At 33.3% G+C, this 72,089-nt stretch overlaps 4 protein-coding genes across 5 annotated transcripts; all 4 read left to right on the top strand.

Moving 5' to 3' along the window:
- The first annotated feature begins 5,874 nt into the window (after positions 1 to 5,874).
- Positions 5,875 to 6,847, top strand: LOC131626926 (uncharacterized). The gene is made up of 2 exons (XM_058897762.1): positions 5,875 to 6,349; positions 6,453 to 6,847. The coding sequence occupies exons 1-2, from the start codon at positions 5,875 to 5,877 to the stop codon at positions 6,845 to 6,847; spliced, it is 870 nt and encodes a 289-aa protein (XP_058753745.1).
- Positions 6,848 to 22,746: 15,899 nt separating this feature from the next.
- LOC131626921 (coniferyl alcohol acyltransferase-like) lies at positions 22,747 to 27,307 on the top strand. The gene is made up of 2 exons (XM_058897757.1): positions 22,747 to 23,213; positions 26,226 to 27,307. The coding sequence occupies exons 1-2, from the start codon at positions 22,779 to 22,781 to the stop codon at positions 27,219 to 27,221; spliced, it is 1,431 nt and encodes a 476-aa protein (XP_058753740.1). The 5' UTR covers positions 22,747 to 22,778; the 3' UTR covers positions 27,222 to 27,307.
- A 3,631-nt stretch (positions 27,308 to 30,938) lies between these two features.
- LOC131626922 (uncharacterized) lies at positions 30,939 to 32,130 on the top strand. 2 transcript variants are annotated; one of them, XM_058897759.1, is made up of 3 exons: positions 30,939 to 31,152; positions 31,259 to 31,524; positions 31,716 to 32,130. In XM_058897759.1, exons 1-3 carry the CDS (start codon positions 31,081 to 31,083, stop codon positions 31,744 to 31,746), a joined length of 369 nt encoding a protein of 122 aa, XP_058753742.1. In that variant the 5' UTR covers positions 30,939 to 31,080; the 3' UTR covers positions 31,747 to 32,130. The 2 variants fall into 2 exon arrangements, with proteins under 2 accessions (XP_058753742.1, XP_058753741.1); XM_058897758.1 differs by having other exon boundaries at positions 31,259 to 31,609; positions 31,716 to 32,124.
- Positions 32,131 to 58,278: 26,148 nt separating this feature from the next.
- Positions 58,279 to 59,323, top strand: LOC131626927 (uncharacterized). Its single transcript, XM_058897765.1, has 2 exons — positions 58,279 to 58,624; positions 58,695 to 59,323. The coding sequence occupies exons 1-2, from the start codon at positions 58,279 to 58,281 to the stop codon at positions 59,321 to 59,323; spliced, it is 975 nt and encodes a 324-aa protein (XP_058753748.1).
- Positions 59,324 to 72,089: the final 12,766 nt, after the last annotated feature.

The following is a 72,089-nucleotide window of genomic DNA, read 5'->3' on the forward strand; positions in this document are numbered from 1 at the left end:
ATGTTATGCATATTGAGAAGAACTTTTCTGATGTTATGCCATTACCCATTCCTTTAGAGGATGATACCAGTGCTCCTGGAGATACCAGTGCTCCTGGAGATACCAGCGCTCCTGGAGATACTAGTGTTGAGGAGCAAACGAGGAGGAAGCGTATTTTGAAAAGAAATATGACTCAAAAAATTAAGTATCATGAGGGCAGACTAATCATTTATCCGATTCAGGATCGTAAGTTTTTGTGTTTTTATATTATATTTTAAATATGAGTTTTATTTAATTAATACTAACTCAAGATTTTGTTGTTTAGAACTGTTCCCTCACATCAGGCAGTATTGATGATAACAAAGATTATTAAAGAGAAGTACACATAATTTCTGGCCGTCTTATGGAGCTGTACATGAAGATGATAAGGAAAAATGGTTTCAGACATTTCAGGTATAATTTACTTATTCATTTTGACATTTCCTTTTTAATTTTTGTGATATTCATGATTCTACTTTATTTAATATTTTTAAATTCATACAACAATGTAGGAGCAATGTTGTTGGGATGTTAGAGATGAGGCCGCGATTAAAGAAAACTTTCACTCAAAATGTGCTGCTCGGTTTTCTGATACCATGAGGAATGTTAGACTTAAATGGGAAGCAAAAGGGACACGTCCACGTTGGATAGGAGAAGAACTATTCCCAAAGCTTATTGATCATTGGAATTCTGATAAGTTTAAGGAAATATCTGAGCAGGCAAAGCAAAATATAGCATCTGAAGTTGGTGGCTGCAACTACACAGCAGGAAGTATTAGTGTGGCTGAAGTTGCGCGAAGGATGGTACATAAATTTATTAATTTTTTATTAAATCTATTATTTAAATGTTGCATTATGTATAACTAATTCTTTTTATTTATTTAGCGTGAAGAATTAGGCAGAACTCCACTTCTTAATGAGCTCCACATGGAGACTCATCTCAAGAGAAATGGAGAGTTTATTGACGAGCGCGCAAAAATCACTCAAGTAATTTATTTTTATATTAAAGATATTTTATTTATTTCTTTTATATGTACATAGTTTATTTGAATCATGATAACATTTAATTTGCCTCTAGTGAGGGGTTTAGCCCCTGACAAATTGGATTTATTCTTGTAGTGTTTCTTATTTTTTAGATTTTTTTTCTTTAGTTTAAAGAATAAGCATAACTAAGTGATTGTACTTTTTGTTTGGAATTTGATTTGAAGTACTCTTATATGATAGTGGTAGATATATATGGCAGTGGTAGATATATATGGTATCACATTTGTTCTTGAATAAGTGGTTCTATTTCATTTTCAAATATTTTAGTTGGTTAATATTTTTTTTAATGAATTCTTATGTCATAAAATGCAAATGCCGTATATATATATATATATATATATATATATATATATATATATATATATATATATATATATATATATATATATATATATATATATACACACCAAAAGAATGATGTTGTGTAAAAAAAATAAAAGTGCACTAGCTATTAATGAAACATACTATAATAGCATTTTTATGGAAAAACGCTATTAAACATGTCTCTTATAATAGCACTTTGTTTGATAAATGCTATCAAAATCAAAGCAAAATGCATATTATAAAACACAAAATGTCTACTTCTGCAGCGCTTTTGAAAAAATGTTATTAAATACCGATACTATGATAGCACTTTTGGAAAAATGCTATTAATTACCAGTGCTATAATAACGCTTTTAAAATGCTATCAAACAAAAAATATTTACAATAGCAGCGTAGTTAATAGCGCTTTTAACCACTATCAAAATCAAAAAAATGCTATTAAATAGATTTTTTTTTAAACATATATACGTTGAAGAAACAAAAGCTCTCCCGGCTCATAGTGTACCACTGAGGTGACATCCAAACATTTCTAGCAAGCCAAAATTGACAATACATGGAGTAATTGGAATCAACAAGAAAAAAATATTCCTGCAGATTTACTTGTAGAATTAAACTAAAAATTCGCAGGATATTATTGCGGTTTGTAGTTCTCAGCTAAATTGTTCGTGGGTAATTATAAATCTGTATGAATCAATTTCTAAAGGTAAACTCACAGGAAATAAAATTTGCAGGTATTTTCGCAGTAATATTTTTTAAAATTTAAAAGAATTAAATTATTCAATAATTTGAGACTATAATTTTCTTATGGAATAATTTAACGTGGATACTCTTGAATTTATAAGAATCCTTTCCACTAGATATATACTAGATATATGCATTGCTTCTACTAAATAAAATATATAAATATAATAGTGGCATTTCTCAACTTACCATGCGCCAAAAAATAATATAACAATGAATATATGTTGTGGATGGGTACAAATAGGCCATTAGAAGATATGTTGTGAAACAAAGTCTGCTACTCGCTTCACCAGAACAGTCTATTTTCTCTTTTGGAAATAAATTAACTTAATCAATTTTAGTGAAATACGAAAAAAATTTCACATATATAATTATGTTTAAAGCAACTCACTAGAGTAAAGTTATCCAACTTTTTGTTGAAGCTATGAAGGTTGTTTGCATGGAATAGTTTGCAGGTGGAATTTGGGGAGCAGCTTGTTGGTCTATATGAAAACATAGAAATAATATTATTTTCAACAATGCTGTTGAGGATTTTGACGAAATTTTTCATGATACAAAGATATTCAGTTGGCAATGGCAGGCGTTAGGATCAAAGGAAGACAGTGTGCATTCTATGATTGGCATCATCATCCTAGAGATGTGTTAGCTATGTAAAATTAGAGGGTCTGTTGTAAGTATAGGTTCTGTTGGTGCCCTGAGTTATGTTTTTGTAATTCAGCTTTGGTTTCTCTGCAATTTGATACTATGAAGCTTTATTTGAGCTTCTAATGGAAATATAATATATTGCTTATAAAAAAAACAAATGAGATTGACTTTTGATATTATCATTGGCTGCCGATTGTTAACGTAGTCATGTAATATTTTATCAGTTCTACACTGCCAATTGTAACAGTCATATCATGCATGTAACAAACCTAAGTAATGCCTTCAGGGCAATGATTAAAACTTTAAAATAGTAAATTTATTTCGATAATTTACGTATTTAATATCTTTATCTTAAAAATTAAAATATTAAATTTTCTATAAAATATTTTCTTTTTTAAGAAGGTTTAACCATTATCCTGAAAACACTGATTAACAAGACCCTGATGTAACATAACATAACCACTTAATCAAACAAGCCAACTCTTAATGAAACAGAGTTAAATTGAAAAATGTAAATTAAATCTTGCCAAATCATTAACATCAAATTAAATGTCTCAACTTCCCAAATCATAAATGGAAAAGAAAATTAAATGCCCCGGCTATCCACGTTATTCAGTTTGAAGTTTCAGAAAAGAAATTTCTTCTACATATCAAAATATATACTACAAGTTAATTAGGGGTGACAAAACGGACTGTCTGTTCCGTCTCGCCTTAAGCCCATTAAAAAAGAGAAGGTGATAAGCCCGCTAAGTGAAATTGGACTTAAAAATCTAACTCACCCCGCCAATGTGATGAGTTGGCGGATGGCGCCGACTTGCCCACCTATTTTTATTTTTATTTTTTTTTAGTAAATTAATAGATTCTTTTTTACGAGTTTCACTTAATTTTCAAAGAATTATTCTTTGTTCAATTTTCAGTTTGTAGATTATTTTTGTTTTGCACTAAATTATAGTAGGAAAAGTTTCTGCACATACAAGCTTGAACGTGCTCAGCTAGCATTTTCTCTTCCAACCTCGGTTGAGTAGGCATTAGCGGGTAGTTACTATAGGTACTAGATCATTCTTGATGTAATTTTTTAAGCTAGTGAGATTCCAATCCATTAAATCAGAACAATGTCAATTTGTTCCAAACTTAATATCACTCTTTGTTGTTATTTTAAAATTATGGTATGACATTTTATTTAGAATGATTCCTTTGTTCTCTTTACATATACTGTACCATTATGTATGACTTGTAGGCTTTTTGTGTGCACTGGAGTCATTTTCTCTGAGCGTGCCATTTGCTTCATTGGAAAAATCTAAATTTTGGTTAGTTAGAACAATTAGAACAAGATTCCATTATATTCTTCAACACATCATCGTCTCTAAGCAATTATATTATATGGAGTAATATCACATGTTAACAAATCAATTAATTAAATGATATGGACATAATTGTTTAGTGATGCTATATGTTATATTTTTGTTTATTCTATGGTTTTACTTTTAAGTTGTTTTTTCTTAATACAGTTAATTTATGCTAAGAATTGGCTGCATAAAGTGGTGGCATACTTTCTAATGGTGACACTAGCTCTGCATCCTAAGAATTGCAGTGGCTTGTGGTCCGACGGGTGTGCGGGTTCACGGCACGGAATGAGGCGAATAGGTGATTTCAAAATCCTAATTCAACTCGTCATTTTTTAGCGAGTAAACGTGCCAAGCAGACTGACTATAGTCTCTTTTGCCACCCTAGATATTATATATTTGCTCCATTTTTTATAATATTTTTTGAAAAAAAATTAGTTGTGCTAAATTATAATACATTTTATAATATTAATAAATTATTAATATTGTTTTTTATTATACCTTTAAGTTTTTATTTTTTTTATTATTTAAATTTTTCTCAAATAATTAATATATTTTTTTTCTAAATTTCTTTATAATTTTTTCTTACACAATTATTGTTTTGCTACTTATAATTTTTTTTTTTGTTTTTTTACTTATTAGAGATGACAATTTAACTCATACCCTATGGATACCCGCAAAAAATACTACTAACGAATAGGACAAAAATCCGTAAAATAGATACGAACACGGGCACGAATAATTACTCAATAAAATAAGCGAGTATGAATGTGGGCACGGGTATCTTACTACCCACCCCGTCCTAAATCCGCACTACATATTCATATAACATTATTTATATTATTATATAAAATGCATCTTTATCAACTTTCAAAAAATATATCACAATTAAACTATTACACATTTTAATAAAAATGTTTATTTCTTAACTCAACAATAACTTTCATAATTTTATTAATATTGTTAACAATCTTAAAATTATATGATATTTTATAATTAATTGATTTAATTTTACTACAAACGCATGTAAATAGGTACGAGTATGGGTATTGAGGTACTTATAGAATATGAGTATGAACATTGGTGTCCACGTGGGTATGAACTATTTGCCATTTTTCAAATCGCGGACATAGAAACGAGTATTATAGTATCATGTCCAAATCTTATCTATTAATATTCTTATTACCTGCTCTTCCTAACAATCAAGAAAGACTTCCTAACAATCAAGAAAGACAGAACCCCGATAACTAACATGTGAAAATATAAAAATAATTTATAAAATAAACACTGAGACATTATCTAGAGGAATTCTTGCATAGAAACAACCATAAGTTATATTCTTAGATACAATCAATAAGAAGTAAGATAAATTTTAATTTATTTTAATTTTAATTTTATTTTGATTCATAGGGTATGTTAAGATAGAGGAGCCACATGATAGTTACCATGCTACTCCATGCATACAATCAACCTAACTGTTTTTCAGTTTTTCAGTTAGTTAGGTTGTTACATTCAGTTATAGCATAGTGTTGTATATATAGAATGCAAACTCAGCTTGTAAAGTTTATGATGATGAGTAATAAACACTCTATCTTCTTTCTCTCTTCTTCTTCTTTATACTTCTCATTATAGAGAAAGCTTGAAGCTTAACATGGTATCATCGACCTTTTCTTGATTCCGCTGCTTTTGTTTACTCATCTCATCATTGCGTGCTTCTTCTTCTCCATTCTTTTTCTCTCCTTGTTCTTCATTTCTGCGACATGTCTGAAGCAATCTCTGCAGATTCTACTCCCAGCATCCATGGCGTCCACATTCATGGAACTGCTTCATTCAAAGCTAGGAATAAGGGTTATCAAACCGATACCCTTAACCCCTATTTCATGCATCCGAACGAAAATCCTGCATTAATCCTCGTTACTCCATTGTTATCACCCAACAATTATCATTCTTGGTCAAGATCTATGACCATGGCTTTGCGTTCCAAGAAAAAGCTTCATTTTATCAATGGTGTCTTGCCTCGGCCAATGGATGAAGATGTTAACTATCTTGCATGGGATAGATGCAACACAATGATCATGTCTTGGCTTCACAATTCTGTTGAATCTGAAATTGCACAAAGTATCTTATGGATGGAAACTGCAGAAGAGATATGGAATGAACTCAAAGCACGATTTTATCAAGGAGATGTATTTCGCATTTCTGACATTCAAGAAGAGATCTACAATTTGAAGCAAGGTGATGCTTCTATTTCCTTACTTTACGAAACTCAAGAAGCTATGGCAAGAATTGGACAATTTTCGTCCAACTCCTGAGTGTTTATGTGATTCCACTTGCCTAGCCATTACCAAGATTCGAGCTTACCATGATGGTGATCAAGTCATACGGTTTCTTAAAGGATTGAATGAACAATATTCAGCTGTTAGATATCAGATTATGCTCATGGAGCCTCTTCCAAATTTGTGTAGAGTCTACTCATTACTTGTTCAGCAAGAAAGACAGGATGCCATCTCCATTGATGAGTCTAAACTCCTAGCTTGCCCTAATGCCAGTTCCACTGCCAACAACACACACCAAAATTCATCTGCCAGCACCAGTTCTAGAGGCAGAGGTAGAGGTGATAGGTCTTATGGTGGTAGAGGAAGAGGATCCAGAATTTGCACTCACTGTGGCATGACTAACCACACAGTTGATACATGCTTCAAAAAGCATGGCTACCCACCTCATTGGAAATAAGAAAGCTCCATCAATATGGCACATTCTGAATCTCATGATGCAAGTCAGCTTGAGCCACATGGAGACAAGGATTCTACATAGGCTAGTTTAACCTTCACTCCTGCTCAACACAAAGCTTTATTGGCTTTGTTACAAGGATCATCTATGTCTCAAGTTAATCACTTGACAACTGAGTCATCCATCAGTGCAGGTATCACTTGCAACATTCATAGCCCTGATTTATTCATTCTTGATACAGGTGCCACAGATCATGTTTGCCATAATAGAGAGTTTTTTCAATGCCTCAAAAGAATAGAGCCAATTACAGTCAAACTGCCTAATGGAGCCTTAGTCACAACATCATACTCTGGCACTATTGTATTTGATCAATTTCTTCAACTCATTGATGTCCTTTATATGCCTGATTTTTCATTCAACTTGATATCAGTCCCAAAACTTACAAAATTCTCTCATTGTCAATTGATGTTTAATGATAATGACTGCTTGATACAGGATATGCATTCCAAGAGGAGGATTGGCACAGCTAGCATGAGTGGTGGATTATACATCTTGGATTCCCCCACAGTCTCTTTACATAAATCACCATCCATCCCCTCTATCAATTCAATACAGCATAAAAATCAAGACAAAGCTTCTCAACTTTGGCATTTGAGACTTGGTCATCCCTCCAACATTACACTGATCCATCTAAACAAGTCATTCCCTTTTATACAGCCTATTCACAAATCGGTCCCTTGTGATGTATGTTTCCTTGCCAAACAAAGAAGACTGCCATTTACTCCTAGTTCTCACACTTCAAATTCCATTTTTGATTTAGTCCATATGGATATTTGGGGACCCTTGTCCACACCATCAATGATGGGTTATAGATATTTTCTTACTATAGTTGATGATAAAAGTAGATTTACTTGGCTGTTTCTTATGAAGCTTAAATCTGAAGCTTCCTCTCTTGTAAAATCATTTGTATCAATGATCAAAACACAGTTTAATTCATCCATAAAATGCATTAGGTCTGATAATGGCTGTGAATTTGTCTTGCATGATTTTTACAAACAAACTGGCATTTTGCATCAGACATCATGTGTTGGTACCCCTCAACAAAATGGCATTGTTGAGAGGAAACACCAACACATCCTTGGGATAACTCGAGCTCTCCTATTTCAGTCTCAGCTAGATCACATATTTTGGGCACATGCTGTTGGTCATGCAGTTCATATCATAAATAGGCTACCTTCTGCTTACTTACATCACAAGTCACCCTACCAAATACTGTATGACACCTTACCTGATTTTACCACACTCAAGGTGTTTGGTTCTTTATGCTTTGCTTCTACTCTATCTGCAAATAGAAAGAAGCTGGATCCTAGGTCTAGAAAGTGCCTCTATTTACAAATCTGGCATTAAGGGTCACACTCTCTTTGATCTACAAAACAAAGAAATTTTGTGTTCCGGGATGTTATTTTCTTTGAACACATATTCCCTTATCAATCTGCATCACATTCCACATGCCTTGATGAATTCAACAAATTGTTTGATCAACCTTCTTCTTCAAGTCAAGGTCTACCATCCTCAAATATCCCTGATCCAATCACCTCCCATAATACTGATTCTCTATCTCTACCCAACTCCACAGCCCATGATCATCCCACTTCAGATTCCTTACTACCCAAGCAATCCAAAAGACAACCAAAGCCTCCTTCTTATCTCCAAGATTATCATTGTCATCTCCTAAGTACAATCCCCACCTCTGAAGGTACTGTTGCCAATTCTCCTAAGAAATGTAAGTATCCTCTTTCTTCAGTCTTATCCTATGATGATCTATCATTGACACATAAGAATTATGCTGTTCTTTTATCTGCCATCACTGAACCTAATTCTTATGAATCTTCCATTACTGATCCTAATTGGAAAGATGCTATTGAAACTGAACTGCATGCATTATCCTCTACCAATACTTGGACTCTTGTGCCTTTACCACCTCACAAGAAATTTATTGGTTGTAAGTGGGTTTTCAAACTCAAACTGCATGCCAATGGCACAGTTGAGAGGTACAAAGCCTGTTTGGTGGCAAAGGGCTTCACACAAACTGAAGGCTTGGATTACATGGATACTTTTCAGTCCTGTGGTAAAAATGACCACCATTAGAATGCTCATGGCTATTGCTGCTATTAATAATTGGCCCTTGTTTCAACTAGATGTCAACACAGCATTCCTCCATGGTGATCTCAATGAAGAGGTTTATATGAAGCCTCCCCCAGGTCTTTCCATCCCTACTCCTGATTTGATGTGCAAGCTTCAAAGATCCTTATATGGTTTAAAGCAAGCCAGTCGCCAATGGAATAATAAACTCACTGATACTCTCCTTGGAAGCAAATTTATCCAGTCCAAAGATGATTATTCACTCTTCACCAAGACTTCACTATCTGGTTTCACCGTGGTCTTAGTGTATGTAGATGATTTAGTTCTTGGTGGCACTGATCCTGCAGAGATCACACAACTCAAATGCTTGCTCCATAAGAAGTTTAGCATCAAAGATCTAGGAGTCCTCAAATATTTTTTAGGCTTTGAGGTTGCCAGAACTGTCCAAGGCATCTCTCTATGTCAGAGGAAATACACCCTAGATTTGATTAATGATGCGGGATTACTTGGTGCCAAACCTTGCAATACCCCTATGCAGCCTCACTTGCAACTTCACTCAACACTAGGAGTACCTATATCAGACCCTACTGCATACAGAAGACTCATAGGTCGACTCCTATACCTCACTCATTCTAGGCCCGATATTGCTTATGCGGTAAGCAAACTCAGCCAATTCCTGAATGCTCCAACTGATCAACATATGCTGGCAGGCTTACACATTCTACGTTTCCTCAAAAATAACCCTGGCCAAGGTTTATTCTTCAGTGCCTCTAGCACTCTTTGTCTCACAGGTTTTTCTGACTCTGACTGGGGAGCTTGCCCGGATTCAAGAAGATCGACTACAGGATTCTGCTTCTTCCTGGGAAAATCTCTCATTAGTTGGAAAAGTAAGAAACAATTGGTGGTGTCTCGATCATCCTCAGAGGCTGAGTATCGTGCCTTAGCACAAGCCACTTGCGAAGGCATTTGGCTCGTTTCTCTCCTTGCTGACTTCAATATTCCATATCAACTTCCTTTCACCCTTTATTGTGACAACAAATAAGCCATGCATATAGCTGCTAATCCAGTGTTTCATGAAAGAACTAAGCATATTGAGATTGATTGCCATGTTGTGCGTGACAAAGTCCTCGCAGGAACAGTTCACCTCATGCCAATATCTTCAAAAGAACAAGTTGCTGACATTCTTACTAAGTCTTTGCATCCGGGTCCTTTCATCAATCTTCAGTCCAAGCTTGGAATGATTGATATTCACTGCAGCTTAAGGGGGGCTGTTAAGATAGAGGAGCCACGTGATAGTTACCATGCTACTCCATGCATACAATCAACCTAACTGTTTTTCAGTTTTTCAGTTAGTTAGGTTGTTAGATTCAGTTATAGCATAGTATTGTATATATAGAATGCAAACTCAGCTTGTAGAGTTTATGATGATGAGTAATAAACATTCTATCTTCTCTCCCTCTTCTTCTTCTTTATACTTCTCATTATAGAGAAAACTTGAAGCTTAACAGGGTAGTTGTGATTATGAAGGAGAGAAAAAAAATTATATTTATTTTTAATTAATTAAAAGTTTTTGATTTCGTTATGTTTAAAAGAATTTTTTATGTATGTATCTAATTAAAAAATTTCCCACTATTTAATATACTTGAGGGGTGCATATGCCGGAAAAAGAAAGTCACAATATTCTTGTTTCTCTATGGACCTAAAAATATTTTTGACAGAGAAAATTTTAAGATCTCTGTGAAACACTTTTATCAAATAATATTTTCTTAATTATTTGTGATTTTTTTACAATCTGACATATTTCACCCACTCCAGATTCTGTTTAATTATTCAAATTAGAACCAATGAAACTTGATCCAATCTGTCGAATAGATTCCTAATTTTTTGTTGTTAATGATAGAATGGTTTTTCAATTAAGGGTTAATACCTATTTTGCCCCCTGCCATATAGGCGTCATTTGAAAAACCCCCCTGCAAAAAAAAAAAGTTGCAAGAATTCCCCTAACATTTAAAGATTCTCTCATTTTAAACCTTCGTCAGATCCAGTCATCCAAAATGCTTACGTGGCATGTATTTTTTTTATTTTTTAGTTGTTTCTAATGACGTGGATGCCCAGGTGGCTTTTTATTTTAATTTATCATTATTTATAATGCCACGTATGCAATTTATATTATATTAATTTTTGTTTGATATATTAAAACCTTTTAAAGTAAGCAAAATATGTTGGAAGTGGGAGTTGAACCCACTCCCTTCCATAGGAATTCCTTGCGCCTAACCACTAGGCTAGACATATTATTTTGTTAATCAATTACTTTGGATGATATATATTATTAACGTTATTAAATTAATTTGAATGATATATAAGTAATACTATATAAATACTATATAAGTATATATTGAACATAAACTATATAAGTATAAATGTTAACGTTAAATTAATTTACTATATATATACTATTGAACATAAACGTTAACGTTAAATTAATACTATATATATACTATATAAGTATTTTGTTATTCAAATACTTTGAATGATATATACTATATATATACTATTCAAATTAATTTATTTTACTGTTAATGTTATTAATTAATATTTGTTTATATTAATTTAATTTAGTTTATATTTTCTAATTAATATTAGTTTAATTTAATTTAACGTTTATGATTATTTAATTTAATTTATTTAATATTATTTTACTATTAACATTATATTTAAGTTAATTAATTTAATTTATATTAACGTTATATTTAAACAATTTATATTAATATTTATATTTAATTTAATTTACTATTAACGTTATTAATTAATATTAAAAAAATAGCAACAGTAAAATATAAACTAAAATAGTAATAATTATAACAAAAATATAACGTTATTGTTTAAATTAATATAAAATGTTAAAATTAAATTAATTAACTTAAATATAGCGTTAATAGTAAAATAATGTTAAATTAAATTAAACTAATATTAATTAGAAAATATAAACTAAATTAAATTAATATAACTAGTATATAATTAGTTGTATATAATTATTAAATGCAAATAATAAGTTGAATACTATAAGAATAATTAAATGTAAACATATATCAGCTTTGAACTTGCAGCCTAGTGGTTAGGTACTGCATCTTGTAGTGGTTAGGTACTGCATCTTGTAGTGGTTAGGTACTGCAGCTTATTCAGAATTTATAGAGACTTATTAAAATAAGTATTTATAAATAAAATTAAATAACTTGTTTTTTTAACAAAATAAATCATATTTAAATTGTTTTTATAAATATTATAAATTATTGAGTTGGTCCCAAACAACAATGCTTAAAGAAAGCACCCGATCACAATTAAATTGGCCTCAAACTTCTAGCCAATTCATCTATGCCTCATGAATATTTGGGAGAAGTAGCCAATTCATCTATGCCTCATGAATATTTGGGAGAAGCCTTCAAGAATGCATTCTTCAAACTTAACTATTTATAATTAAAAATAAAATAATAAGTTAACTATTTTTTTTCTTTAACTTTCTTTTTTTACAATTTTATTTTTTCTCCCTCTCAAACTTTACCATCAGTATTTTAAAAATTAAATCGGTCATTAAAATGACGAAAATACTGTATCACTGATTTATTAGTTGAACTATCTGATCACTGGTCGAACTGTATTATTAAACTTGACTAAATTAAATAATTCAGTCAAATAAAATAATATCTACAGCAAAATTATATAGTTAATAAACCCGTCAAACCATATGACTTAGCTCTAAAAAAATCACGAGAAAATTTAAAATATTAAAATATTAAAATTTATTCTTTAAATTTAAATTTTAAATATAGTTATCACACACAACAAAATAGTACAAAATACAAAATAATGTAATACAATATTGCAATGTCTAATAAATTTAATTCCAATGAAAAAAATTGTTCTAAATAAGTTTTGCACAACGTCTATTTATATTTTTATTTTAATTTTTTTAAAAGATTATCAAAACGATGTCATTTTGTCTGAGAAAAAAAGTAAGCATTTAAACGTTCAGTTTTTGAAAACGGCAGATTTTCCATTTTTTACCAGTTTTGACCGCCAATTTTTGAAAACTATCGATTTTTTGGTTTTTACCGGACATGACCGCTAGTTTAAATTGTCTACTTTTTCTTATAATTTAAGTCATACTTTCATGTTTAGCCACACCGATATATAATGTCTGGATCCGCCCCTACACACGACCACAATTAAATTGGCCTCAAACTTCTAGCCAATTCAGCTATGCCTCATGAATATTTGGGAAAAGCCTTCAAGAATGCAGTCTTCATCATAAACAAGTTACTTACTTTTATTTTTAATCATTCATCTCCTATGCTAACTCTATTTCATAAAGACCCTGATTGTGTTGCCTTTAAAATTTTTGGTTGTGTGTGCTATCCATACATTTTAGACCATACATTAAGTATAAATTTGACTTTAAATTTGAACAATGTGTCTTCTTAGGGTAAAATCCTAATCATAAAGGATACATTTGTTTATTTAAACGTGACAAAATATATAATTTTAGACATGTCAAATTTGATGAAAATGTTTTTCTCTTTTAAGACTTTTAGATACTCGATCGAAATCTAGTATTATCGAAGGTAGTTTTTTGGTTCGACTATTCGACAGGAATTTAGCATGTCGTGGAAATGTGTTCACATGTTCTAGTCGAGGTATGCTAGGATTGTTAGCATGTCGAATTGTGTCTGTTTGTTATGTCCAATTGTTTAAGTTAACTTGTTTTCTAAGTTAGTTTGTTTTCTAAGTTAATTTGTTTTCTAAGTTAGCTTGTGTAATGGATCTTTGTGTAAAAGCCCATTAGTTTAATGTGTTAGTTTCATTATAAATAGCATACTAGTCTCTCATCATTGCATGCTTCAAATCCTAATTAGGGTGAGATAGATTATTTGTTATACTGTAACACTTGTAGTCTTGTTTCAAAGAGAAAGTAAAGAATATAACCAATTTTATTGTGTTCTTCTTGTTTCCCTCTTTCCTATCCTTGTGGGTTTTCTTTACAAAAACGAAACCTATTATACTTTGTTCTTGACATTGATTTCACAACAAATTGGTGCGGTGGGCATGGAGAAGAATGTCGTCAACAAAGTATGAGATTGAAAACTTATTGGAGTGAACGATTTCAGTTTGTGGCACTTGAAGATGAAAGTCCTACTGGTTCAGCAGGGTTGTTTAGAAGGTGCATGAAGAAAGGTGGTTTTTTCCCTTGATGTTATAGAGTTTGTTCTAAGGTGGAGATTTATGATATATTGGATCAAACTCTAGTATTATCGAAGGGTAGCTTCTTGGTTCGATAATTCGACAGGAAATTAGCAGGCTATCGAAGTCTGTTAACACGTTGTAGTCCAAGTATGCTAGGATTGTAAGCATGTCGAATTAGGCTTGTTTGTCATGCCAAATTGTTTAAGTTAGCTTGTATAATGGGTCTGTGTGTAAAAGCACATTACTTTAGTGTGTTAGTTTTATTATAAATATCATACCAGTCTCTCAACATTGCATACTACAAATCCTAATTAGGGTGAGAGAGGTTACTTGTTATTATGTAACACTTGTAATCTTGTTTCAAAGAGAAAGTAAAGATTAACAGTTTATAACCAATTTTATTGTGTTCTTCTTGCTTCCTTCTTTCCTACCCATGTGGGTTTTCTTTACAAGAAAAGAAACCTATAATACTTTGTTCTTGGCATTGATTTCACAACAAAGACAATCCTAACTTGCACTATTAGAAACCTCATATGTCGGGTCAGATTGATGTGCATAAGGTATATCCTTATGCACGGTGCATAAGTCTCGTACGAGTAATATTTAAATAGTTCCGAATAACATTTTAGTTAGAAACGAGTAATAATATCACAATCCATGAATAATATATGAATTATTTGTACACATCTATTAATTATGAGTAATTATTAATTATGAGTAATGAGTACACTATTCTGAGTAATATTTACACCATTATGAGTAATATCGAATTTTAACTATTTTGAGTAATATATTCATTGTTCTGAGTAATATTTATACTATTTTGAATAATCTGTATATTATTTTGAGTAATAAATATAATATTTTGAGTAATATAAACACTATTTGAGTATTTATGCATCGTGCATAAGGATATACCTTATGCACATCAGCACATCCCTCATATGTCTATCAATATTCACTTAATGCTGACTACATTCATACTACTCCTAACATATTATGCCAAAATAAAATAAATCTTATTGTCACTAATAATAATGTTTCCACTTTGCATGACACAACACACAATGAGAACATATCTAAAGCATCAAGTACTGATCATAACCAAACCGATGTTGTTGATTAATCAAATTCACTAAGAATTTAAAGCCCTATAAAAGAATACGCTAATTTATTATCACTATAGATCACTCTCAACCACCTCACACTAAAGCTACCACTTAACTTGTCAATTCCAATAATTTTGGCCAATCTAATATCAATGTTGTTAGGCATTGCATTATTAATGATCACAATACAAGCACAAGAGGAAGACATGAAATCTTTAAACCTAAAATATATATTACTTTTCTACAAACAATCTATCTCTTGAGCCAAAACTGTGAAAGTCAGTTATCAGCACAATAATATGGAAGAAATTAAGTCAGGGAAGAATAATATGTATCTCTCATCCACAATAAAACTTAACACTTTTTCCCTCCTCCACCAAATTGCAACATTATTGGCTACAAATGGGTCTTTATGATAATATATAATCATGATGGATCAATCTCAAAATAAAAAGTCATATTTGTTGCAAAGGGCTTCCATAAACAAGAAGGGCTAGATTTTTCAAAAAATGTCAGTCATGTCATCCAACCAACAACAATAAATTTAATTCTCACTATATTTATTTCAAAAAACTTCCCAATAAAAAAAATAGACATACAAAATGCCTTTCTAAATGGTGACCTCGATGAATCCATATTTATGGCTCAAGCTTCTAGCTTTATTAATGGCTCAACAGACACTTTGGTTTATAAATTTCAAAAATGAATCTTGGGTTTGAAATAAGTCCCCCGTGATTTGTTTCATAAACTCCACTCTTTTATCACAAAAAAAGGATTTGAGTTTACCAAAAGTCATATTTCCTTGTTCCCTAAGGTAACTCATGATGGTTTGATATGGTGTCTGAACAATCTAGAAGGAGTTTGAATAAAATACTCTCTTTTAGAAGATTTTGAAATCATAGTTTAATTTGGAAGTAAAATCGTTAAAAAAATTGTGAGGAGTAGTATCTTCGTGTAACATTATGTAAAAGCGTAGTTGATTAGTTTAATGAGGAAGTAAAATCGCTAAAAGAATGAACTTGATGATTGAATTTATGAAGAATACTTGATGTAATCTTGATCAAGCCCTCATTCTAAGGAAACAAATTTTGAATTATTCTTCCAATCAAATCCAAATTCTCACATGAAATGGAAGCTTGATCCAATATCCTCTTCTTCCCTATATCACTCGCCAGACTCCCATTCTCTAGCTTCCCCCACTCTAAACTTTTGAACTTAAGCGAGAGAATGAAAGTGGAAATATAAGAAGAAGGAGTAGCTTTATTTTGATTCATATAGTATCTTGGGGGAGTTACCACTTTTTTACACTTCTCTAATAAAAAATTCTAACCATTTCCCCTTATTTTAAATTAAGGGATTATAGCTAGATTAGAATAATTAATCTCCATTAGTTAGACATCATCATACTAATTCATACCAAGTTTAAATAGGGTTATTATATTACCCCTCGGTTTTTGTTCCATTAAGAAGAAAGTTGTAATGGTCAATCGTCCAATCCTCAACAAAAGTATTTTTTATTTCAAAACTATAAAGTGTCCGCCATATACCTCTCAGTTTTTGTAAATATTTGAGGGAAAAAGAAATTATTTACGTCGGTTTGATATAATAACCGAGGGGTATAACCTATTTATTCATTTATAATTTGTTTTAAATTTCAATTTGACTGACCTGTATTTTTATTTACACTTAAACTAAATTTGTTTTGATAGAATCATAAAATTTTATTTTATACAAATCATAATTAAATATACACTGAATATTAAATTACATTATTTACAAAACTAAATGTACACATATCCAAAATGGTACACCAAGAGAACCTATACATATTTGAAAACATATCCAAAATGGTACACCAAAAGAACCTATACATATTTGAAAACAGAACCATATAATGCTTACAAAACCTATATGATATTTGGGATACATAAAACTTCTACCATTAGAACCTATACATATTTGAACCTATAATGACGAAACCTCTATACAATGCTTACAACAACTAAGAAAAAATAGTGTTGTTGAGATTCATACAAAGATAGGAAGACACCGATCCAACGTGATCGGATGTCATTTATATTTTTGGTGGAAATGGTGTTCGGTCGCTAAACGCATATGATTTGAACAAAATTTAAATCATGATAAGCTAACAATAACAATATTAACTGAAAAAATATAAATAAATTACATGTATATGAATACAGCTAATACCTTATCATATCAATAAGGTTGTGAAATTTCGATTACTTTGTCTGTTTTTACATATAATGGATTTGCCTAAAATGTTGCACTATTTTCTTTTACTCTTTCTAGGACCGAGTCTGATATTAGAAAGTTTAGGAGTAAGATTACTTACCAACCCAATTTTTTTTTTGCTTTTTCATTGGAACTGTTCTTGTTTGTATATATTTATTATATATTTTAGCAAATTTGCACTTTGTAGTTGCATCACAACTACTTATTTACGTGGGAGCTATTAGCATTTTAATCATATTTGTTGTAATTTTAATCCATGAATAAATAATGCCACCAGCGACAATATTTAATATATGTTTTATAACATGGTATCCACACAAATGGCTTCCAGGTTATTTTCGCGTCTACAGATGATTTTCATATAATTTATTCGTAGTTAAATAATTTTTGCAATTACGATTACGTCCAACCAATCATCTCCCTTCAACATCTCCAAAATAAAACTCTCATGGAGTATATATTCTTGTTCTAATTCATATTTTAATATAATCTAAAAGCAGTGGCGGATCCAGAACAATATTTAAGTGGGGAAAAAAAACTATCAATGATAAAACAATTTTGATTTAATAAAATAAATACACTTCTACAAATTAAAATTACTTTTTATGTATTTTTATTTTGTGAATGAATTATTTAATATAACTAATATAGAATAATATCACTTTGACAAAAAAATTAATATCTCTTTTTATATGTAAATAAAATACAAATTTTTTTATATATATAATTCAACTAATCTACAACTTTTGTACCATAATCAAAATTAAAATTCAAAAAGAATTCTATTTTTTATTGAAAAAATTTCACTCTCCCCTATTGACTATAGACTTTTGTAATAAAATCTTTGAATATTATTTTTAATTTTAGAATGATAGCATGATATTTTATTCTTGTTTATGAAGTAAATAAAAAAATTCACAAAATCACAAAATCACAATTCAACAATTTATTTTTTAATAATCTAAACTATTGTGCTAATAATATTTTTTATTTAAAACAAGCTCATAACAAAATATTACTAAAATCATAGCATATTAAAATTTTTTAACACCTCTCTGAAATTTCTCAACTATATTTTTAAAAATAATATAGAATAAATAATCAAATTCATTTGTAGAAATAACATACTTATAATAATAAAGAATTTTTTGTTTTAATGAAAATAATAATACTATAGAGAAATATGGTTCAAAAAATATATGTAATAGATTGTGAGGTTTGTAACTGAAATGAGTGGAAACAACTTCTTTTATTTTAAAATTGAAATAAAGTTTAAATGATATATTTTTATATAAGTTAGTAACAATGATTATTATTCTTGTGGGGGCAAGAGCCCTCAAACTCCATAACATAGATCCGCCCCTGTCTCAAAGATACCCTGCATCTCCTCAATCGCAATTAATAGTTTTTGCATGTTATCTAGTTGATGTAATGTGGTGTCAATATTATGTTGTGGAGCATAACAACTACCTTTCATGCTTTCACCATTCATAACAAATTTTTCAGCTACTTTCTAACTTATTTGAATTAGGGTGGATGAGTACACCAAATGATTTCAATTGCTGCATAATAAAAACTACTGCAACACAGTATATAAATTTAAATACACAACAATAACAACAACATACAATACAAAAATTTTAAACTAGACTTATACTTACCTCAATAACATCGCGGGTATACTTCTCCCGCATATGATTGGTCAACCTCTTCTGAAACAACCTCTCCCATTTCTCCAGATGTACCCAATCATGTTCCTCTTGAGTCACTCTCTCCCGCGCCTCTTTAGTCCACTTATCTCGCTCAAATTCTAATACTTCTTGTAATTTCTCCCCACCATTTGATCAACTATCTCTTCAATTTCTTTCTTACATATTACTTTGTTACTTTTTTGCAATGGTCCGAAAGATAACTTCAAACTGATGCCTCTTTCAAGACCACAGACACACCCACCATCAGGGTCGGTCCTGGCATTTTTGAAGCCCAGGACAAATAATAATTTTTTTTTTAAAAAAATGATCTATTTAAATTGTAAATCATATCAACAAAATTAAATTTAGTTATTTATCTGTATAATTAACATAAAAAAATGTCATATTATAATTAATATTTGGTTTGGTAGCAGGGTCGTCTTAAAAAATTTAAAAGCTATGTTCTAATTTTAAAAGTTGGTGTTTGATAATATATATTTATTAAGTTTATTAATTTAATTCTTATTCAAAAATCTTTTAAATCTATTAATTTACTTATATATATATATATATATATATATATATATATATATATATATATATAATCATAATAATGTAGTTAAAAATTATATTAATATTAAAAATAATACTAATATTAATAAAGTTTTAATAAAATTATAAGTAACATGGTTGTTTAACACACGACCCATGATTTAATTTTAATATTAAAAATATTATAAAATATGACAGTTTTTTAAAACAATTGTAAAAAACGTAAATTTGCTTGTCCCAGGGTTAGAACACACGACCTACTAGCATATCCAGGCGTAGACAACCGCTGCACATAAATTATATATAAATAATTTATTTATATTTTTTAAGCCCAAATTCAAAAAATATGAGGCCCCCATTTTTTATGAGGTCCTAGGTGGTGGGCCTGCTTGCCCTGGCCCAGGACTGGCCCTTCCCACCATGCTCCTCTGTTCTAGTTGCTTCTACCAAGATGTCATAACATTCTCGTGGAACAAAGATACTATCTTTGGATTTTTCAACCAGTAAATCCTATAACACATATAAATTTTCATCTTTACCAAATTGAAATAACTTAAATAATTAATGTTGAAAAAAGTATATACTTACAATCATTTTCGCAATTTCGCGTGTATCCTCTAATGTGAACTCGCCTCCTGGTATTTGATGCGCCCTCTTCCATTTCTCATGGCGTAATGATGGAGATTGGCTGCGATTAGGGCTTCTAAAAGGATCTCCCCTCTCTTGTTCTCTTTGTTATCTTTTTTCCTGAATCATTATCTTTTCCATTTTATCATATCCTCCATGAGATAATCTATGTGGATAGATATTTAATGCTCTATTCTCCTTTTCTTTTTGGCTCTTAGCCAAGAATTCAGGAGTGGTGCGAGACTTGACAAACTCCTTCCAAACGCCCTTACAAATAAATGAATACATCACATATGAAGGATCTAATTTGTTCTTTGGGTTTGTAATATAATCACTTGTGAGTTGTGTCTTAAAGCCCATACGACGTTCACCAGCATGTCCAATCCATTTCTTTCTCAAACATATAAACATCTAGAACGATAAACATTTCCTACATTTACATAATACATATGATATTAGTATTAAACCAAAAAAAATGGTTATCTATACTTGTAAAAAAAAGTTATAAAATTTATAATAAATTTCGCACATCGATCCATAATTTATCTTTCAAATCATCTTCAACATTGTGTCAATTATATATTAAACCGTTGACTTTGCTACCTTGTAATAATACGTAACCCATAAAGTTATCAGCATGTTCACCATAAGCCTTACTAGATCTTTAACAAAAATCAACCGGGAAGCGAACACCGGTTTCGCGAGCTTTTGACACCTTAGTCATTATCGTGACACCTCTAGTTTTTATTTGACTTTTGTACTAGCAAAGATGTTGGTTGAATCACTCATCTTTGTGTAAACTTCCTAAGAACATACATCCAACATATCCTTAAACTAATGCATATCCTTAAACTAATACTACTAATGAAAACCAACATTTTAAGATATTTGCTAAGGCACCTAATACATATGAATTATACTATACTCATAGTACATTTTCTAAGAACATACATTTAACATTTTCAGTGGTCAGTACGTAACACCATCTTCTCGAACCAACACTATTTAAGAAAAACAACATTTTTATCAAACTAACAATAGATAAAGTGAGTTACGTACCGAAAACGTGATAACAAAGGTTCTTTAGGTTGGAAGAAATGATGTTCGAGTTATTGTTGGAAGATGAAATTTGAGTTTTGATGAAAATGAAATCGCTTATGATATTTTAAGAGAATAAAATGTGGAGTGTTGATAGGTAAATAAAAAGTTATAGTCCAGTTCTGTGAAGTGTTCATGCAAAAGAACTTACACGTCGGGTATAGTGGATAACTGTGGGAATAGATTAATTTAAAAATAAAATAAAATATAAAAGCATCATGTTCTGGGAGTTGCATGCAAATGATATTAACTCTTGGTTGGGCAAAGTAACCGAGGGACAATACAAATTAAAAATAAAATAAAATAGGGACATTTGAAAATATTAATTACGTAATTTAAAATAAATAAAACAGGAGAAAAGAGAAATACGTCAACTGAGAAAATGTAATGCTTAGTTCCTAAGACAATTGAAAAATAAATAAAAAAACAAAAAATACAGTAATAAGGATTCGAATTGATGTCCCCGATAGATCTATTCCCTCAATTTTTCTCTTAAGTGACGAAATAAGTTGTATATATATATTTTTAAAATTAATCATGTCACTTTCAGAACATACATATTGATTATTTGTTAGACGAGGTGAAAGCTTTGTCGTGTAATATATTATTTATTTATTATAGTGTCAACTGTTTTGTTTTAGAGGTGTTGTGGTTCAGTCACTGTTTTGTACAATTTTGAAGAGTGTCGAGAAATACTTTAAAAAGAGCAATTAGTCCACGAATCGACTCGATAATTTTTTCTCGGATAATTTTTTTTAAAATCATAAAAAACACTATTCAAACTAAACAATTTTAAACCGAAGGAATTTCAATTAAACTTCATTGTAATTTGCACTTATGTGGAGCATGTTGTACCACTTTGTATTTTTGGTTACATTCACCTCTTGATTTTCTAATTTTTGACTAAGCATTGTTGTATCGGGTTGAGTATCCCTTGTACTCTATTTAATAAACTTTGCTTATTCAAAAAAAAAACTCTTGCAAATGTTATTGAAAATAATAATCATTTATTTTTTAATAGAAAATAACCTTGAATGATTTGCTGTCCAATGATATCTACCATCATCACTTGATGAACCAACGTTGACCATAAAACAAACCACTTCATCACTCTTTTTTCTGTGCACTTTACGACTATATATATACACAACACAACCACTTCTCCAAACTACAATCAATTTAAATACACCCTTCATTCCTTAACCATATCAACAACAAAAAATGGGTATTGAAAATGGAAATTTCACTGTGAGTATAACAAATGAAGAAGTGGTAGCAGCAGCGTTACCATTTCATGAACATTCCCTCCCACTCTCTAATCTTGACTTACTTCTACCTAAAGTAGATGTTGGAGTTTTCTTTTGTTACAAGAATCCCATGTTGTCGTCGACATCGATAACATTAATAACTTTTGAATCTATGGTTGTGTCTCTCAAAAAGGCATTGGCTAAGGTTTTGGTATCTTACTATGTTTTTGCAGGTGAAGTTGTGTCCAACTCTTTGGGGGAACCTGAGCTTCTTTGTAATAATCGTGGGGTTGATTTTGTTGAAGCTGTGGCTGATATTGAGCTGAAATGTCTCAACTTTTATAATCCTGATGAATCTGTTGAGGGAAAGCTGGTTCCAAAGAAGAAGCATGGCGTGTTCGTTATACAGGTATATTAGTTTTTAATTCATATTCAGCTCATTTAGTTCATAAATCTAATTTAACGATTTAATTTTTGAATCGAATTTTAAATTATTTTTTGAGTTAGTTTGTTCATTATCAATCCTACCGTTAACATATCAAAGGATTTTTTTATTAATGTTAAATTTTATAAATACTATAAAATAATAATTTTTAATTCAACAATAAATTTTATTATATAAATATGTTATAAAATTTATTTTATATTACGAGACATAGATGTGTGATTTGTTTTTTATATATATTCTTTTTATTTTGGCCATAGAATTTTGGGATGAATGGATTCATTTTGTCACTATAGTACTGACACAAAACATCAACAAGTACAAACTTTAATAAATAGCTATTCCACGTGAATCGTATTACAATAACATTTCCCGTATTAAAAGATAATAATTTAACTTTTGTTGAGAATCAAGTACGAGGAAGAAGTCTCACATTGATTAAAAAAAAAAATTATATATTTTATAAGTGACAGAACCGATATAACTATCACTTAAAAATTGTAGTTGGATAAATAATGTGTCTCTCAATAAAATATGTCATAAACTTTAAAAAAAAATTCCCTAATGCCCTCGGAATAAATACATCACCATCGTGACATTATTTTTTATCGCTTGTCATGTTAGATAAGTAGTTGACAAGTTATTGAAAATAATAAATTTAAAGATTTTTCATCTTTTAATTTCTAAACCACATCTTTAATGATGTGGAAAACAAAATAACACGACAGATATTTATTTGTTCTCTTCTTTTTTATAAGCAAATGTTTGCCATCAAACCCTGAACCAAGTTGGTAATATTTATTCACAAATGTTAATCTATATGAATTCAACTGAAAGTTGAGTTAAATAAAAATTTCTTATATATTATTTTATAATATATTAATATAAATAAATTATTTATATTCATAAATCAATATCTTTAAAAAATTTATTTTATATTGAAAAGATAATAAATAATTATATTAGATGCTCTATATACAAAAAATCGTTGGATATTAAAAAACTAATTTATTTTAAAAATATTTAACAAAAAAATTAATTACTAACTAATTTTTATATTCTTTTATATTTCATGTAGATAAATATTATATTTATTATTTTATATTCTATTATATTTTATGTATATAGATATTATATTTATTATTTAAAAATTGTTTTCTTAAACGGGAGGCCAATTATCCATTCAACCTCAACTATTAGCCCAACATTTTGCTGTTATTGTTGTAAGTATTAGGGCAACCTCTTGCTTAATTGACTCTAGTGTTAAAAGATTCTTTAGAAGTGATGATGAATATTATAATTGAAATATATAGTGATAATTTATAGATTAAATTAATAATTTTTTTTATAAATTAATAATTTTTATTCATTAAAAAAATTGTTACAGAGCTAATCACATGGTTCATCCACAATCATATACCTAAACAAACACACGTTTATGCTGCCATCATTGTCTTGTTTAGTACATCATAATATTTTGTTCTGGCTTAACACTTTTTGTAGCAGTTTTGTCTTGGTTTTTGGATGTATTGCTTTAGTATTTTAGTTTTGGTTGCATCGTTATTTTGGATTCATGTGTACTGTCTTAGCACATCTTGTACTCTTAATTTAATTTCTACTTTTTGGCTTTTAAAAAAGAAACAAAAAGTACATCATAACTTTTTCCAAAGAATATTTTATTTAAGGATAGATTTAGTTCAAATATTACTTTTTATGTTTAATTAGATATGGCCCTCTAATTTACATAATTTATAGAATTACTCGCCATGATATAAATTCAAATAATTTTAATCTTCTTCTATCATTTTTAGACTTAAAATTAATAATATGTTCATTTATATATAAAATGTTATTTGTGAAACTTAAACGAATTATTATCATATATATATATATATATATATATATATATATATATATATATATATATATATATATATATATATATATATATATATATATATATATATATATATATATATATATATATATATATATATATATATATATATATATAAACACTTGAGACATATAAAATAAAATTTTTAAATTACACTTTAAAAAAAATGTGAGTGAGGGTAAATTTATTTGAAGAACTTTAAATAGAAAAAATATAAAGTAAACATCATTAAGAAATGGACACGCTAATAATTTTTAATGTTAAAATATTAAAATATAAATAAATATAATTTAATTTAAGGATTAATTCTGTGAATAAGATAAAATATGTCAAAACTGTAATCAAGTATAATTATTATCATGGGTGAATTCAAAAAATATTATTATAGTAATAATTTTTATACTTAGTTATTATTTGAAAAAGTTAAATTTATGCTATTACTAATTTATTTTACGTTCATATTATTTTGATTCTTTGTAGTTTTTTATTTTTATGATGGTCCTTTTTGAAAAAAAGTATTTTTAAATAATTTTTATATTAATTTTTTTTAATTTATTTTTTATTAGTTAAAAAATAGTTTTGATATCCCATAATATAAATGCACATTATCAAAATCATATTTTTTGTAATAAAGTATTTATCTTTAAAATAATTTAAAATTTAAGTGATTGTTTAAATTTTTGATATTCAAAAGAAATTATAGCAAAGTGACGAAATTCATAAAATAATTTTTTATAATAATTATTTGAACAAAATTTTTACTGGAAGCTTTGTTTAAAAATATTTTAAAAAATTCAACAAAATATTTAATACAGAAAATTTTTATTATAAAAAAATGAACTTTAATCACCAAATATTTGTAGTCAATTTTTGACATATTAAAAGAAAAAAATGTATACAAAAAAATGTTGCTAAATGAAATAAAAAAAAACAATTTGATGTCTTAAAAACTAAATTAAAACATTATTGAGACAAAATATAAATGACTAAAAATGCATGTCATGGGTCGATATGCACTCTTTTGAAGTTAGTAAATGAAATTCACTGTATTAACCAAATCTTTCATTTATTTTATGCAGGCAACCTCATTGAAGTGTGGTGGGATAGTAGTGGCATGCACATTTGATCATCGCATAGCAGATGCTTATTCAACAAACATGTTTTTAGTTTCATGGGCCGAGATGGCCCATCCCACAAAGCCCATGAAGCCCACAACCATAACAACAACTAACAAACCATGTTTTCGCCGCTCCCTCCTCAGCCCTCGTGGTTATCCAACTTCCATCCACCATTCCATCAACGACATGTACATTCCCATTTCCAAACTCCCTCCTCCTTCATCCACCACTACCAAACCATTACTCAGTCGTATATACTATGTCACTGGAGAGAATCTCTACCGCTTGCAAAAACTCGCTGGTGCGACTTGCAATGGTAGTAATTATAATACCAAGCCTACAAAGCTTGAGTCTTTCTCTGCCTACTTGTGGAAGTTGATTGCTCATGCAGCTATAAAGGAGGATAGTAAAATGGCCATTGCCAAAATGGGTATAGTGGTTGATGGAAGAAAGAGACTTGAAAATTATAGTATTGGTGAAGAAATGACCAACTATTTTGGAAATGTTCTTTCTATACCTTTTGGTGCAAAACCGATAGAGGAGTTGGTTGATAAACCATTAGGATGGGTGGTTGATGACGTTCGTGAGTTCGTATCTATAGCAACAACAGAGGAGCATTTCTTAGGACTCATTGATTGGGTTGAAATGAATCGACCAATCCCTGGATTGGCTAAGATTTACTGTGGTGGCTCTAAGGAAGGGCCAGCTTTTGTGGTGTCTTCCGGACAAAGATTTCCTGAAGAAAAAATGAACTTCGGGTGGGGGGAAGTTGTGTTTGGATCTTACCATTTTCCTTGGTGTGGTGAAGCTGGTTATGTGATGCCAATGCCAAGCCCTTTAAGGAATGGTGATTGGATTGTGTACATGCACCTTTTGAAACAGCATTTGGAGATCATAGAGTCGAAGGCAGGCCACGTCTTTGTCCCATTAACATGGGATTATCTTAAACAGGGATGAATATCTTATTAGTAATCATGCATGTTGACTTATTGTTTTCATAGTTAAAAGTGTTTACTTAGTACTTTAAATTTGTGTTTAGTCTTGAAATACAATGTCATATCACATATAGTTGTCAAGCTTGTAATATATCATATGCAACAATGTTGATTTCAATGGATATATTTTACTATCTATAATTGATAGTGTTTTGATGATTTGGATGTTCTAAATTTTACTCCCTCCGGTCCTTTTTATAAGGAACACTTTCAAAAAATCACACAGACTAAGGACACTAATTTTTCTTATTAATAATTAGTGGGATACCCATGTTTCCGCACGGGTACCGGCGTGGGATGGACCGTTTACACTATTAACGGATTTGTTATCATAAAATGTAGTCGAAAAAATTATGAGGATGTAATTAATTTGGAAATATATTAAGGTGATAAAAAAATTCTATGGTGTAAGTTAATAAAAAAAATTAATGGAAAAGAGGTAAAATAGAGGTAAAAGATAGTCGAAAAAATTCTAAGATTATAAGAATAATAAAAAAAAAAACATTACATTTGTAAAGTAATTTTGTAAGGTGATCAAAACAAAAACTAAAGACCCACACCCAAAGTTAATAAAAAAAAGAAGTTAAATATTTACACAAATGTTATTAAAATATTCATATGGTGTAAATAAATATTAATTGATAAGAGGTAACATCGGTATATTGGGAATCCAAAACGATGGTAAGTAGAAAAGACCACTATTTGAAAAATAAGAAAAGTGTAGAAGTTCCAACATAAGCTATCACTTTGTAACCCAAAACGTCAAACTTCCTTCAACGAAAACGTTCTCCCTCACCCACACTCCTTCGCCGCTGTGTAATGGAAACTCACCAGAATCGGCAACAACACGAACCTTCCCCCATCGATCATCCTCACTCCCAGTAAGTTTCCAAATGGTTTATCTGTCCAACATTGTTTGAGTCAGTTAGGGCATAATCGGTTTCATCTAAATTTTTTTATGGATTTCTCAACATTTGTTCAAGGATCATCGTCGCAAATCCATACGTTTCTAAGGTGTCATGGATGCTAATTAACATGTGTTTGGAAAATATAGTTAAGGTTAAAGTTATTTTACCCTTTGCATGCATGTGAAATTGTAGTTTCTGTTGTTTATACAAAATTGATTTATGTCACCTAAAGTATTCTCAATGCTCAGAGGAGAAGATGGTTGTCATGAAAACAGAAACTACAGCAAACAAACAAGGAGTGTGACCCTGAGAATGATGCTCGATGAGTTAGCTGCTATCAAGAAAGAGAGAAAGGAGGCAACAAATGAAATAGAGGATACATTGGGGAGAAAGGATCCTGTTCCGGGAAATGTAGTTGGTCCAGATAAGAGTGTTGCTGAGGGAAAAAAAGTACCATGCATCTGTGTATAGAGCAAGTTTACAATCAGTTGCATCCAACAGGTAATAGAGAAGTGTGTTTTATGACAATTTATGTATTTTATAGGGAGTAATCTATAGATTGGCTAAGCCTCTTTGTATTTTCTTATAAATCTGATGTGTGATGTAGAAGTAGAACTTGTAATATGTATATCTGTTGTTTAGAATCATTTGACTAAACTTGTTTTCATACAAAAAGTGTTTCAAATAATATGTTTTATATGATATATCAATATTTTATTTTTTGAGTTGAACACTCATTGGGTAAATCTTTGTTTTAAAGGACAATCCACAGCGATGTCGGAGCTGGTTCATCCAAAAGGCGCAAACAGAAAGAGGTAATACAATCTCCTCAGAAAGGCAAGAAGAAAGCGCAGGACACCGGTGATGTGTTGACCGTGAAGAAAGAACCTGGGGTTACTGCAGAGGAACAACATTGGAGACTCGAGGGTAAGACTGTCATCCCTTCAGATGTGCATGTCGTTCAAGGAGATCATCGTGAAAACATTACGGAAAAAGTAGTTGCCCGAGATAAGAGTGGTGTTGATGGAAAAAAAAGGGTACCATGCATCCGTCTATAGAGAAAGTTTCCAATCAGTTTCACCAAACAGGTAACACATAGAAGTGTTGATGCTATGAGAAATGACTATATTTTATAGGGATTGATCTATATGTTAGCTTGATGGATTTGTTTTCTGTTACCTATCTGAGGTGTGATGTAGAAGTAGAACCTGTACCATGGATATATGTGGTTTAGAATCATTTGACCATTGTTTTTGTATGCAATATGTGTTTGAAATAAAATGATATTTCCATATTTTTATGAGTAAAACATTCATAGCGTAAATATGTTTTGTTAAGGATAATTCGTGGCGATGTCGGAGAAGGTTCATCCAAAAAGCGAAAACAAAAAGAGGTTAACCAAACTCATCAGAAAGGCAAGAAGAAGGCGCATGAGACTGTCGATGTGCTAAAAGTGAAGAAAGAACCTAGGGTAACTGCAGAAGATCAGCATGGGAGACTCAAGGCTAAGACTGTCAGCTCTTCTGGTGCGCATGTAGTTCAAGGAGCTGATCGTGAGTACATTACACTATCCTCCGATAGTGAAAGGTAAGTGTTTTGTTAATAAAAATTATAAGTAAGAACTGATATTGTCTTCATCAGTTGGTTATATTGACATCGTGTTAATATGGTGTTGTTGAAATTATTAGAGTGTATTCGCCCATCATTGTGGATCAGGATGAGGAGTGGTGGAGCCGGGAGGTGACAGATGTAAAGAAGTTTATGAGAAACGTGTTGGTAAGAAACTATAATTGTTGATATGATGCATTAGGAGTAGTCTGTAGCAGTCATATGTTGCTGAAACCGTTATATTAATTATTGCAGGTGTTTTCAGCTAAAGTCGTCAAAAGCTGTCTTCGCGGAAGGAATGAAAGAATTGAGCTATACGACTGTGACAATGAAGAACAGTATTTCTGTGAGATAAGGAAGAGACGGGGGGCGCCGGAGAAAATGCTGTGTGGAGCATAGTTTGATTACGCAAGGAATGCCAAATTTAAGGAAGGTGACATAGTATACTTTATCATCCATTATCCACTGGTCAAAGAAATACTGGTTTACGTTGATCGTAAAGAAGTTCAGGGAGGAGGTTGTAGAAAGAAGTCAAAGTGTGCTATTGATGAAAGCATTATCTCGACGGTGTTTTGGACAAAGATTTACTGATGTTTTTGATTAAGTTAAAGTAGGCTGTGTTATTTTGGAATACTTTTGTTAAGTGTTGAACAATGATGCTGTTATGTATCGTAATATTATAGACTGGATCCTAAGATAAGGGGTATTGTGTTTCGGTTATGATCCAAAATTTTATGTATTGACATTGTTTCTCTGTATGCAACAATATCAGTCACGTATGTCTAAATTATGGTAGATATTTAAGTATGTTTTGCAGTTTTTATGTCCAAAATTGTGTTATTAGAAAAAATATTTTGAAGTGAGTCCTATTTCTATTCCTACGTGTGTTACTACCCCATCTGCCCAATCATTATAAGAAAGTATAATATTGATGTTGTTGTGTGAAAAAGCAAACCGAATCTGAAATGTAAACTGACATAAAGTGAAAAGTCACATGTGTACCTTTGTGAGCATGCATGTGTATAGTGAAGGTGTGTCTGTCCACCACCAATAATGCATGGCACACTAAAGGTTAAGAAAAGGGGTTGGGAGGTATTAAAGTTAATTAAAAAAGGCCCCAAAGTAAGGTGAAAGTATATTTATTATTGTGAGTAACTGTAGCCACATGAAGCAAAAGGTTGGTAGTAGAAATAAGTTCCAAACCCACCATACACAAGACCATATGCAATAAATGCTTCAGCCATTGTTGCATCATTTCATAACCACCAAAAACGTGATAATCTTGAAAGGTAGTCTGCAAAGACGATGGCACTGAGTGGGAAGGTAGTTCATGGAGAGCTGTTGGACACAGTATGTATTGAAAAATTATCATTTCAGGTAAGGATGTTATTTAGTTTGCCTACATCAAAGTGGTGTGTAAAGTGTTAAAAATCATCAAAATATTTTGTCTTACCTTGTTAACTATAACTGAAATGATTTGTAGCAATTTCCGGAAATTGAGCCATGCTTTGTTAGAAAAAAAGTAGGGGATCTTCGGATAACATGGAGGATCTGGAACAATGAAGGTACCTGCCACGAATTGGTATACAACAATAGCGATGATGCCCCTGTTGTTACCAGTGGTTGGGCTGAGCTGCAAAACTACTATGATATGCCTGCTGATGTGGTAGTTATTTTGGGTTACTACGAGAACAACGATTTTGAGGTAGCCGGACATGTAGAAATAACGTCACATGAGGATTTTCCAAGGTACCATAGTAGATCCATCAGCCATAAGGGGATACATGTGTTTGACGTAGAACTCGACGATAGTAGTGTGAAATCAGCGAAATTAGTTGAGTGTGTCTATTCTATAAACTGTCGAAAGTCAAATTTGGTCTATATTTAATTAATTACCAAGTTTACTAATAACGACCTATCTCCGAATCTGTCTTATGCAGAGACTACAACCAGAGTTTGGTCAAGTTCTGAGAGACAATGATTATGAGGTTTTGACATTGTGTGGTGATAATGGAAGAACTCAGATGCTCCTAATTTTGAACACCGATGACCCAGGACGTACAAAATTAGGTTATGAATGGTTTGAATTTTGCGCATCAAACATCCTGCAATCCGGGGACATCATCAAATTCAAATTTGATGTAACCGACAGTCACAAAACATGCCATGTGTATAAGGTGTGTAACCCATAATCAACTTATGTTAAACTAAAATGTCGTTTCGGGACAGATGTTATATGTAATATATTTGAAATGCTCTTATGTCGCTTTTGTTTAATTCTTGTATTGTTAAGTGATACTGTTGGAATTAACAATTTAAGAACGTGGTTTATATCTATTGATTATAAACTCTGAGTTTTAGAAACCTTCATGGATAATCTATACAAACAGTACCGTATGTAAGTGGAAAACCAAGTATGCATGTAATAAAAAAACATGTTGTTCGAGTATCCCAGATTTATGTTACTACAAAGGGTCTCCTTGACCCATGTAACACCAAAATCAGTTACCATAAGGACTGTGAAAATTACAGGCCACAAAAAATTGTAACAGAAATGGTTCAAGTCAGTATTTGACGGTTCCACCGTTAAATATTATTGAAAACCTCCTTGTAAACCACATTCGCTGTGCTGGTTTTGGAGGTGTTTTTATCATCGTGTATTAGAACCTTGACTCCCTTCTTGCTGGTAACCCGCGATAGCGCAACATAGATCTGCCCATGAGTAAAGACGTCCCGAGGAATGTAAAGACCCACCCAATCTAAAGATTGACCCTGTGACTTGTTTATCGTCATAGCATACAAAACTTTTATTGGAAATTGTCTCCGACTGAGTTTGAAAGGTCAGGGAGATTGAGAAGGGGACATGTGCATCCTTGGAATATAAACCGCGTTTCCATGGTGTTTGCCTCCCATTATGCGTGCCTCAAGGATGTGCGACGCCATCTTTGTCACAATGAGCCGTGTACCATTACATAGTCCTTCAGGTTGATCAATGTTCCTCATAAGCATAACCGATGCACCAATCTCTAGTTTATGTGATGGTTCGGAAAACCTGAAGTATTTAAAGAACTCAGAAACTCCGGAGTCAAAACATCGAGCATGTCGTGGTCATGGATTTCGGATCGGTCGACAGTGTTGCAGCTATAATAATCCCTCAAATCACCTACGAAAAATCTGGTCATTTATAAACTAAAGGGACTTACATTCAAAATCCTTGCATAGTATAGTTAAACTGATTAAAACATTCGCATACATGGCATCATTGCTAAAACATGGTCATTAATTTTGTCCACCATATCAATGGTTGATGCCAAGATAGCTCTACATTTCAGATAGCCATAGTCGCGGTAATTACTGACGAATTCAGGATACGTGCTCGTTACAATGCCAATAATCGGATCTTCAAACTGTGTGATTAATATCTCTTATGGAAACTCAATTTCAGCAATGCCATCATTTGGACCTCCGAGCCTACCTTTACCGACTCTCAATAGCCAGTCTGAGAAATCATCGAATTCCTTCATTTCGTGTTCAGTTGTTCCAGATGTGAGGCGCATATTTTTGGTAAGTGTCAATACTTGTACATAGTGCCAAATGTATGAAGCGTTGATGGTTGCATGGACAATGTCTGATCGAGTTCCTCTAGGAATAACTGGCAAGATCTGCCTGAAGTCTCCTCCAAACACAACAACCTTACCACCAAACACCTGACTCGAGTTTCCAGTTACACTCATGAGATCCTTCAATGTCTTGTCAAGTGCTTCAAAGCACCATTTGTTGGCCATAGGAGCCTCGTCCCAAATTATCAACTTCGCTTGCCGAAGTAGCTCAGCAGCCTCATCATTGTATGGAATGTTGCAAGTTGAGTTATCCAAGGTGGGCACAGGTAGTTTAAACCTCGAGTGGGCGGTTCTCCCACCGGGTAACAACAATGCTGCGATCCCACTTGTCGCAACGGTTATGCATATGTCGTGTTTAAACATGAGCGAACTGGCAAGTGTTCTCCATATGTAGGGTTTTCCCGGTGCCCCCGTAACCGTGCAGAAAAAACACACCTCCCTTCTGACTATGAACCACATTCATAATTGTTTGGTATATTCCTCGTTGTTCATCTGCTTGGAACAAAAAGAGTTAAAAATACAATATAAATGAAAATATATAATGGAATCTGCCACAGAGAAAAATTTTACATGACAACAACCTGTAAGTGCGGCATGTAAGTTTTGGAACTCAGCTTTCATGGCTTCGATGTCATAACTGCGCTCCTCATAGATGAGACAATTCCCGAGTTGCTCCAAAACATAGTCATCGGGATATGGTATAGGCTTGAAGTCCCTAAGAGATCGTCGATTTAGTTGGAGTAGTTTTTCAATCTCCATTAAAGTGAAATTCATCAGTTGTTGTTGAGTAAGAATAAGTGCTGTCACAGCAAAAACATATCTTATGGCAATCATATATACATGATATAAAGATATTTAAAAGATATTACAAAACACACCATTGTCTTTAACCAGCAGTCTCTGCTGGTGCAACAGACCATCGAACAGCAAAACCCACAACTCCTTCCATACATGGGCAGGCCTGTTGACATTTCCTGATAAAAGCATAACCACAAACAGCTTTTGTAGGAAATGTCCAGACCCTCATTCACTTGCTTCTTTTATGGCTCTGATGTATTCACGACCATCTTCAAGAAAACCCATAGCAAAACATGCATCCCTAAAAGAATCATATTGTGTATCTCCAACCTTACGTATTTCTTCGTAAGTTGTAGGTCCTTTGACAACCGTCAACATCATCCGTAAATAATACAGTTCTCCTGTAGAAGGTGGAACCCATATCAAACGGCCAATCGTAAACCCCTTTTCCGAGGCTTCCACATCTGCAATCTTTTATGGTACACAAACATTGACAGAAACTGGCCGTAAGTAAGTTGCCTGGCCCGCTGATAGGTTTGGTTGGCAACTAACCACGAGTCAAACATAGACTCTGTCACGCTTGCCTTCTCTAAAACTTTTTCCATCCGGGCATAATCGGAGTAGAAGAGAGACTTCTCACCAATAAGATGGTAAAACATTCGTTCCAGAGCCAGTTTTCTCCCATGAATTTTGTATGATTAAATCCTCTAGCACGCTTTGCATGGTGAGATGTATCTACAGTCAAGGTACTGCTGTATTTCATCAACAACTTCATTAGAATTAGACGTGTTGCGGGTAGTTTGCACAACAGAAGCCGTAATTCGGTCATATCCTTTGTGGATATACTTGAAAAGATATTTTATAGAGGTGCTCTAGTTGCACCACTCCATGTTGATGTGTGCCTGGTATTTCAAAAGAAGCTTGGTGTTGTATGGGACCACATGATGGTTGTCTAATGGCACAGCGTTTTTTTGAACGACGTGCGTTGCTGATCTTCTCCTGTACATTGCGTAACCTTCCGAGTTGAGCATAGTATTTTCTATAAATTGCTTTGGGAAGAGCTTAGTGCATCTTCCGTTTTTCATACATTGTGAAGTAGTCCGAGCTAAACCACATGACCCGTGTATCATATGTGTCTTGACCAAGTTGTATAGTGTTGGGTGCTGTACGGGGTCAGGGATCTCAGCGTAGATAATGCGGTCAATATCTACAGGGGTGGGATACTTACTTTCGGGGCGTAAGAACACTAGAATATGAGCGTGTGGGAGACCCCACTTTTGGAATTCAATTGTATACATATCTGTTATTCCAACATAGATTATAAGGTCAGTGGGAATCCAAAATTAACATCACAACATCACAACAGACAGTAGTAGACTTACATGCCATAACACGTCCAAGCACATGGTTCTTTGTGATATCCCGCATAAGTTGTTCAAATTTAATCTTGAAGACTTTTTCTACTATATCGGGGCGGTCGTGTGCAGCTAAATTTTTTGGATCCAATTGTCGTTTGATTTCAGGCCAATTGGGGTTGCAGGTGAAAGTGATAAACAGATCGGGGAAACCCAATTTACTGGAGATCGCCATTCCGTCAAAGTATAGTTGGTCCATGTACCGCTTACTACCGACAAACGTTGAAGGCAAAATAACACGCTTTCCTTGCTTGTTCCCTTGTTGCGAAGTACCTGCACCATTAAGTTGCTGTAAGTTGTTATACTTCCTAACTCTGAGTTTAGAATGATTTTTCCTCAACCAATTCAGACGTTCTGTCTCAACCATAGTGTAACCATCGACCAAAAAATGTTGGAAGAGCCTTCTCAAATGAAGTAAAGTCTTTGGTTCGTCCCTACGTTCTTGAAGTCGAAAGCAGAGCCAATCCTTGATAGTTTGCCTATTCTATTTGGTGATGGTTTTTTCATGCTTGTACTTGTGAAGTAGTTGATCTCGGTAACCATCTTCCCCATAAATAAAAATCAATGGGTATTGGTAACCAAGATACGTCGGGTGAAACTCATCAATCCTCTGTAGTCCACCGTCACGACCATGGATTATGATGTCCCTAAGTTCAGCTGTGTCTACATCACCAACAATAAGGGCCGCCACCTTAGAAACAGTCGGTGTGTTGTAGACGCGGGGGTCCCCAAGTTCAACTTGAAATTAGTCTCAAGTGCAAGTCTTGGTAGGGCGTCTCCTTCAAAACGTCCCTTTCCATTCTAAATACTTTTGCATGAACGTTGTGCTCGTCCAACATGTGTTTCAACTTTGCAACCAATTCTCTTTCTAGCTTGGTATTATCTCTGTAAAGAGTTATAACATTTGCATGAGTGTCAACATGCAATATGATTTAAATCATACTTTTACTAACATTCATAGGTGAAGTGTTTACCTGAAACATTTCAACCTGTTATCAACCTCATTGTCCGTGTCAAAAATGTACAGTTTAGCATATTGTGGGACGCCCCCTTCTTCGGGAAGCATAGTACCGATTCTGTGACACGTTTGACTGTGAAGTCGCAGTGTAGGAGGACCTCCCCCATGTGAAATTGAATCATCAAACTTCATTCCAAGAGAAGTGAAGGAAAACATAGCATTGTAACTTTGGATGTTGGCCTGGTAATTTCGGCTCTCTGGAGAAATTTTGTCGTACATGAGTTTTTCCAAAAGAGGAGGAGCCTTCTTCATAAGTGGCAGGACAACCTTTCCACTCCGGCAACATATATGAAACTTTGCCACCGTTGTGTCCCTACATCTGCTTTTCCGCTCTTGATACCACATAAGTGACTTACAATGCTCGCACTCCCAAACAGGATTTCCAATGTCACAATACGCTGCAGACAATAAGAATTTCAATTCAATTATACATAAACAGCTTACCAAAACGTTGTATGTAAAATATGTAGTGAGACAATGTATTTACCTTGAAGGTGTGAATCTGTAGGATCTTCTATATGTTCACTTTCAGAATCGGAAGAATTTTCCACGGTACCTTCAGAACATGAATCAGAATTATCATCATTGGACGAATACACTGGATTCATGAATTGCGTAGTGTTGGATGTTTCGACGGATGAAACAACACCACCCATGTTGGAGTAGTAATTGGAAGTAGAAGCTCTGTTACTATTCCATGCAGAGACGTCCACCGTGTAGGATGATATGCTAGGCGGTGTAATTCCACTTGCCGAAGCCTTATTGCCAAAGTCGTTGCAACGTCTCTTCCGTGATAGATCCTCTGAAGTGGTTTTAGATGCCTGGGGCAATGGCTGGATATGTATGCTACCCGATTGGCCTGTAGTAGTAGGTGCGTTATGGGTAAGAGTTGAACGAACATTTTCGGACATGGCATTGTTGAAAGTCGAAAACAAATTAACTGTAGAATCATTTTCATATCTCTGTCGTTTAGGCTGGACATTTGGGAGTACATGTCGACCAGACGGTGCAGTATGAATAGTGTTTCCAATGTTTGACAACGAAGTACGTATGGTTAGGGGAGTTAATTTTGCCTGTGAAGCAGCATCTTTATAAGGTGTGGAAGTTTCACCATCCCAAAATTCCTGGTTTGCATTTGTTTTTTTAGCCTTCTTGTTGTCGATCACCAATTTCCGCTTATTCCTTGCAATTGCCCCAGGCGGAGGAGTGGGAGTATGCATAGTAGAGCTGGATGGTATTTTGGTAAATATTCTTGTTTTCTAATTAAGCTTAGAAATAAATGTCATAGATTTGAAGTTTGTAATCTGTATAGCATTAGGGAGTGTTTTACAAAGCACCTTCCATTTCTGTTGCAACGGAATGATGATGAGTGACATACTCAATATCATGAAAGTGAAAAAAATGTATAGATATACACAAACGAAATGATTACATGGATGTTACAGTTGTAAAAAGTTTTTTAAAAGCCTGCAGCATTTGGGAAGAAATCATATAATATTAAAATAAGCAAACATAAGTGTAGAAAGGGGGTACAAGCCATAGGATAGACCTTTGGAGTGTTTGGAAGGAAGATGTGCAAAGGAATTAATTGCTGATATGACGTCAAGCTCTTGTATAAGATAAAGGGCACTGTTCATCCAGTTGTGAATTAGTACTGGAAGGCTATTATTCAAAAAACTATAACATGAACCTATCCGTGAAGGGGTTAGGTGGGGTTAAAAGTTGAATAATTTCTGGGAGAAATATGGAAACGTTAGCAATAGGTTGATCATATTATTGTGAATAAAGAAATATTACAGACTGATATATTAGATAAATAAATAAAAAGACGTGAAGTCATCAGTTTTTTACCATTGCCATTTTGTGACACTCATACTATTGTTGGTTAGGTTGTCACTTTCGTTAGATATTTAGATAAATGATGTTCAGGATGAATTTACAAAGGCTGTGACATTAGCAGGATACTGTTGTAAAAATTTAAGTGAGTGATAATATTTTAAGGGTTGTAGTTTGTTTAATATTGATATAGAAAAACAAAAGCACATTAGTAAGGAAGCTGATATAAATTAAACTAAAAATTTACGACCACATTAGCAAGTACAGGGAGACAAAATAAATTCGAATTACACAGATGGGGAAGTTGACAAAATATGTTAAAGGTTATGAACCTTCTAATTACATTTAACAACCCATTAAACCACTTGTTGCAAGTTTAGGCTTGGTAGGTAAAAAGACTTCCAAAATGGGATACAAAACATTGTTTATGTAGGTGACAGTGAAGACATGGTTTAGGTCACCGTTTTTTTTCCACGATCGCGTCCTCCGGAGGCATCCTCTTGACTTTTGCCAAAGGTGTTTGTCGCTACCGCGAAAATTAACAGAGTCGCCACTAACATATTTATCCTGAAGAGGAAGAGAATGCCAACAAACCATAAAACAAAACAAAGGTCTCACGACCAGAGAAAAAGGGTAAGGGAGTCGGTTACGCGAGGGTAAGGTGTTAGCACCCCTCACGCCCATCGTACTCGATGGTATCCACGCTAGTGTCTAAATCTATGGGTGTGTAAGCAAACTGCGCTAATCTAGACTAAAATGCATGCAAAATGTAGGGAAAAGAAAATATTATACTCGCACGGGCCCTACCCCGCTGCCTACGTATCCTTTTTGAAGAATCGGAGGTACCGTAGCTCGGCTAACTAGTTTCTGTTTGTTTTGTGTTTTTTAGGTGAACGAGTTACATTCACACCCCGCTGCTCGACCTTTGGAGTCTTACGCTTGGGAATGGAGCGGAAATAACAAGCTCTTAAGAAAAGAAAATCAAAGAGTGTGGTTTGTGTTTTAAAGAATGCATGAGGAAGGCCTAAGCTAAAGGGGAAAGCTTGCTACCTAATGTTATCATACAAAGGGTACAAGTCTAAACTAAACTAGCAACATACGGGAAAAAGGGCGAAAGCAAACAAGTATATCACACAAACGAGCTCCGCTCGTAAAGCAAACAAAACCAACGACATTGGCCGAGTGGTAGAAAAGCGGTCCTGCCATAGCCAAGGGGAGCGAATCACTCGAGTCAACCAAGCATTAGACCTCGCGAAAATGATCGGGCCATAGACAAGAGGAGCGAGTCCCTCTCAGCAACCAAGCCGTCACGGATCGTAAAGGAAAACGGTTCGTGCGTACACCGAGCATCAATGTCGAGCAACGCGAGCTATAGGAAATGCGGGGGTCCGACTGCATGAACCCTTTTCCTGACATACTCGATAACCAGATCTTGTGCAGGTTCAGAAGCGAGTCACGCGTAGCGTGCGCATACTGAACAGACTCGATGAGACTAGGTGGGGGTTGTTGCTAACCCTTTCCGCATGCCTTCCACGAGGACTTAACGGAGTGCCATATAGGTCTTATTACACCGTGACTCCCTGCCGCAAAGCACAAATATAAACACACCAACAAAAACAGAGCCTCTTTCGAAGTGATAAAATGAAACGGGATCAATACCGAACAGATTATGATCCGTAAAATGCAGCGAAGAAAGCAAGAAAACTAGGGATCCCGCGAGCGAGCTAGCAAAGGCAAAAGCAAACATGTCAGCACTCCGATTAAAATCCGCGTAAGCAATCAAGAGTCGGCGCGATGAAAGTAAATCACGCGCCGACGTGTGCATCGGGCACAACGAATACCATACACCTGCAAGGGAAACAGAAATCCGGACAAACAAGCATAATGATAAAGAATGCGTGTAGAAACGCGAATCAGAGAGAGAGGATAAATGTCGTGTCCCGCAAATAAAGCGGAACACGAGAGCGAGTATCGACCAGAGCCTCCATGTTGCCTTGCATACTAGCACACACGTTAGAGATAACAAGACACCGCAATCGGAATTGCGTTATTGAATTATAAGCTAAACCGGAAATGGATAACGAAATAGAAAGTGAAAACATAACAAAAGCAAACAAAAAGAAACTTGGGATAGTATTCAAAAGCAAATCAAATATGTACCCTAAAACTACAGAAGCCAAAACAAGTATTTACATGCACAACGGTACACCGAAACGGCGAAACCGGGTAAAAACAGTGAAAACTAAACTCGTCGGAATTAAGCCAAAATTTTATTGCAAGGTTAAAACGTGCTAAAGAAGTCAAATATGCAATCAGAAATTACAAAATCGGCTCGGAAGCACGACTTTCGGAACAAGTGTAGTAGCGAAAACAGTAAAAAAAGTCGGCCGAAACCGAAAATAAACTGTGCAAACAGCTCCGAAAATATTATTACGTATGAAAAACATTATTCACATTCGCAAAAACTCATTGTAGATCAAAAGATATGGCCAAATGACAAAAAGCCGACACGACGCGCGTAAATAGCAAAACCGAGTCAAACGCGACCAAAACGCGAAACAGAAAAAGGCAGCAGCTCAAATATCATTTATTAGCATCCAAACATGTCATGTAATCACTTAGAAACCATCAACAATCAATACCACAAAGCTTAGAATGAGATCTCTTTTTAGAAAGCTAAATTTCATGAATTAGAGGAAGTGAAGTGTGGTGAAATTGGAATATCAAATTTGCTGCACTATAATAGCCATAAAACAGTCTCTAAAACACGTCAAAGCTCAATGCAAAAATTCATGGTGATTAGCATAACTGTGCATACATTTGTAAGTGTAAATTTGGTGCACCAAACAAGTTCTCACATAGCAAACAACAAGTAGTACTCAACATTAATCCACATATTTTTTGAAGCATTTTTATATGGTAAAACTCAAGTATTAAAACAAACATTGCATTTTCATGAAACAAGTTTCAACCAAACTAGTTTTTTAACACATTTTTAAACAATCAACAAAATCAAACATTATGAACAAGAAGAATCACCCAACACCTTTTTTATGCAACATATTTAACAACAACAAGCTCCAACAATTAGCACCACATGTTATCAAGTGTTATTCATCAAATTCAACAATTAGTACTCAACAACTCAAGTAAGCAAGAACCAGAATCTACCATTTCTTTCAAATATCATGCTAACAATATCAAATAACACCACAAAAAATTTCCAGCATTTAGACACTTGAATTAACATGGTTTCTATGCAAATATCATATCCAACAACAACACTTTAACACCAATAATTTCCAGCATTAATACCACATTGAATTAGCATCAAAATATCATCAAAACAACACTAAAACATCACCAAATTTTCCAGCAACTATGTGTTCATATAACCATATTTTTATGACTTTTTTGAGGTTCTAAATCCACATCAAGACACCATAAACTTCCAGCAACAATTCACATATTTAAATGATATTATAAAGTTACAAAATCAACATAAAACCATGATTTAGCATCATCAATTAGCAACCACAATAACACCACTCAATATACTACCAATTATAGTCAAAATCACCTCTCACACTCAATTCAACAAACATGTTATGTGCTAATTTTTAATTCAAGAGCAACATCAACAATTATTAACACACACCACATTTAAGTTTCACATTTGAATCAATTAAGCAAGATCAACATGAATCATTCAAACAACAAGCGAGTATTATCATCAATTATCAAAAATCATCCATCGACAATCAAACATCATCATTAATTATTATATTAATTCGGATCAAGCAACAAAATCAATGATCTAACAAGATCTGTAGTGAATTTACCGGATCAAGCGACGAGAATGAGATCGGATGAACACAAACGCGAACACGAACGAAATCCAAGGTATGAGAGAGGGAGAGTGACGTGCCCTAGCCTTGGGAGAGAGAGAGAGAGAGAGAGAGATTTGAATTTGATGATCAATGAGAGAGGAGATTCTTCACTCTTGCTTTGATCTTCATTTGTTCTTGAGATTTGATCTTGAATTGATGAAGATTGATGAAGTTTTGTGAGTTTTTGTGGTTTTGATCCAAGAAAATTGAGAGAGAATTGAGAGAAAGTGTTTTGATCTTTTGGGTGAAATTGAAGTTATGAGAGAATATGAAGAAAAATAACTTATATAGTGTGAGTGGTGAAATGTCTAAAGCGCCCTTAATTATCTCTTTTTTAACTCGTTTTCGAGGAAACTCGGTTCGGCTCTGAATTCCGGAACGAAACCAATGCCATTGCGAAGATGACCAAATTCGTGACTCGTAGCCACGAGAATCGTCTCAATCCGATAAGCGATGAAGAAATTACGCGCGTTTGAATGACGAGAAACGTCGATTCATCTGGCGCTACTGTGCAGAATTTTGTGAGTACCGCTCAAAGAACTCGATAAAACTCCATCTTCGGCTCGAAATCTGAACAAGCATGTGTGACTAAGAATCGAAGCTAACAAAATTTCTGAGAAAATGCCACCGGCATGAACTTCATACGATAAAAATCGAAGAAGTTATGAATTTTCGAACTTGGTGCGACATACCCGAAAACACACTTTTTACCGAAAGATTACGGCATTCATCAAAATGCTGGGAATTTTCAGTGCATAATTGGTCTTCGGGCCGAACATATGAAATCTCGGGGATGATGATACGAAGCTCCATTTAAATTTTCGAGCGAATCCGACAAGCGGATTGTGAGATATTTTCTGAGGCCCAAAACCCTACATTCAGCACCATTTTTCATTGTGAAATCTCAAGTAATTTGCAAATCTGACAACCTTCCTCAAAGAATTGACTTTCGAGCCGAACACGAAAGTTGTAGATATCGTCGAAACAGTCAGGGCCCCACGGGAACCCAACTCATATCACCTTCTTACTAAGACTTGCGAATTTTCTCGTTTTTTCACTGTTTAAACCATTTTTCACATCGCGCTTCCGTAAAACCTCAAGAACTCTTTATTTTTTTTCCTTTAATTTCGAACGACAAATTAAACTTCTTGGATAACTTATATCTCAAATAAAGAGGGCAAATTTTGGGGTGCATCAATGTTACGGGATCGGGAATAGGCGTCGATGAGATCTCTCCTTCCTCTTCAATAGAAACCAAAGAGCAATAATTAGCAAGGGAAATTCGGATCACTTTATACTCAGAATCATTATATGGAATTCCAGGTTACCGTTTGAGGTTGCAAAAGATCCAACGAAACACCCTCGCCAATGCTCTCCAATTTCTTCAAAAACAAACCTCATAAACTACCGATAAAGTATTTAGAAAATAAACAACAGTTGGACATTTTGGGGTCAAGAATGAATACCATTTCAGAATGCGGAGTGGAATCAAGGATTGGAAAAGTCTGTAGGAAAAGAAAATTTGTTAGCAATCGCCAGGATAGACAATAGAAAGAAATATGTTTTGCTTATCAAGAGATATGTCGACAACCTCTTAAGATCTTTCCTATGCATTTAATCCTTTTCTTAAATGATGGTATGATTAAAAAAAAGTAATAAGAGGAAAAACCATAGAGGTGCAAGTGTGCAAAGTGCTTTTTTTTAAAGTTTTATCTTGATTATTAATGTTTTAGCTCAAAGGTAAAATTATGGTCCAAGTGGACAAAAGGAAGATAACGGAAACATAAACAATGCGTCCAAATGGACAAAGAAAAAATAGCGGAAGCATAAATAATATATCCAAATGGACAAAGAGAAAATAGCGGAAACATAAATAATATGTCTAAATGGACAAAGAAAAATAGCAGAAACATAAATAATATGTCCAAATGGACAAAGAAAAAATAGCGGAAACATAAATAATATGTCCAAATGGACAAAGAGAAAATGACATAAACATAAATAATACGTCCAAATGGACAAAGAGAAAATAACAGAAACATAAATAATACGTCCAAATGGACAAAAAGAAAATAACAGAAACATAAATAATACGTCCAAATGGACAAAGAGAAAATAACAGAAACATAAATAATACGTCCAAATGGACAAAGAGAAAATAACATAAACATAAATAATACGTCCAAATGGACAAAGAGAAAATAACATAAACATAAATAATACGAATGATAAAATAAAGCATAAAACAAGAAATATAAAGAACAATATAATAAAATGCGGAAATTAAAGTCAATTGTTAGTACGTTAGCACGCGAATCATCTTGAAGCTAGTCAAGTATATCCACGATGTTAGTGAAGATCGATGGTGAGTGAATGATGATCTCGGATTTAAAGTTAATAAAAATTTATCAGAAGCTTGATAGAATCATAGCGACTACACGATAAATTTCTAAAAGTCTTAAATCAACTGCATACAATCTCTGCCATATTTGATCTTTTATTCCAATTCGGGACAAAGAAAAAGATAAGAAATAATATCAAATAATATACAAAAATAAACCTGAAATTGTGAAAAATTTACACAATAATAAGAGAGATATTTTGAAAGTATAATTAGGTTAAGAGAAAATAAAATGACAAAATCTTAAATCTAAAATAAATTAAACCTAATTCTTTTTTTTTTGTTTTTTTTTTTTTATGTTTTTAAGTTAATTAAAAGCTAATTAAACAAATAATTATACAAATAATTAAACTTAACAAGAAAAATAAATCTAGTTATGTATAAAATTAGTATATAATATATAAACCTAATTTAACAAAATAAAATATTTTTTTTCGAATTTTTTGATAGGTTAGAAATAATTAAAAAAAAGCAAATATATACATAATTACTAATTAATTAAGCAAAATAAATTAACTATGAATAAAAATAAAATATTTTTATGTCAAATATTAGATTATAAAAATATAAACCTAAATCTAAAAGGAAAATATTTTTGGAGTTTTTTGATTGGTTGAAAATAATTAAAAAGCAATATTTACATAATTACTAATTAATTAAGCAAAATAAATTAATTATGAAAAGAAATAAAATATTTTTATGTTAAAAATTAAATAAACATTTTATCAACTTAAAACTAAAATTAAAACATTTTTTTTTGAGAAATTGAAAATATGAATAAATATGGAGTTTTTAATTCATGAACTCCTAACACTACTACATATTAAAAACTACACTGTACTTACTCTATGATGTCCCAAGAGTGGAATAGAGTGATTGAAATTGATTGAAAGTGGCTATTTGAATGAGCCTTGATTTTTTACAAGTTTCTTGAAACTTTTGAAAAATATAAAATGCTTAAACTATGGCTTTGGTGTTTGTTGTTGTTCTTTCCCTTTGGCTCCTCTTTTTTTTTTTGCTCTCTTGAATGAAGAAAATGAAACTCTATTTATAGGCAAAGAGTTTGATCTTGGAGGCCAAGCAAGTGGAAAAAACCATGATTGATTTTTGTGGAAAAAGAATGGAATATTCTTTTATGCTAGGTTAAAAGCTTAACCATGGTTTAATCACTCAAGTATTATTCTCTCCAATCTTGCAATCTTATCTTTAAGAATCTTGAATGGTCATTGCTTGCATCACATGAAGCATCTTGGATAATACCTTGAATTATCTCACTTTAATTGAATTTTAAATAAATAAAATTCAATAAAAAATGAAATGAAAAATGTCATGAACCATGGATATGTTGTGAATGCCCTTGAACATATGAGAACCAAGATTGAATCACAAAAGAATTGGTCTTTTTGAAAAAGAATCAAATTTTGGTCATTACTTGTTTCATGCATTTTTCCAAAAAAGGTGAACTTCATCAAGCCATATCTCCCTCAATTTTGATCCTATGAAAGTGTTCTTGTACTTTTTGGAAAGCCCAAGATGCCCTCTACAAGCCACTTTGGAAGCTTTTTTTGCATTTGGAGAAGTTATCTTAATGATATGGGCTTTGACAAAAAACAGTTTTTTGTTGACTTTCAAAATGACCTGTAATGTTTTGGCTTATATCTCTTATGCGGAAGCATTTCTTGACCTCGGGCCCAACATCAAAGTTGTAGAGAATTTAATTTCCTTGAGAACAAGCTTTGATTGGAATTTTTCTGATAAATTATGAGAGAGTTATTGTCGGTCAAAGTTCAGTTGACTTTTAGGTAAAAAACTCTAATTTTGCAATTTTGAGTTTTGTTGATTTCTGAACTTTACTTGATGAATTATGATAAATCCTTGATCAGTTGATGAATATTACTTCCAATGATTGATGTTGACTAAAAATCTTGATTTTTGACTGCAGTTGACTTTTTTTTTATGAACCGCGGTTTTGCGATCTTTCAATGAATCAAGGTCTTCTCCTCCATTAAATGACATGAATTGAATATAATGTTGATTTGAAGGCCTTTGAATCATGAGAGAATGATGAACCTCTTGTGGGCCTCAAAACCCTAATTTCTTCAGCTTTCTTTTGATCATTCTCCTGTTTTTGACACACAAGCAACAAACTTTTTTTTTTATATTTTTTTGTTATTAAATAAAAATATGCATGATGATAAATGATAATGATAATGATCACAATACTTAGAAAAATGATGGGATCTCAGAGGTCAAAAATTGGGGTGCAACAGATGCCCCTATTTAAGTTTCTTCTATCCGGAGATGTGAAGATTGGAAATCTTCGTTTCTACGTGATTGAAGAGACTTAAATATATATAAAAACACAATTTTTGAACCTGAGATGCAATGTACTGCTTATGATTATGAATGCATATGATTTCCACGAGATGGAAACAGGACACCACAGGGGAGAAGTAAACAGACTCCGTTGGGGAAAAGGTATACGTCATCCCGGAATAGAATCGGATCTCACAAAAGAAAGAAACAGTCGACAGAAGCTTTCAGGAGTAAAACGTGAAAGGAACTCTGGATAGGAAATCAATAGAGACGTTCAGAAAGAAAAATCTCTGGAACCCACATCAGAAATAATTCAAGAGTAAAACATGAATGAATTTGGAAAGGAGTATAAATTGACAGAGGCATTCAAGAGTAAAACATGATTGAACATCATCACAAGCAATCAAGACTAAAACATGATTGAATAGTATCAAAAGCAATCAAGAGTAAACCATGATTGGATAACATCATAGGCAATCAAGACTAAAACATGATTGAATAGTATCAAAAGCAATCAAGAGTAAACCATGATTGGATAACATCATAGGCAATCAAGACTAAAACATGATTGAACATCAAAAGAAATCAAGAGTAAACCATGATTGGATAACATCAAAGGCCATCAAGAGTAAAACATGATTGAGACACCAATCGAGAGTAAAGCACGATCAAATAGCATCGAGAGTAAAACATGATCGGATATAAATAAAGATCAATCAAGAGTAAAGCGTGATTGAATAATATTAAAGGTTAATGCCAAGTGAGTTGGACTTCGATCTCAAGGTAAGATGTTGATAACAACAAGACTTGGAAAAATATAAATGAACATGAATTTGTTTTTATGCATGATGTTAAATTTTTCTATGCATGATGAATGCTCAATGAAATGTAGTTATTTATGACAACTGAGATTGACTCTTTTGTGAGGCAAGATTGGAGCTTTGATTCCTCAACACGAGAACTCTAAAAAATCCGCTTGGAAAGAAGATGCTTGAACAAACTTCTTGTCACACTGATAAGTGTATCAAACAAATGATCCTTTGAGAAGGACTGATAAATTGTGCTTGGGGATTGCTGAAGAAGATTGCCCCTGATTGAATAATTGTTGCAAGTTAACTGATCATGGCTTTAGTTGAACTATGTTGGGGATGAACTGATCATGGATTCAACTCTTGAAATGAATTTTGGGAAGACTTGCCATAGTATACATCTTGAAGAGGATATTCTGATCAACAAATCTTGATTAAACATATGAACAACAGGATCTTGAAGTAACGTGCCCCTGATAGGATCACTGACCAAGTTTCTCGACTGTTTAAACTTCCTAGAAGATGAGTGCTTACTTGCAAATAAAATTTTCATTCAAGAATGGTAATTTTAATGCAATTCTCAAAACATATTTTTGAAATCAAAGTCACTTTGTAAAGAAAATCGAATCACTGGTCAAAACATAAAGGTTAAGACAATCAACATGAAAGATAAAGCAAAGATATGGTATCAACATAAATGATTGGTAAATATCTTGGGAGTCAGCTTACGCAACCTTGTTATAGTATGCTTTCAAAATAAACCTTGCTTCAATTAGGACTTTTGAAGGTTGTAACATGGTCAGGTTCACGGTTTAAAAAACAAAAGATATAAGGCTCAAAATTTTTGTAACCCACCCCATCTTCGTGATGATCTTCAGTCCTAAACTCAGTTAATTCAAAATATGCATTCAGGTTCCAAGAGACTTTTGGAATTTTACCTGTTGTAATGATGAGAGATCACAAGCCGAGAAAACATAGAGGTGGTAGTCACTTCTTCCTTTTGATAGTCACAACATTTTGTGGTTCAAGAATTTATTGACTTCTCTCTATTTTCTTTCTTTTGATATCCCTAACTTTTGCCTGAACTGTTTATTTTGAAACTTACAGTCAGCGGGATGCCTTAATTTTTGCCTAAGTTATTTTTTGATTTTGACTTAGCAGGCTTTTCGTTGATTTTATTTTTTGATACTTTTTTTTTGAAAGATAGTGACTACCTTGCTTAATGATTATAATGAACCATCATCAACTTTTGCTTGGCGTCTCAAACATTTCTTTGATGTATGCGGAGGAAAGCTTGTGATTAAAATACTTGTTGAAAGGTGTATTGAATGATTCTCTTAAAATAGAATGCACAACCAAATTAACTGGGAACTACCCTGCCCCGAGTTAAAATGTGGGTTATTTCGTATATAAAGAAACACCAACTTCTAGGCTCAAAGGAGTTGACGAGGGATTAACTTCCTTATTTCTCCAGTGTTTAGGAATTGAAGCAATGCCTGTACATCGTCAGCAAAGTTTTATTTGAAAGCATACAGTTCAACAACCTGGGTATTTCGTTGTCATAATCCTCCCTCTAATCTTTGCATAAAACACAAGTTTGATAGAGAAAGCAAAATAGAAAAAAAGTTTTGTAAAAGAAGCATAAACATAGACATAGTATATGAAAATGAATTCAAACATACGATGCTCATTTCATTAAAATTAACATTCAGGAATAAACAAAGTTTAAAAGCAAACAATACAACTGAGGAAATGCAAACAGTAGGGAAACATGGCCTAGTGACTAATCAATGACGAGGATGAACTGTCCTGTCTTGATACACTGGCTTTAGGGAGATAATTGTCTCTGACCCGTTTTCAGCCATTCTGATTCGGCAAAGGATTAGTGACAACATTGGGACCAACATTCTTAAAAGATAACATCTTTGATCTAATCAACTCTTGAACTCTGGCCTTCAAAGGGAAACATCTTTCTAAATCATGGCCCGCTGCCCCTTGATGGAAAGGACAATGAAGATCAGACCTAAAACCTTCTGGAAGAGGATTCCGAGGAGGAAGAATCAGCTTGATGGTAGACAGACAACTTCGAAGATGGAGACAGACAAGGATAAGTTTCATGGATGACCTGGATGTATGTATGCAAATGATGTAATTGTTGTTTTTATTTTTTTTTTGAGTTTCAAAGAACTTAAGATATTAATTTGCAAACATTCAAGCATTGGATTAAAGCATTGATCAAGTTATCATCAAAATCAATCATCCATTTTGGTGGATTAGAGTTTTCACCCCATCAACACCCAAGATCCATTGAGTTTGATGAAACTTACGATGTTTACAAAAAAGACCTCTGAGTTCATTGGAAATCAAAGAAAAAGACTTTTATGAATGTATGAATGCATGAATGTATGTATGCATGGATGTATGAATGCCACATATACACACATGGTAACACAAACATGGTGCACATAAGATAGGTTCAAAAGTTCAACGTCACGAGCATGAGGTCAAAGAACCAAACATGGGATAGTACTAGGGGTTAATCACCTGCACAACATGTTCTACTGATACGTCAGAGTCCACATTCTTCTTTCAGATATTACCGGCTTGCACAACTGAACTTGTGAGCCAATAATATTCTCAAGAAAAACTCGTCTGCGTGTGATTCTCCGCATGACAACTAATCCAAGTCTACACCTGAATAGTTTCTGCATCACAACCTAAGAAGGCCAAGATGGGATAATGGGTTCTACGGTCAGCTCAGCTTCTACAGTTCAATGAAAGCAATAATGTTTTCGCAACTGAACTTGCTAAACATATACTACCAGCAAGGAACCTCCACTGAGCGGAAGGATTCTCATGACAGCTTGTTAAGGAATGAACTCCTTGTATGCCATACATGACTTTACCCCCACCTAAATCTTATGTGTACTTAATCCAGGTTAGGATTTGTCCATAATGTATCTCAAGTGACGGAACCACACATATATCCAAAATAGCAAAAAATAACAAAATAAAAAGTATAAGCAAATATTAAAGTGATATAAAACTCTAAGGTAACCCCTCTTTTAAAAAGCTTTTTCTTCTTCCTCAGCAAAGTCGCCAGTTCTGATACTCGGTTTTTTGAGGCGAACTGACTCCTTGCTCTTTTTTTTCATTGTTTCCCGCAGAGCAAAAATGTTTGTTTGCGTTTATTTTTGTTTTGCAAGAGTCGCCACCGACTTTTATTTTATCCAAATAGGAAAGGCATAAAAGAACAGAAAAAGACCTTTTGACAGATTTTGGGCTCGGGGGGTTAGTTATACAAAGGGAAGGTTTTAAGCACCCTTTGTATCCATGGTTATCCATGGGCTCTTAATTGCTTAGCTCACTTTTGTTTAAATACTTTATTGATTTTGAAAATAGAAGAAGTGAAGATGGACAATAGGTCACATAGGTCTCTGAAGAGTTTCACCGGGAATAATGCCCTTCAAATACCAGATGAAAGTTTTGAAAATAGATGAGAAATTTTGAAAATACGTTGTTTGAAAATGAAAGTGTTTGAGCAAGCAATTAGGAGTTACCTACTCTCACTTTATAAGATCTTTCATATGCATTTAATCCTTTTCTTAAATGATGGTATGATTAAAAAAAAGTAATAAGAGGGAAAACCATAGAGGTGAAAGTGTGCAAAGTGCTTTTTTTTTTAAAAGTTTTATCTTGATTATTAATGTTTTAGCTCAAAGGTAAAAATATGGTCCAAGTGGACAAAAGGAAGATGACGGAAACATAAACAATGCGTCCAAATGGACAAAGAAAAAATAGCGGAAGCATAAATAATATGTCCAAATGGACAAAGAGAAAATGGCGGAAACATAAATAATATGTCCAAATGGACAAAGAAAAATAGCGGAAATATAAATAATATGTCCAAATGGACAAAGAAAAAATAGCGGAAACATAAATAATATGTCCAAATGGATAAAGAGAAAATGACATAAACATAAATAATACGTCCAAATGGACAAAGAGAAGATAACAGAAACATAAATAATACGTCCAAATGGACAAAAAGAAAATAACAGAAACATAAATAATACGTCCAAATGGACAAAGAGAAAATAACAGAAACATAAATAATACGTCCAAATGGACAAAGAGAAAATAACATAAACATAAATAATACGTCCAAATGGACAAAGAGAAAATAACATAAACATAAATAATACGAATGATAAAATAAAGCATAAAACAAGAAATATAAAGAACAATATAATAAAATGCGGAAATTAAAGTCAATTGTTAGTACGTTAGCACGCGAATCATCTTGAAGCTAGTCAAGTATATCCACGATGTTAGTGAAGATCGATGGTGAGTGAATGATGATCTCGGATTTAAAGTTAATGAAAATTTATCAGAAGCTTGATAGAATCATAGCGACTACACGATAAATTTCTAAAAGTCTTAAATTAACTGCATACAATCTCTGCCATATTTGATCTTTTATTCCAATTCGGGACAAAGAAAAAGATAAGAAATAATATCAAATAATATACAAAAATAAACCTGAAATTGTGAAAAATTTACACAATAATAAGAGAGATATTTTGAAAGTATAATTAGGTTAAGAGAAAATAAAATGACAAAATCTTAAATCTAAAACAAATTAAACCTAATTCATTTTTTTTTTATGTTTTTAAGTTAATTAAAAGCTAATTAAGCAAATAATTATACAAATAATTAAACTTAACAAGAAAAATAAATCTAGTATGTATAAAATTAGTATATAATATATAAACCTAATTTAACAAAATAAAATATTTTTTTTTGAATTTTTTGATAGGTTAGAAATAATTAAAAAAAAAGCAAATATATACATAATTACTAATTAATTAAGCAAAATAAATTAACTATGAATAAAAATAAAATATTTTTATGTCAAATATTAGATTATAAAAATATAAACCTAAATCTAAAAGGAAAATATTTTTGGAGTTTTTTGATTGGTTGAAAATAATTAAAAAGCAATATTTACATAATTACTAATTAATTAAGCAAAATAAATTAATTATGAAAAGAAATAAAATATTTTTATGTTAAAAATTAAATAAACATTTTATCAACTTAAAACTAAAATTAAAACATTTTTTTTTTGAGAAATTGAAAATATGAATAAATATGGAGTTTTTAATTCATGAACTCCTAACACTACTACATATTAAAAACTACACTGTACTTACTCTATGATGTCCCAAGAGTGGAATAGAGTGATTGAAATTGATTGAAAGTGACTATTTGAATGAGCCTTGATTTTTTACAAGTTTCTTGAAACTTTTGAAAAATATAAAATGCTTAAACTATGACTTTGGTGTTTGTTGTTGTTCTTTCCCTTTGGCTCCTCCTTTTTTTTTTGCTCTCTTGAATGAAGAAAATGAAGCTCTATTTATAGGCAAAGAGTTTGATCTTGGAGGCCAAGCAAGTGGAAAAAACCATGATTGATTTTTGTGGAAAAAGAATGGAATATTCTTTTATGCTAGGTTAAAAGCTTAACCATGGTTTAATCACTCAAGTATTATTCTCTCCAATCTTGCAATCTTATCTTTAAGAATCTTGAATGGTCATTGCTTGCATCACATGAAGCATCTTGGATAATACCTTGAATTATCTCACTTTAATTGAATTTTAAATAAATAAAATTCAATAAAAAATGAAATGAAAAATGTCATGAACCATGGATATGTTGTGAATGCCCTTGAACATATGAGAACCAAGATTGAATCACAAAAGAATTGGCCTTTTTGAAAAAGAATCAAAATTTGGTCATTACTTGTTTCATGCATTTTTCCAAAAAAGGTGAACTTCATCAAGGCATATCTCCCTCAATTTTGATCCTATGAAAGTGTTCTTGTACTTTTTGGAAAGCCCAAGATGTCCTCTACAAGCCACTTTGGAAGATTTTTTGCATTTGAAGAAGTTATCTTAATGATATGGGCTTTGACATAAAACAGCTTTTTGTTGACTTTCAAAATGACATGTAATGTTTTGGCTTATATCTCTTATGCGGAAGCATTTCTTGACCTCGGGCCCAACATCAAAGTTGTAGAGAATTTAATTTCCTTGGGAATGAGATTTGGTTGGAATTTTTCTGATAAATTATGAGAGAGTTATGGTCGGTCAAAGTTCAGTTGACTTTTAGGTAAAAAACTCTAATTTTGCAATTTTGAGTTTTGTTGATTTCTGAACTTTTCTTGATGAATTATGATAAATCCTTGATCAATTGATGAATATTACTTCCAATGATTGATGTTGACCAAAAATCTTGATTTTTGACTGCAATTGACTTTTTTTCGATGAACCGCGGTTTTGCGATCTTTCAATGAATCAAGGTCTTCTCCTCCATTAAATGATATGAATTGAATATAATGTTGATTTGAAGGCCTTTGAATCATGAGAGAATGATGAACCTCTTGTGGGCCTCAAAACCCTACTGTTTTTGACACACAAGCAACAAACTTTTTTTTTTTATATTTTTTTTGTTAGTAAATAAAAATATGCATGATGATAAATGATAATGATAATGATCACAATACTTATAAAAATGATGGGATCTCAGAGGTCAAAAATTGGGGTGCAACAGATAGTCCAGTGGATCAGTGATTAGTGTTGGATCATACAAACATAAAGCATGATAAACCAAAAGTTGTGTTGTATACGTCACCTCGACCATGGAAGAACGAAGGGTAGCTGCAGATGTCTCTAACAGTTCGGCGGCCTCACGGTCTTAGAAAACAAACCTACCGGCAGTACACTCGTGAACTACTTCAACACATATACGAAACCTAAACAAAATATTAAATTGTCAGCATAAACAAAATAATGAAGGCGGTCGTAGATTTCATCATAGTATGCAGGTAACACAACCTCCAGATTTCAGCCTCAGTCCTGTGCCCGACTTTGCAGAAATAAGGTGGGCTGTCTCCCTTGGCCATTTGAGGACATTTATGGAATTGCTTATAGTAACATCCACTTGTATCAGGAATAAGCTTGTCTGTTGTAGCAACGGTGACACACATTGTTGGCTACAAAAGGTATGCCAACTATAATGTTATCTATCGTGTTCGTAGCATGGGCAGTTAAACATAAATGTGATGGATTTGCGACATACCTCAGACAACACAATAATTTTTGACAGCGGCAATTGCGAAGCCTTTGAGAAAAACTTATCAGCAGTGGATAGGTGACCTCCAGAGGATTGTTGCGACCAATCATGGCTGGATTTTCCCGTAGTGCTTTGGGATTTTGCCAACGGTAAAACCGTTGGCATACTGCAGGAGATATAAATAACGGGGTTAGTTACCGAAACAATGCCAATCATAATAGTAACCGTAATAAAAAGGTAATCATGAAATTTGTTGATTAAGAAATACCGGCTAAGGAAATCAATTATCTCAGGAATCTCTTCATTAATGTGTACGGTTGTAACATTATACGTATTCGTGACAGCAAGCGGGTATTTGCCTGCATCACTCATGTTAATAATAATCATGTAGATTATGCAAAAATATAGTATTAGAAATAATAGATGGAACAAATGGCAAATAAGAAGTAGTTGTAGACATTCTTCCTTAATTTTGACGTATTTCAAGAGGATGACAACCGGGGCTGAGGGATCAACTTGTTTCTGTTTGAACTCAAAAAATTGAGTTGCGTATGTTTCCCACAAAGTGCAGTGCAACGTGTTAGACCTAAAAAAATAAGGTTATTAGTAATATTTAGTACAATGAAGATCATAAGGGAAAGAATCTACCCCAAGTCCCGCAAAATGAAGTTGATCTGTGGTTTCTTTCCAACCATTGACTGCGTGTATCCCACCTCGTCGACGACACCAATTAAGTCTGAGCAGAAAATAATGTAAAAACTGTTAAATTTGGAAGAGTTAAAGAAACCATATAAGGAAAACGCTAAATATATGGAAGAAGCTGTTAGCAAATGCTTTTGCCATTTTCCAGAAATGATATCGGCAAAAGGGGTGCAGATGCTCAGCTTGCTTTGTATGTCATGTTTTCCTATTTCACTGACTGTAGTCCAACTGGTGAATTTCAAAATGTATTTGTGGTTTGTAGGTTTGAAGATCAAGTCATTAGGATAAACTTCAAAGTTTGACATGGTGCAGGTAGTGTTAACCAACAACAATGAGTCAAAAGTTTGTCTGTAAATAGTTGGAACCACCACTTGAATGTCATGTCCCTGTAAGCAATGGAGAAAACCCAGTCAAAAACAGGTTGTAAAGATAATAGTTTTGTATGGAAACATGTTGTGAGAAACCATTTTCATAAGAACAAAACACAAATATTTAGTTGGCAAAACACGAAAACAAAAACGAAAACGAAAAACGAAATATGTTACATTCAACCAAAGACAGCTTTAAAACAATAGTTATTTCCCAAAAAATTTGACATCAAATCCAAACATCACATAAACATCCATAACATTACAGGAACAGAAATAAAAAGACAATGGTGTAAAGAAACTCATAACTCACTTCTTTGTCAACTATGACCATCTCAAAATGCTCCTTGTTAGTCATCGTCACTTTCCACTTGTGTTGAATCTTCACCGCCAGTTTCTATAGCTCCTTTCTTTCGTTTATGTCCCCAACCTTGTCATAAGGTCTCGCCATTAGCAAAGATGGAAGTAGATTTTGAGCAGAAAGTTTTCGAAAGTTTTAGTTGAATGAATATTAGGTAGAGGATGCACAAATGAGAGAGAAAGGGAAACCAAAGGAAGGAACATGTTCGAATGCGGTACAGCAGAAGCACACAGAAGAAGGATGGGCTCTTGACATTATCGTGACAGCTACAGTAACCAAAAGCAAATTTTCCAAACCCAAAGTGAATAACGTGGTTATATAAGAAGGAAATATATTTGGGTAGTTAAACAATGAGTGTATTATTGAAGTAATGGGTTCGTCAAGACATAAAGGGATACTTAGATAGTTAAGATAGGGGTAGAAAAATACATGAAAAGTGAGAAAAGAGGGTATGTGGCAATTAGTAAGCAAAGGGCATTGTTTGTTTTTCCAGAACAATAAATGTTCTTATATGGTAGATTCTAAAATATATATTTTATTCCAAAACTAACCTTAAAATATTAATATCTATCATTATTATTCTTCTTTCTTGTAATTATTAATAATCCACTATGTTTAATTCTAATAGTGCCTTTTCCTCTTCACAAGAATAATAATGCTAATTAGCACAAATATTGATTCATAGCAATGTAACTCTAGCTTCACGTTATTGAACGGTTCAAAATTTAGAAACACAAGTTTTGCAAATTTGGCTTTCCCATCATTTTATCCAGCAACTTCCCTCCAAATTTTGAGCAAATAAACTTCTAAAATTTCAATTTTTAAGTTTTAAATAATTAGTACAAAGAATTCTATACATTCAATCATTCTTTATATAAAGAGATTGAATTCTATATATTCTATCAAAGATGAAAACACCTCAACTTGAGTTTGAGCAAAATCATCCACCACATATCAATATTGAATATAACATGAATCAAGATGTACCATCAAATATAGAAGCATTTGAATTTGAACTTTAGGTAACTCATCCCTCACATCTCAATATTGAAGATAACATGAATAAAAATTTTCTCTTTAAGAAGAAACAAGCAACAATGATCCCTCATATATTAATGGTGAGTAATTCTTTTAAATCACAGTAGTGACACATTCATATTATTATCCTTTCTTATTTTAATTTCTTTCTTATTTGTTTGAGTTACATGTATTCTTATCTTTTTATTCAAGGTGACACTGTAAACTCATAGTCCATTAACAAATCATTTAACTTAGAATAAAGAGAGAATAATGTTGAGATAAAATGATTTACTGATTAAGACATATGTTCAATGAATGGTATAAAAAATTATGATGTTAACCACACTTGAATCAATAGAAAATAGTGTCCTCATAAAAGATATGCATATGCTTCAGTTTGTACGTTGCTAAAAGACATAACCTCTCTCATAGCAAATATAGTCGGTACTCTTAATCTTTTTGTTATAACCACAAGTATTCTTATATTTGGCATTTTTGATAGTTATTGTTTACATGTTCAATTTTCATGACATGTTTATCTCATTTTTAAAGAGACTCATTAACAAGTGAAATCAATGCAAAAAAACGTGGATTTCTAAATAATGAACAGAGGAGGGCTATATATAATGTGTTGTTGAGCTTGAGTCCGAATGGGAGGTCACATAAATATGGGGCAATAACACAAATAGCTTCCTTATACAATGTTCATATAAGTGTTATTTACCGCATATGGAATCAAGTAAAAGATACATGTAATGTTTGTCATAAAAAAACACTTTGTGGAAGGAAAATGGTCCAATTAGACTTCGACAGAATGCGTCAAATACCATTATCAAAACGGTCAACCTATCGAGCTCTATCTAATTCTCTTAACATTCCTAAGACGTCATTGATAAGGTTGCACAAGTCAGGAGTTATACGACGCCATTCAAGTACACTTAAACCGTATTTAAAAGAGGATAACATGATTAACCATTTAAGGTTTTGTAAGGACATGCTTGATAGTAGTAGCTTGCCTCATGATCTAAAGTTTCTTTCTATGCATAATATTGTCTTCATTGATGAAAAATGGTTTTATATTACCAAAACTAAAAACAATTATTACTTGCTTCGGGATGAAGAAGAGCCACATAGAACTTGCAAAAGAAAAAACTTTATTGGTAAGCTTATGTTCTTAGCTGCTGTGGCTAGACCCAGGTTTGACAATGAAAAAAAATGTGACATTCTCAGGAAAGATTGGTATATTTCCATTTGTTTATGAACAACCAGCTAAAAGAAGTAGCGTCAATAGAGTTGCGGGGACAATAGAAAGGAAACCTATAAGTTATGTAACCAGAGAGGTGAATAAAGCTTTCTTAATAAGTAAAGTACTACCAACCATCAAGAGTATGTGGCCAAGAGAAGATGTAGGGAAGACAATCTACATTAAACAAGGCAATGCAAGGTCACATATTGCCAAAAGTGATCCAGATTTTTGTAGAGCAGCAAGTGAAGATGGGTTTGACATTCAAATGACTTGTCAACCTCTGAATTCGGTAGATTTGAATGTCTTGGACTTAGAATTTTTCAATGCCATCCAGTCATTGCAGCAACAAGAACCAGTGAACTCAATTGATGAACTTATTGATGCAGTGCAAAGAGCATTCGATGAATTTTCTTGTCAACATTCCGATAAATTTTTTTCTACTCTTCAATCATGCATGATTGAGATAATGAAGATCAAGGGATCAAACAAGTATAAAATCCCTCACATGAAGAAAGATATGCTATATAATCAAAGTTGTATACCTACTCAATTAAGCTGTGATTCTTCATTAGTTCAAGAAGTCACTGAATATCTTCAACATTTTGATGTTTAATTAACTTGATTATAATAATGCAAGTCTTTGTTTTTTAAGTTTTAGAATTTGTTATTGCATGGATATTAATGCAGTTTTGTTTCAGAATTTTTAAGTTTAAGTGTCAGAATTTGTGGTAAGCTTATGTTCTTAATCATGACAAAATGCTTACAAATCCATGAGATAATACCAGTTTCTATCTCAAATATGGTGAAAGACAATAAAACAATTACTTCCTCCTATAATGTAAATGTATCATGGCTATCTTGGTGCATAAGAATCAAATATGAACTACTAGTTACATGAATAAGAAGTTCATCAATTTCAAGTGATTTAAAGAATACAAAGAATTACAATAAATGTAACAGTCGTGATCTATTTGAATGAATACAAAGAATCCTAAGTTATAAGTTCTACTTCTATCTATTATCTTAAAAACAAAATTAAAATAAATGGTTACAAATGTTGGACTACTGTGTTATCATTCAATTCCGTTTTATCATCATATATATTGCCTTGGATGTTCCACTTAAAAGAAGAAAAAAAGAAGAAATTATGTATTACCTTGGAGTATAGTGTAATAGTCGTGATCTCATTGCGGTCGCATAAAGACTTTTATGATTTTGGTTGGTATATGAGTTGCGACGTTAATTACGGTCGTCACGATGTAAATTAACCATAATGTTTTCTTTGCCATAAAAACATAAGTATCGGTATCGGCAACTATCAAAACCGTTTTGCTACGGCCGTTATCGCAGTAACAAACTGTTTTCTAAACCAACAAATAGGTGAAAAATATACTGTCATGGAGTGAGTGAAAAATTAAATTGTCATTGAAACGATGAGTTTTATTCAACACAGTACACCAAATAACGTAATTGAACTTGTTCTTTAACCATAAAAACGTTAGTACAATGAAAAGGATATATCAGTATCCATAATATTTCTCTGTTTCAAAAATAAAATAACCATGACTTTTCCATTTAACTAAAATCCACTAAAATAAATTTGGAGGATACTCATAACCTCATTCTTCATAGCTTCACGTTCATGGCTGAAATGATCTTCCTTGGCTGCATCTTTGGGAAGTTCATGAAGGTTTTCAATATTGTCCAAGGAACCAGGAATTGAGTGAGCATTGTCTCTAGAGTCCATCTCTGCATTTTCCTTTGAATCTTTCGCATGACATAATTTCTTCTTCATTCTAATGATGGTTGACCTACCTTCTTCCTCACTCTCAATATCCGATTCTTCAACAATCTCAGTAGCATTAAATGAACCCTCGATATTTGCAGTAGAACCAAGTGAATCTTCAATAGTTTCACTTTTAATTGCAAATGGATCTTCAATCTCATGAAACTTGATCAAATCAATTTGATATTTTAGCTTCCCATTGTAAGACTTGAAGTCATCTTCATTAGAGTTATGAGATTCCATATCCATTTTAATGTGAGAGACACATGAATAATGCATGGAAGAGACATAACATGTGAATCTAAAGACTTTAGTTACTGACTGTTTGTGTGCTTTTAATTTCCCGACTGCAATTTCCCTCTAAAGTATTGCATGGGGAATATGTTTCGGTAACTAATGCACTTGCATTGAATAAGGGTACAAATGAAATTGTAAATTTAATAAAGGGTACAAATGAAATTGTAAATTTAATAAAGATTAAATTAAAAGAGTGTTTCTTATAAAAAAGACCAAATTTTTTTGTGCAAAGTGTTCCTTATAAAAAGGACCGGAGGGAGTACTTTATTTTTTTGGGTAATCGTGATTTTAATGATTGATATTAATTTTTTTTTACATGTTTGATTGGTATTTTTTATTTAAATTCTTTATGGTTATAATTTTAATGATAATATTATTTAAAGGTATAACCAATATTCTAGCCAAATTATTAACAAGAATGCTATTTTTACACCAACAATGACATATACACCGTATTTTTATACGGTTTGATTCTGTTGCTATTTTTAATAATCATTTTTTTACTTTCTTTCAATACTATTAAATACAGTATTTTATAAGGTGTAAGTATAGGTGTAAATACTTGGGTGTAGCATAGCACTACTCAATTATTAATCCTTGCAAATCTCCAACTTGCATTGGTTCCATCCCAAATAGAAAGCAGTCGTTAATTGTTAATATTTTATGCTTCCTTGTTGGCAGTATCCTGTCATTTATCCAGGGATTCACATTTCAATGGTAAACTTAAAGTTAGTTATTTCAAGACTTTAGCGACAAAATTAAATGCAAATTAGCTACATGAAAGGTTTCTCTTCTTTCTATGACATGAAGATTTCAGTTGGTTAAAAATATAATTCACATTAATTTATTTATAGCTTTCACATTTATATTTGGCATGCATATATGATCAAAGTTGTGGATAAGTGGATAAGAAATATCATTTGGTCAAATGATCTTGTGAAGAAAAAACATATATCAATCTATTGACATGAATGTTTCTCCACTATGAGAGAAGGAAAGATTGATCATATAAATATAAGAGACATAAATGAAGTCTTTATTCTCAACTTAGTCTGGAGGAACAATGATTCTGTATAGTCTGAGCCATCGCTTCCAAAGCAGCAGCAATTGCAGCATCATTCCTTCCAGCCATCTCAACTTATCACTACAACATAAACATGGGTTAGAACTAAGTAACAATACTCGGTTGTTAACGACACTACGACTCGACAACTTGGTCGGACGAACCGACCTGCTCTGATACCACAAATGTAACACCCCTTTTCTACCCGATAATATTAATAAAATTAGAGTTATAAAATTCCAACAACTTAAACAGGATTCTACACATACTTTGTAAACAACAACAATTAATTGCATGTAATCAGATACATAACACCTAAACTTGGAGGAACAAATAACCACAATATTCTTAATCTTCAAAATAACACAACTTTATTAATTAACCACGCAGCGGATTCATAAACTTCAGCTCTTAAAGGCATAACATACTTGCCCCAATAAAATTAAGGTACTTCAACTTGAATCAAATTAAGGTTCATTCGACTAAAACAAATCAATAATAAAACAAGCGTTCATCCCCCGAGTGCTACGTATCAGAGCGACCACACCGACTCGAACTAATGAAGATAACTAGCCTGCATTCCTAATTACCTGTACGTTATCCACGTAGAGGCAACATTCAAACAGAAGGGGTGAGATACTTAACAATATAATTGAGTTTATGATAAACAATATATTAGATCAAATTATATAAAAATCACCACTTCACAACATACCATCATTTATCATCGCAACACAACAATTATTCAATAATTCAAAATATGCAATAAAATGCAACCCATCACAAATGCACATGCATGTGGTACCAACAGGTCTTCAGCCCCCATCGCCAAATTGCCAATTAATAGAGACATAAGAAGGCATAAGCCTTTATCACAGGTTGTCAATCCAGGTCGTCGTGAAATATGCATTGTATGTGACTCAATGAATGCAACATCACATACTTCACAAAAACCAGTAATCGCAAGGCATACGCCTATATCGCTATTTTTACCAATAAATAGAGGTAATTCATCATCACCAAGAGTTCCCTGCAACTTCGCATTATTAACAAAATTATAACACACCAAATTAATCAAAATAAGCTACAAGTATATTACGCATTTATTCGGACAGTTTTGGCTATTTCCGTTTTATTATCTATTGGTCAAAATACTATTAATTTTACTTAATACTAATTTTATTACTCATTAATTTTTCTGGCGAAATTGATACTATCACTGTTACTCTAAAACCACCACATACTACTAGTTACTAAAGTTACTATTTTTCCTGTTACTAAAGTAAACTGTTACTTGTTACTGCTACCAAAAATATACTATCTTTAATGAATCCAACTTACTAATTATGCATACCAGTTAAATGGTTTCTGCTGATAAACTAGTCCCTGCAATCTAGACATTGACCCTGCTATTTTCTTCTGTTAACCAAGTCTGCAACTAACAAAATGCCTCTGCTATATGTCTATTGTAACCATTATAGTTATGCCATTACTTACTAAAACTTGTCAAGCAACTCTGCCACATGCTACTACTGAAACTTATTACTGGGACATTAGATTCATCACTAAAAATCTTAATTAAATGTCTGGTGTGGAAAAGAACAGGAAGGAAACTATCATTCTGTTAGAACAAGATTTGTTCTGATCAATATTCTTAGTTTTGATGATAACAAGCATATGAATTTTGTATGAGATAATGTGGTACTCTAATACTATGCAATTTCCATTTCAGGAATTATATAAAGAGTATGCACAAAATCAGCGCAAGAAGCACTGACTCAGAAGGTTCAGCATGCAACATCAGAACATGGTCTGGCAAGACATCAGAAGATGGTCAAGCAGAATCAGAACATGGGTCTATGGAAGCATCAGAAGAACATGAGATCAGAAGCAGAAGCACTGAAGTTCTCATGGTATCACGCTCAGAAGCACTTCAAGGTCAGAAGACAAGAAGATGCTCTGCACCAAGCTGTTTGACTCTGATGACATTCAAACGTTGTTTACACAAACATCAGATCAGAAGCAAGTACTAGACTGGCAGGCTACGCTGACTGACAAAAGGAACGTTAGAAGCTATTAAAGGCAACGTCAGTAGACACAGCGAAAATAAGGCTCGAGGTAGTTGACAAAAGAGTGAAACATTAAATGCAATGCTGTACGGAATACGCAAAGCATTAAATGCTCCCAACGGTCATCTTCTCAAGTGCCTATAAATATGAAGTTCTGATGAGAAGCTAAATACAACACTTGCGCATTATACAGAAACGCTGTCAGATTCAAAAGCTCTCAAACTTCATCATCAAGCTCACTACTTTGCTGTTGTAATATCTTAGTGAGATTTAAGCTTAAACTTAAGAGAAAATCACAGTTGTGATAATAGCTTTATAAGAAGCATTGTAACTCTTAAAAAGAATTTTTTTACATTAAGTTGTAAGAACTAGAGTGATCAGGTTGTTGATCAGTATACTCTAGCAAGTCTTAGAAGTTGTCTAAGCAGTTTGTTCCTAGAGTGATCAGGTTGTGATCAGGATACTCTAGAAGAATTAGCAGTTGTCTAAGTGGAAAACCATTGTAATCAAGTGTGATTAGTGGATTAAATCCTCAGGTGAGGTAAATCACTCCAAGGGGGTGGACTGGAGTAGTTTAGTTAACAACGAACCAGGATAAAAATCATTGTGCAAATTGTTTTTTATCTTACAAGTTTTAAAGCTACACTTATTCAAACCCCCCCTTTCTAAGTGTTTTTCTATCCTTCAATTGGCATCAGAGCGCCGGTTCTAAGGTGCAAGCACTTAACCGTGTTTAGAAAAGATTCAGGAAGAGAAAAACGCTTCAGTAAAAGATGGCTGGTGAAATTCCAACAAACACATCTACATCTACATCTGGCTCTGCTGAGCAATACAATGGAAATGGTAACAATGGTTACACTAGACCGCCAGTATTTGATGGTGAAAACTTTGAATACTGGAAAGATAAACTTGAAAGTTACTTCCTTGGTCTAGATTGTGACTTATGGGATCTTCTGGTGGATGGTTACAAACATCCAGTGAATGCTACTGGCGTAAGGCTTACAAGACAAGAAATGAATGATGATCAAAAGAAGCTTTTCAAAAATCATCATAAATGTAGGACTGTTTTGCTGAATGCTATCTCTCATGCTGAGTATGAGAAGATATCTAACAGGGAAACTGCCCATGATATATATGAGTCATTGAAAATGACCCATGAAGGAAATGCTCAAGTCAAGGAGACCAAATCTCTTGCTCTAATCCAGAAATATGAAGCTTTCAAGATGGAGGACGATGAAGATATTGAGAAGATGTTCTCAAGATTTCAAACGCTAACTGCTGGATTAAGAGTTCTGGACAAAGGCTACACCAAGGCTGATCATGTAAAGAAGATCATCAGAAGCTTACCCAGAAGATGGGGTCCAATGGTGACTGCATTCAAAATTGCAAAGAATCTGAATAAGGTTTCTTTGGAAGAGCTAATCAGTGCCTTGAGAAGCCATGAGATAGAGCTGGATGCAAATGAGCCTTAGAAGAAAGGTAAGTCTATTGCATTAAAATCTAATATTAAAAAATGCACTAACGCTTTTCAGGCTGAAGAAGTAGATTCTGAAGACTCAGAATCAGAAGAAGAAGATGAACTGTCCATGATCTCCAAAAGGGTAAACCAACTCTGGAAGAGCAAACAAAGGAAGTTCAAAAGCTTCAGAAGTTCAAAGAAGTTTGAACGAGGAGAATCTTCTGGTGGCAGAAGATGTGACAAGAAGAAGGTCGTCTGCTATGAGTGCAATGAGCCTGGACACTTCAAGAATGAATGTCCAAAACTTCAGGAGGAGAATCCCAAGAAGAAGTTTCATAAGAAGAAAGGTCTTATGGCAACATGGGATGATTCTGAATCAGAATCAGAATCAGACTCTGAAGGAGAGCAAGCCAACTTTGCACTGATGGCTACAGTGGATGATGGATCAGAATCTACATCAGAATCAGATTCTGAAGAGGTATTTTCTGAACTATCTAGAGAAGAGTTAGTTTCCAGTTTAACTGAACTTCTGGAACTCAAGGCTCATCTTAGTATCAAATACAAAAAGCTGAAAAAGCAATTTGAATTTGAAACTAAGAAGCTGGAATTGGAAAATTCTGAACTGAAGGAAAAAGTTTTAAAATTATCCAAAGGTAGTGGATCTCCTTCTGAATCAGAAAAATCCATTCCTAGTCTCAGTCATATTCTGAAAGAATATGACTCGAGCTTCAGAAAGTTCCTATCTAGAAGTATTGGCAGAAGTCATCTTGCTTCTATGATATATGGTGTTTCTGGAAACAAAAGGTTTGGCTTTCTCTATGAGGGTGATACCTCACATAAATTTGAACCTGTTGATGATTTGAAAATCACATACAAGCCATTGTATGATATGTTCAAATATGGCCACTCACATGATATCAAGCTCACATCACATGCACAGAGTTTTAACACAACACACACCAAAAAGCATGTGACACAACCTAAAAGATATCATACTGACAAACCCAAAGAATATCATGCTGTTCCTCCTATCACTTATCATGCTAAACCCAAGTTCAATCAGAACTTGAGGAAAACTAACAAGAAAGGACCCAAGAAATTATGGGTACCTAAGGAGAAGATAATTTCTGTTGCAGATATCCTTAGCAGCAAAGAAGGCAAAGCATAAAATGTCATGGTACCTGGACTCTGGGTGCTCGCGACACATGACGAGAAGAAGATCTATGTTCCAAAACCTGGTGCTTAAGTCTGGTGGAGAAGTCAAGTTTGGAGGAGATCAGAAGGGCAAGATTATTGGCTCTGGAACCATAAGTATTGGTAACTCTCCTTCCATAACTAATGTACTTCTTGTAGAAGGATTAGCGCATAACTTATTGTCCATAAGTCAATTAAGTGACAATGGTTATGACATAATCTTCAATCAAAAGTCTTGCAAGGCTGTAAGTCAGAAGGATGGCTCAATCCTATTTACATGCAAGAGAAAGAACAACATTTATAAGATTGATCTTTCAGATCTTGAGAAGTAGAAGGTGACTTGCCTTATGTCTGTTTCTGAAGAGAAATGGGTCTGGCACAGAAGATTAGGACATGCTAGTTTGAGAAAGATTTCTCAGATTAACAAACTAAATCTGGTCAGAGGTCTCCCAAATCTGAAATATAAATCAGATGCTCTTTGTGAAGCATGTCAGATGGGCAAGTTCTCCAAACCTGCATTCAAATCTAAGAATGTTGTCTCTTCCTCAAGGCCGTTAGAACTTCTGCACATTGATCTGTTTGGACCAGTCAAAACAGCATCTGTCAGAGGGAAGAAATATGGATTAGTCATCGTAGATGATTATAGCCGCTGGACATGGGTAAAGTTCTTAAAACACAAGGATGAGTCTCATTCAGTGTTCTTTGAATTCTGCACTCAGATCCAATCTGAGAAGGAGTGCAAAATCATAAAGGTCAGAAGTGATCATGGTGGCGAATTTGAGAACAGATTCTTTAAGGAGTTCTTCAAAGAAAATGGTATTGCCCATGATTTCTCTTGCCCTAGAACTCCACAGCAAAATGGAGTTGTAGAGCGAAAGAATAGGACTCTGCAAGAAATGGCCAGAACCATGATCAATGAGACCAATATGGCTAAGCACTTCTGGGCAGAAGCAATAAACACTGCATGTTATATTCATAATAGAATCTCTATAAGACCTATTCTAAATAAGACTCCTTATGAATTGTGGAAGAACAGAAAGCCCAACATTTCATATTTTCATCCTTTTGGATGTGTGTTTTATTCCGAATACTAAAGATCATCTTGGTAAGTTTGATTCTAAGGCTCAAAAATGTTTTCTTCTTGGATATTCTGAAGGCTCTAAAGGCTACAGAGTATACAATACTGAAACATTGGTTGTAGAAGAATCAATCAATATCAGGTTTGATGATAAGCCTGGTCTTGAAAAGCCAAAGCAGTTTGAGAATTTTGCAGATATAGATATTGACATATCAGAAGTTGTAGAACCAAGAAGCAAAGCTCTAGAAGCTGAAAGTCTCAGAAGCAAAGAATCAGAAGATCAAGTTGCTGCATCTTTAGAGAATCTCAGAATTTCTGAAGAGCCAACAGTCAGAAGATCTTCTAGACTCACCTCTGCTCACTCAGAAGATATGATCCTTGGAAAGAAAGATGATCCTATCAGAACAAGAGCATTCCTTAAGAACAATGCAGAATGTCAATTAGGTTTTGTTTCTTTGATCGAGCCAACTTCTGTTGATCAAGCTCTAGAAGATCCAGACTGGATAATTGCCATGCAAGAAGAACTAAATCAGTTTACAAGGAATGATGTATGGGATTTGGTTCCTAGACCAAAAGGATTCAACATCATTGGTACAAAGTGGGTGTTCAGAAACAAGCTCAGTGAGAAGGGAGAAGTGGTAAGAAACAAAGTCAGACTGGTGGCTCAGGGATATAGTCAGCAAGAAGGGATTGACTATACAGAAACCTTTGCACCAGTGGCCAGGTTAGAGTCTATTCGCTTATTGATTTCTTTTGCCACTCAGCACAACATCACTCTGTATCAGATGGATGTTAAGAGTGCCTTCTTAAATGGCTATATAGATAAGGAAGTCTATGTCCACCAACCTCCTGGTTTTGAAGACTCTAAGTCTCCAGAACATGTTTTCAAACTTAAGAAATCATTGTATGGGTTGAAGCAAGCTCCCAGAGCTTGGTATGAAAGATTAAGTTCTTTCCTTCTGGACAATGGTTTCACTAGAGGACAAGTGGACACGACTATTTTCTGTAAAACATCTAAGAAGGACATTTTAATTTGTCAAATTTATGTTGATGATATTACCTTTGGAACATCTAATGCTTCACTTGGAAAGGAGTTTGCTAAGTCTATGCAGGCTGAATTTGAAATGAGTATGATGGGTGAACTCAAGTATTTCCTTGGGATTCAAATCAACCAAACTTCTGATGGAACTTATGTTCATCAAACGAAGTATGTGAAAGAACTTCTGAAGAAGTTTAATCTTTCTGAAAGCAAAGAAGCCAAAACTCCTATGCATCCAACATGTGTTCTAGGTAAGGATGAGGTAAGTAAGAAGGTAGATCAGAAGTTGTACAGAGGTATGATTGGATCTCTTCTATACTTAACTGCTTCTAGACCTGACATTCTATTCAGTGTTTGTTTGTGTGCTAGATTCCAATCAGATCCTAGAGAATCTCACTTAACTGCTGTTAAGAGAATTCTGAGGTATCTGAAAGGTACTACTAACGTTGGTTTAGTCTACAGAAGATCTAAAGAATACAACTTAGTAGGATTCTGTGATGCTGACTATGCTGGAGATAGAATTGAAAGGAAGAGTACTTCAGGAAGCTATCAATTTCTTGGAAGTCATCAGATTTCCTGGTACAGCAAGAAGCAAGCTACCATAGCTCTCTCAACAACAGAAGCAGAATATGTTGCTGCTGCTGGATGTAGCACACAAATGCTCTGGATGAAGAGTCAGCTAGAAGATTATCAGATATATGAGAGTAACATCCCTATTTTCTGTGATAATACTTCTGCTATATGTTTATCTAAGAATCCTATCTTACATTCCAAAGCTAAACATATTGAGATTAAACATCATTTTATGAGGGACTATGTTCAGAAGGGTGTTCTTTCTTTGAACTTTGTGGATACAGACAATCAATGGGTTGATATCTTTACAAAACCCCTTGCTGAAGATAGGTTTAAGTTCATTCTGAAGAATATCAGTATGGACTTATGCCCAGAATGAGAAGATGAGAAGATATGTGTACGAATAACTTCTGAAATGTGTTAGGACTAAGCAGCTATAAGAAGTTCTGATAATGATCAATTAGAAGTTCTGATTATGTTATTACTAACGTTTCATTATCTAAGTTGATTCAGAAGCTCTTTTAATGTAAAACAGCTGTCACTAGTCTTTCCAGAAAAAGAACACGTGTTCACTATTTTTGGACAAGCATGCGTGTGTCATACCCCAAATTTGTCCTACCCTTAATTTCTAACTGGCTCATGCTTTTCATTTTACATGCATATTTCCACTAGGGCATTAACATAATTCATGCATCATTAATCAATAAATTGAAGTTGAGATCAAAGATCTTGAAAATTGAGGTTCCTACTACACCCAAGTGGGATTCATCTGGGAATACCTGTGAGCGTGGATCAAAGGGTTATTGGTTACTATGGATTTCTTGGGCCTTCTTCATTGGTTAAAAGGAATGTGCTTAAAGTTGCTTGAATTGCAATACAATTAGGGTGTCGCTCATTGATTCCTAAAAATTCCCCTAATTAATCATGTTGCAAATTATCTCTTTGGCTCTCATACAAGGCTTTGATACAAACATGATAGTTGGCATCTTATCTTATGGTATCCACGCGAGTTAAGGAATGTCTGAGATGTGCATCTAAAGCTTAGAAAGGAAGAAACTTCATTGGGAATTCAAGATCAACATTGATTACAAGTTCCATTCAATATCCATTACATTACACATGAAAATTACAACAAAAAGTTTGTGGTTAACTTTTAGTCACAGTTGACTTTTTAGTCAACCATTGACTTTTGTCAACTGTTGACCATTGACTGAGTGTGACCAGATTCTGGCCTTAGACTTTGACCTCTGACTCCTACAAATACTTCTTCAAGAATCTTCCTAAACCTACCCTTCAAACATTGCACTTCATAAGCCTGCCATGCCTTTGATACACCAATGCCAAACATCATATCCATATACATTTCCAACCATATCCAAAAGGTCATATTCTACTACAAGTATCTACAAAAGCCATATTTAACAAAGTCATGTTGTTACTTTACATTTTGCTACATCATATGAAAAATTACAAATTACACAAAATCTGTTTCTAAACTTCATCGTCCGCAAGCATCCACCAAGCCTGCTTTGCCATTCTATTGCAAGTGCGTGTCCTCCAAGCGTCATGCCATGCCTTCCAAAACCTGCAAGCTTCATCATCAAACCAAATATCAATAACACCCCAATGCTAACCATACAAACATTGCATCCCCACATCCCATCAATTCCCAACTGTTATTTACCAGCAAATCAACAAAAAAGGACTGCGTAAATTATAAAAGAAGCATCTTAATCCAAAAAAAAACAAAAACAGACTTGCAACAAGAAAGATAAACCAATATCAACCACCTACAAGTTACCTCATTCTGCCATGTTCAATAGCCGACATATTCTAACTCTTTCCTTGTAACAACCCTGCAAACTTTACCAAACAGAGCCCCTGCATTTAGATATAAAACAGTCCATGACAGTTCCAACAAAAAACCAGAAAACCAAACTTCAAACTAACTTCTCTAACTTCAGTTCATTTGTTAACTAACATTTACATTCAGCCCTATACACTCACTACACATACAATTTACAAAAATCCATACCATACACAGTTCAACACGAAAGAGTATACCTCGGGTACCGAACAAGTCCCGAGAGGAACTTTATAACAGGATGCTACTTCAAGAGAGATCCACAACCGTGTTGCGTTCGTCATGCTTTCAGCTCCGTACCATAAACCTCGCAGTTCCATCATTCAAGCCTCATAATGTCAGCCCTGCACATATATATCATACACATGGTTAAAACCGATCCCTGCACATTACAAAACTCACAAACAGAATCAGTTACTCCTCTAACCAATCCTAATAACCTTTAACCAACATCATAACAGAAAATAACTAAATCCAAACCAACATAACTAACTGAGTCAGCTTTCTAACAAACTAACTCAGTGAGTGAACTAACTGATTCATTCTTAACTAACTTCAGAACCGATTCAATCCTCACCCTTCAATTCCTAACAGAAAACCAATCCAAGGGCTCACCTCTTCCTCTCCTCTAACTAATTCAGTTTCCTCCATTCCTAGTCAGCATCTCCCAACCTCAATCCTCACCTATCTAACTGAAACCGAACCTCACTCCAAACCTAACTCAACCGAACCTAGCTCATCACCTTCTCTATATAACCACCCTTCCCTCCATAATTCAAACTTCACGCCACAATCACCATTTTTGAACCTTCACCTCTCTCTTTTCCTCTCTGGACATTCTTCACACAGGCTTATTCTCACCTTCACCATCTTCATAACCTCATCTCCATCACTATCAACCTTCATCTTCAATCTCTCACCATAATCATCTTCACCCCTTAATCTCCACACCTCTGC

The sequence above is a fragment of the Vicia villosa genome, unplaced genomic scaffold (assembly GCF_029867415.1).
Source record: "Vicia villosa cultivar HV-30 ecotype Madison, WI unplaced genomic scaffold, Vvil1.0 ctg.000334F_1_1_3, whole genome shotgun sequence".
Lineage (NCBI taxonomy): Eukaryota > Viridiplantae > Streptophyta > Magnoliopsida > Fabales > Fabaceae > Vicia > Vicia villosa.

Coding starts and splice junctions, on each gene's coding strand:
- LOC131626926 (XM_058897762.1), top strand. CDS start 5,875: ATGTCTGAAGCAATCTCTGCAGATTCTACTCCCAGCATCCATGGCGTC. Junction 6,350..6,452: donor GATCTACAATTTGAAGCAAG/GTGATGCTTCTA, acceptor CCACTTGCCTAG/CCATTACCAAGATTCGAGCT.
- LOC131626927 (XM_058897765.1), top strand. CDS start 58,279: ATGCGTCAAATACCATTATCAAAACGGTCAACCTATCGAGCTCTATCT. Junction 58,625..58,694: donor CAAAAGAAAAAACTTTATTG/GTAAGCTTATGT, acceptor TGACATTCTCAG/GAAAGATTGGTATATTTCCA.
- LOC131626922 (XM_058897758.1), top strand. CDS start 31,081: ATGGCACTGAGTGGGAAGGTAGTTCATGGAGAGCTGTTGGACACAGTA. Junction 31,153..31,258: donor TTGAAAAATTATCATTTCAG/GTAAGGATGTTA, acceptor AATGATTTGTAG/CAATTTCCGGAAATTGAGCC. Junction 31,610..31,715: donor GTGTGAAATCAGCGAAATTA/GTTGAGTGTGTC, acceptor TGTCTTATGCAG/AGACTACAACCAGAGTTTGG.
- LOC131626921 (XM_058897757.1), top strand. CDS start 22,779: ATGGGTATTGAAAATGGAAATTTCACTGTGAGTATAACAAATGAAGAA. Junction 23,214..26,225: donor ATGGCGTGTTCGTTATACAG/GTATATTAGTTT, acceptor TATTTTATGCAG/GCAACCTCATTGAAGTGTGG.